We start from the raw sequence: 57,773 nt of genomic DNA on the forward strand, positions 1-57,773 counted from the left end.
TACTTCTCAAGTATAAAACAAAAGTTTACGATGTAATTTTAGGAATCCGAATTTACAACTTTTTTTTATCAATTTTCTTTCGGTATTGAATTATCTGTCAAACGAAACAAAGCAAATTTTGATGAAATATTTTCAATTTATGAGCAAAAACCACATAAGGCCAGAAAGTTTTACTCGATTTACTCGATTTATGTGCAAAAAAACACTTAGGGCCGAGTAGCGGCCTTAGTCCAAGGGCCCAAATTTGAAACTTTTTTTGCCATCATTCTATTCTGCATTCAATTATCTCTCAAATGAAACAAAAACTAGCAAAATCGGATGAGATTTACTCGATTTATGTGCAAAAAACACTTAGGGCCGAGTAGCGGAATTAGTCCAAGGGCCCAAATTTGAAACTTGTTTCGCCATCATTCTATTCGGCATTCAATTATCTCTCAAAAACTAGCAAAATCGGATGAGATTTACTCGATTTATGTGCAAAAAACACTTAGGGCCGAGTAGCGGAATTAGTCCAAGGGCCCAAATTTGAAACTTGTTTCGCCATCGTTCTATTCGGCATTCAATTATCTCTCAAATGAAACAAAAACTAGCAAAATCGGATGAGATTTACTCGATTTATGTGCAAAAAACACTTAGGGCCGAGTAGCGGCCTTAGTCCAAGGGCCCAAATTTGAAACATTTTTCACCATCATTCTATTCGGCGTTCAATTATCTCTCAAATGAAACAAAATCTAGCAAAATCGGATGAGATTTACTCGATTTATGTGCAAAAAATACTTAGGGCTGAGTAGCGGCCTTAGTCCAAGGGCCCAAATTTGAAACTTTTTTCGCCACGTTCTTTGCGGTATTCAATTACCTTCCATCAAAAACTAAATCTAGCAAAATTGTGTGCAAAAAACACTTAGGGCCGAGTAACGACCTTTGAGCCCTCCCAACAAGCCCACGTTGCATCTTACCCAAAAACAATGTTCAGCAACTTTGTTCTACTCGTCAATACCTTTAATTTGATATATCACAAGCAGCTATTGCGTGCGTATTTCGGTAGATATCGTCGAAAGACTGAAAAACACCTATAGGGCTCTAGCTCTGGAAGGGCCGACCCTGACATGCCCATTTTCGAACTTGACCTTACTTTTGTCGATACCAATCGGGGAAAAAAGAATTTTGAAAAAAGGTTGTGATTTACTCAAGCTAGAGGGGTCACAGACGGACGGACGGACGGACGGACATTTTTTTTATTGCGGATTCGTCATCTATGAACATAACAAAATGCTTTGCCCTTACTGTCTGCTTCCAATTCGACGTGTTACAAACGGCATATTAATCTTATAAGCCCCCAGTACTTCGTACGGGGCTAAAAATATTGTTGTGAACTAATTTCAAAAAATATTTAACTTTAACCTCAAATTTAAAACTTCGTTTTTAAGAAAAGTTGGAAAAACTGCAAGCAAATCGGAAAATTCTGGAAATTTTTTTGTAGAGAAAAAAACTTTGATCTTTTAGCTTTCATTTGAGTACCCACTCAATGTTGTACGCTCATTCGTCGCTTCACAATAATTCATACAAGAAGCCTCTGCATTTGAAGTTTGAAGGGCTGAAAGGGGGGGAAGTATGGAGGGGATTTTTGGGCTACCCTTTCAAAACCTCATTTTTTTACATCCCAAACAATATCCAATAGGGGGGTCCAGAATCGTATGGGAAAATAAAAGTTTCGAGAAAGTTGGCGGACCCCGGGGAAAACGTACCTATATGACCCACTGATAAAAAATGTATATGAAGCCGATGTGATCCGAGTTGATTTATGGGTCGCTCAAGGACGAAATATGTGAAAAACCACGACAATGAGGGTTAAAGAAAAATTGAACGTAACTAACAGATGCTGAGGTCACTTCTTAAGGTGAGTTGGATTATTTCACTTCAGAATAATCCAAAGAGACCGATTTAATGATTTGTAAGTGCATTCGCATCTCCCAAGTCAGTCAAAGTTTCCCAATCTGTTCACCCAGTCTTTGGGTTCTTCCAAAACATTTATGGGATGTGCATCGGATATATTCATATCTAACGAGAGCTTATGGCATAAGCTTTCATCGCAAAAAAAAATTTTTTCGAAAACAATTTTTTGAAGCTATATAGAAATCGATTTTGGTGGAAAAATGTCAGGGTCGTGAACTCAGACAATTTTCAAATGACTGTTACGTCAAGACACCAACTTGAAACTTATTGTGTGTGGGCTCGTTAGAAAGCCACTGTCATTACCTTTACAACGACACCTAACACTTAATTTTAAGAGTGACTTCGCTTGACTTTGTATTACTTGGAAATTATCTGTCGATTTTTGTATATATCAATATTGTTAGGTGTGCCCAGACGATATAAAAATTCCAAAAAATGAAAACAACGCATTTTTGTTGCTCTTGCATCTAATCTAAGTTGTCTGGACCAAAAAAGTTTGATATTGTCGCTAAAAAATTTTTTCCATAGAAAGTAATGGAAAAAATTTATGGAAAATCACAGCGTTTTTTCACATATTTCGTCCTTGAGCTACACATAAACCAACTCGGATCGCATCGGCCCCATATACAATTTTTATCAGGAGGCCATAAAGGTTTGTTTTCCTCGGGGTCCGACAACTTCCTCGACACTTTGATTTTTTGGACCCCCCTAATATCCAATCACTGGTTTGTCTCTACCCGATCTGTAAATATTTTGGTCCTTATTAACTACACTATCAGTCACATTTTGGGCGGCTGAAGAAATTGGGCTAATTTTGGATCGTAGTTTGTAAACAAAATTAGTTTTATAAAAAATCTGTGCATTTTAGAAGCATACCGTAGAACAGTTTTTTGTTTGGAATAATGTTCTGCGTCGAATAACTTCAATGCCCTATTTTTGTTCATCGGCTCGACTTTATTTCCATTTCCATACAAACTCAATCGGCGCACATATCTACTCGTGGTAGTACGGCCACTAGAGACGGGATTTCTTTTTGTTGACGAACATTTCTATTTAGAACTGTGGTGTGACGAACACGAATTTAATGGGATGTTTAAGGTGGAAGTAAAGACATGCTTATCCAACGGGAAATTGTAGTGTGCTGAATCATTTTTTGGTGAGGCAGATAGATATAGAGATTTTTGATAGATAAATCCTTTTGAAAAGAACGGGAGATATAACTTTAACTATTTTGTAACTATTCAGATGTTATCATCCAACGCCCATACTACAGTACCAAAATTGCTGAAACGGACAATGACGAAATCAGAAAGGAAAATCGAAGTTATACATCTCAATGTGTCGATTAGACTAGACCTTCCTACCTAGCAAAAAACCAATCAAATTGAAGCTAAAGGAGCAGGCCCTTCTGATTGTTCCAATGAAAATGCGTCATGTCACAGAATTTATTTTTTACCAAATTCTACACATTCCAAAGTTCCTAACAAACCTTGCACGAATAAATCCATATTTTTGGGCCAAAAGATGAACTTTCTAAGTCAAAATTTTTCGTGTCAAAATTTACCCCCACGAAAGTATTTTTTGAATTTATACCGTCATGTCATATCGAAAGTCCGTATTATCGATTTTTTGCGGAAAATGGCCTAAAGTCATCTTTGGACTATAACGAACATTTTATATGCAGTATGCTTATTAGTCAAGTATACAACCAGCCGGTAAAATGAAATTCTCATACACCCGAGCTGAAAATTTTCACAAATGGCCCATACATTTTGTGTCATAGTATGTTACGTCACTGTTTTCAAATATTTGTTTAGGCAAGTGTGAGGTTTGCGGAACGAGCCGAAGTCGAGTGGAGTAATCACACGTGCCTGAACAATCATTTGCAAGCAGTGACGTAACACATTTTACATGTTTGTGGACGGTAAGTGCATTTTCCCAGTCACAAACAGTGATGTAAAGTGCACTTTAAGGTGCATACGCACGTAAAAATTTCATTTTCGGCTAGTTGTACATACTTAGCTATCGTGAAAAACGGTCTACTCGGCGAAAATTTGACAATGGTTTTCAATTACTTTTGTCCTGAAAATTTTACGATTTCTTGATATTTTCTTAGAAATATTTAATGGAAATGATTTTTCTGGATATCAAAGCAATAAAAATCTTGATTTTAACAGAAATATAGAAGTTTAATTTTTCATACATCCCGAGTGGTCGCAAACAACAAAATGGCCGAAGGTCGCCATATTGAATCTGAGGAAAACAGAGGAAACACTTACAGTTGCTGCCAAAGAGGAAATTTATATATGGGTTGAGTGGACCATCTACAGCAGTAACTTAGGCATTCAAAATATCGGCACTGTTACCATGAGATATAGCTGAGACTAACAGCAACACAAAATTAATTAGTTTCAATGTCATGAGCTATACTCAGATGTCGTTTCGTTGTGGTCAATTATTCGAGAATAGCTTTGTACCACTGTGTATATACGTAGAGATGGTTTCAAAAAGTTAAGTGTTTTAAACTATTTGTAGCTACGTAGTACCTCATCTCACGTATCAACTGTTGCGCAGCGGCATCTCAACGTCAACAATAACATTTCATCAAAGAACTCAACGACAACATTACCTGATTCAACAGATGAATGACATTTGTGGTGTACTTACCGGAAAAAGCTATTCGGGCATTTGCTGTTGGAATCATATCAGAAAAGTTGTCATTTAAGTTTATCGTTGAAATCCGTATATCAAAGACGGAAAAAGTTTAATAATTAAAGAGTGATTCAGGTGTGTGTGCTTCTGAGTTGGTACCTGTTAGCGCTGTTAGCTGATGTTGGCAAGGAGGCTAGCATCTGCTAAAATTTGGATTTAAGTTTGCTCAAATATACAGCGTCGGATTACAAGCTGTTGGGCAGTAAAATGTAAGATTTAAATTGAGTCAAAGGAGATAAGAGAAAAGATGTTAATTTTAGGTTATGTTTAGTTCTAGCTACGACACAAACACCAAGGCTGTATACTTTGAGGAGGTCAAGCAGACCGCCATTTTATTAGATACGCGGGAACACACCACTTCTGATGATTTTACATGTAAACAAATTCACCACATCATCAAGACGACGAGAATCATCAGAGGTATGTGAAGTATACAGCCTTGACACACACCCCGATATTCACTCCGTAGTTTAAGATCTAATCAAAGGGAATACTAAACGTAAGAAATGAAGTTTTGAGAAGTTGTTTACATAGAATAACGTTTGTATTTTCCTTACAGAAATTTGAACCGAATAAATCGCATTCTTTTTGAACGCTATCAGACTTATCAATTCCCTCGACCGAGCAGTTACGTTTGTAGCATCAACACTGTTGTATCACCAATGGTCATCGACCATCAGAAAATGGCAATTTTTCAATTTTATCTAGTCCCCAAAAGCTCTGCTTTCATCGATTTCGAAAATTTCACCCCTTACAGAATTTTAACCCCAATCAGTTCGTCAATGTCGTTCAGTTCCCGTAGTCTGGGACTATTGCACAATCATACGGATCAAAATCAAAATTTTGTATTTAATTGATCAGTGCTCCGAGCTCATTAAATGTTATCCAAAAATATCAGATTTGCCTCTCCATGCTTAATTAAGCACTCAAACACCATTAATGACCACACCGTGTTAAATATTTTACATACTTTGGTATAATGCTCAACAATCACTCATAAAATTTGCAAATGGAAGTCAGAAGCGTCTGCGCTGATTGGAATGAAGAATATACATTTAACTTAATGCTTCTTCCAAACATTTAAATATACAGTGTGTTATGTGATAAAAGAAACCCACGTGGTGGTTCTGGACTAGGTCTCCTAATAATATTCTAATATAAGAGCACTATACTAGTCGAGCTAATAAACAGAGTAACAGTCATTTCGGGCTATTGAAATGGGGTTCTTGTGTTCATCGATAGATGTCGCCTTAGTGATTTAATAAAAACAACACACATGCGAGGTGCGGCCGGTATGCCATCATTGTTCTAAGGAAGTGAAATTATACTGAAGAGGTAATGTTCATATCACACTTTTTAGTCCATTTGTCAGCATATGAAAGTTAGACACCTAGATCACTTGGAGATACGCAAATGCTTCACATTGCTGGCATAAAATGTATATGGCGAATTAAAAATGGCTCGAGTTCTTTAAGACATTTATTAGTTCATGAAACTTTATATCATCTACTAGTGAAGCGAATTCAGAAAAATCCAAGATATTCTAAGAAATCTCTAGTAAAGATGTCGAGTCATTTTGAAGTTTCGTTAGTTACAGAACAGGTCATGGACTTGCTTTGTTGGATTTCGTACTACTCTTTGTAAGCAGAGTACAGAGTTGAGTAAATTCTTTCCAGAGATGCAGAAATAAATGACGGAACTGGTAATGCGATACATCGTTACCCAATTAATTTTACTAATTTCGCATAGTCGTCAGATTGAATAGAGGGTGTCACGCAGTTCAAAAGCAACAACCTTTATTTTCATAGCTGAGTATGGTCGTTTCGTGAAGTTTTATACTGAAAACTTAAAAGCGTCATATTCAGTTTTGGAAAAATTGCTGACAAGTGGAGAAACCGTCAACAAAAAAATAGCTATTTTCATAATAAGGTAGTAAATGGGATTGTTTTGCGCACTAGATGTGAGATTGCCGATACGAGCGAAGCGAGTTCGGCAACACATCGTGTGCGCAAAACCCCCATTCACTTCCGTGTTAGGAACAAGGTTTTATCTCCTGTAATGTCATAATCACCATAAAAAACAAATTCCAAAAATCAAACTGAAACATAAACACGCCATGACACCGTCACGAGGGGATACTCACTTTAGTAGCTTGCAAAAATCCGAAAAATCTCTATGGGAATTTTGAGATTTTTAGGACAAAGATTTTATGAAGTTTTTTTTTTTAATCTTCAAAAGTCTCCTGATTTGACGATTTTTATTTTTCGAATTTTAGAACCCGAGCTGTGATGTTTAAAAATCTACAAGATGCAGAAAAAATGTTTCCATAAAAATTCAGAAGAAAGATTCTCATGATATTTTAAAATCTTGCATAAGATCTGGAGTTCGTAAATGCAAGAAGCCGAAAGATCTCTACGAGAATTTTGAGATTTTGAAGTTTTTAAAAAATCTTCAAAAGTCTCCTAATTTGAAGATTGTTATTTTTCGAAATTTAGAACCCCAGCAGTGATGTTTAAAAATCTACAAGATGCAGAAAAAATGTTTCCATAAAAATTCAGAAGAAAGATTCTCATGATATTTTAAAATCTTGCATAAGATCTGGAGTGCGTACCTGCAAGAATCCGAAAAATCTCTACGGGAATTTTTAAATTTTTAGGACAAACATTTTTCTGAAGTGATTTCTTGGAGTTCGTAAATGCAAGAAGCCGAAAGATCTCTACGAGAATTTTGAGATTTTGAAGTTTTTAAAAAATCTTCAAAAGTCTCCTAATTTGAAGATTGTTATTTTTCGAAATTTAGAACCCCAGCAGTGATGTTTAAAAATCTACAAGATGCAGAAAAAATCTTTCCATAAAAATTTAGAAGAAAGATTCTCATGATGTTTTAAAGCCTTTCATAAGATTTCCTGGAGTCTTTCATAAGATTTCCTGGGGTACTCAATAGCGACAATAGTGTCGCTTGCAAAAAATCTAAAGAATCTCTATGGGAATTTTGAGATGATATAACTAGAGCACGTTTTTCAGAATCTCTATAAGTTCCCTCAAAGATTTTTTTTAGATTAAAAAAAAAAATTTGGCAGGAGAAGTTGTCGATAACGATAATATCTTAGAAAATTCTTGAGATGATGTTATGAGACATTTAGTGAACGCAAGTTCGAAAATTCTTCAGATATTTTAAAAATCTTCTTCCGGAGAAAAAAGATTCTTCTGATGTGTAAAAATCTTCAGTGATGTTGGAACGATCTTTCCACATTTCTAAAGAAAGAAGATTCTTCAGTTGTTCTAAAATCTTTCATAAGATTTTCTAGAAGAAAGATTCTCATGATGTTTTAAAATCTTTCCTTTAGTCTCTTAATTTAAAGATTTTAGAACCCGAGCTGTGATGTTTAAAAATCTACAAGATGTGGAAAAAATCTTTCAATAAGAATTCAGGGGAAAGATTCTCGTGATGTTTTAAAATCTTTCATAAGATTTTCTAGAGTGCTTTCTAAAGAAAGCGAGGGGATACTCACTTTAGTAGCTTGCAAAAATCCGAAAAATCTCTATGGGAATTTTGAGATTTTTAGGACAAGGAAAAATACCTTGGATTCTCGACACTGAAAATCATTCCGATATTATCGACCTTTTTAATGTAGATAAAACATCTTGCAGAATTAGAGAATCTTTGATGTTTCAAAATCTTTTATTAAACGCGGATGATTATTCTTACAAGAATTTCTTTGTTTAGATTTGAAAGCATCAGAAGGATTCTTTGTGTATATAACCGCCCTCTAAGAATCCTTCTGATGCTTTAGATTTTTTTAGTGCTTCAAAAAAATTCTACTACGGAAAAACATCTTTTGATTCTAGATAAAGAAAATTCTTGTAGAAAAAAATCATTCGTTCACAAGGTCCTTCCGAGGTTCCTTCAGTGTATGAGTTTTATAAACGTCTTATAAAGCTATGGTGAACAAAAAAATGTATGTAAAGCCTTAGCGTTTGAGAATATATTGCTAAAATCATATTGTGATTCTTCATATGACAAATGTATGTAGAGAAATTTTCATTTAGTGAACGCAAGTTCGAAAATTCTTCAGATATTTTAAAAATCTTCTTCCGGAGAAACAAGATTCTTCTGATGTGTAAAAATCTTCAGTGATGTTGGAACGATCTTTCCACATTTCTAAAGAAAGAAGCTTCTTCAGTTGTTCTAAAATCTTTCATAAGATTTTCTAGAAGAAAGATTCTCATGATGTTTTAAAATCTTTCCTTTAGGAAAAAGATTTTTAAGAAATTATTTACAAATTTTCAAGTTTATATACAGGCATATAGAGCTATATAATAGCATATATTTATCTGTGAAATGTTTATTTATAGTGAAATATAGCGGTATATAGCTGTTTAAATAGGAATTTATGAAATTTGTCTTCGTACGGGGCTGTCTATATTGCCTCCGGCAATTTAGTTGTATATGATAACAAGGCAAAGAGTGGATAATGTAAGTGATTTAAAAGGAAGAATAGTTTTTCAGCAGAGAAGAAAATGAAGTAAGAGAAATGAAGAGTTTCACATTAAAGGCTTTTGATACGAATAGGTGTTTCGTACGGGTCGGCGTTAGCTATGTTTTTTAGTTAAAACGTCGTTCCATGCCCCATGTAAATGGCGCTTCGGTCATATGAAATATGCATTTACATTGCATAAACATGTAAAGCATAGTGGTTTCAAAATTTTCTTTTGACGAGTGAGAATACCGCTTCCACTTCGGGTCGGGCTATAACATTCCACTCGTCAAAATGAAAATGACAACGACGAATGGAACGACGGACGTAATGTATACTATACATTACTCACCAGTATTCGGCATGGTTTAGAAATTCGGCCAAAAGAATGGGTTTTTTCGTTCTAACAACACACTTCAAGCATGAGTGGTACTCGCTACTCTAAATAGGGTCTTGAAACTGGGAAGTGTATCGAACAAATTTTGACACTGTAAAAAAATTTGGAAATTGTTTTCATACAAAATGGTACTCTATTTGGCAGCTGTCAATAAAAGAACTTTTGCTGGAAGTGCATTGGTTCTAAACAATAGAGTCTATTGAATAGATGGCTGAATTTCTAAATCATGTCAAATACTGGTGTTTTTACAATACATCACTACTGTCGTGGGAATGAGCGTTAAAACTCATTTACTGATGCTAATCAAACTGCATATACTACTAAAGCTAACGCAAATCAGCGACAACACACGGATCCCAAGCTTCGGGTGAATTCCAGTGCAGCGCACATTCGCTTCATTGTAGCACTTTTACAATAGAAATGATGCAGCACACTTTTCCAAAATTCATGCTATCACATGCACCACATTCCAGCAAGTCTATTGAAATCGTTTGCGTACTTAAGGAAGTATGTCGCTGCGCTTAAACTCGCCCGAAACATGGGTTCCGTATTTTTTTGTGATACGCTTGTATACTGTGGTGTCTAGTACTATAGTACTATCAATTTGTTGAATAAGTATCGCTCGTTGCTGCCTGTTTTGGAGTAAATTATTTTTTTACGAAAAAGAAATCCGTAGATCTACAACTAGCAACAAAAACTATTTATTTGCCTTGAAAAGAAGTTCTACCTCTGACAATAACTTATCGAAGTTTCGATGTTCCTCTTCATATAAAAATACAGATAAACGTTTACCTTCCTATACACAATACAAGATATCGAATTGAACTAAATTAATACCTCGGCGTTCGACTGTACGGACATCTACCCATCGACCGCCTCGGCAAAAGACTTTGCCAAAAGTTTCCCAGAAATATGTGGGCGTTCTGCGGATTCGTTACGTATTTTGAGTGCGGCGTAACACTTTCAGCTTCCATCGGTGACAAACACTTCAAATTTACCGCAATCCTCGAGCACTTCGTCCCGTAATGACCCGCCCAATATTGAGTGTCTTTGCCACAAATCAAAATGACAAATGATTTGACGTCGTCGAATCGATCGAATTCGTCGATAACATTCAATGAGCAAGTGCTTTCGAGCCAATTTTCACCGGCCGGAATTATGATGTCGGACATGGTGAATGATAGTGCTTCACCCCTTCCGTCTAGTAAACCCAGAACAACACAGAAGCTACCGCCACAATCCCAACGGGTGCCAATCCTTTAGTTTGAAAAGAGAACGGTTTAATGGTCGGATTAGGGTGATCATTTGTGCATCACACTAACATTTGAGTGGCTACAAACTGGAATGGCATAATGGTTCGCATGACTTCCTTGGTCAGTCCAATATCTTTGAGTATCACTTTCTGTTGCAAAACACTCCAGTCGTAGGAATAAACGAAAGCACTATCAATCTGACCGGAATACTTCGCTTCACTTGGTAAAGGCTCAATGCAAACGGGAGGTGTTTCGACTATGATTCCGTTTCCACCGTTTTGTAGCTTTTGCCAATGGTCAAATTGTTCTGGGGACCAGTTGAAAGAAAAAGGATAATTTAGCTGAATAGTCTTCACATTCCCCTGACGTCAGTTGTACTATCAAAAACTTACGATGGCCGGAATGATTCAGAATGAAACTTCGCTGAAAAATTCGATCCTTACACGCAACATAGAAAGCGATCCATGATTTTTCACGCTCCTTTATATGTAGGGGTACTGATTCCCAATCCATTCCGTTCCGTTCGAACACAATTTTCCAGAAAGTGCGTCGTAAAGTTATATCTCGCCACACTTGACATACCTGAAAGGCCAGCAAAGAATATTTTTCGTAGCTAACATCAAGTATTGGATATAAACCTGGCGCAATTTCAATATTTCCTTAATCGGCACTGAGGCAAGTACATTTTCCAACGCAATATCGGGTAAGATATAGCCAGACAATTGAAAACCATTCCAATCGGGCGTGGACATTTTGAAGAATTTATGCTGAGTTGAACAGATTGACTATCCGTCTACATTTGTTATTGTTATTAATTCAAGTGCACCTCTTATCTTACTATTAATCATCAATGAAAATTGTTCGAGTGAAAGATGTCAAAAATGACATTGAAAATGAACGGACTTCTTCGAGACAGGGTGTATGTTAATGATGTTCATACTGAGTACGTACATCCAAGGCTATAGACTTTACAAAGTTTACAGCCTTGCGTACATCGTCCTTATACTCTTCATTTCTGCCACCAATTCATATTTTAGTCTTAATGAAGTGTAAATAGTCATAACTGTTGCCTATCTTGGCAAACGTATTTGTATTGACGAATTTTGGTAAGGGAAAATGAGATTCAGTCAAGTAGCTGCTATATTTCAAAAGAAAAAGTTGTTTCTTACAACTCCACACCAACATCATTATCTCTGATGTCTACAACATTAAGTAATTCCTTTATGAATTATGAAGCGGGACAATTGACTAAATAGTTAAATAGTTATTGATTGTTGTTGCACGAGCGGAGCGAGAGCCATACATGTGAAACTGTCAACTGTCTCAAACAGCTGACCAAGCCAGATATCGAATTTTCTTAATTGAAATTTTTTAGTAAAATTCTTAGTGAATTTGGACGACGTATATTCTTCAGACGATATCGCATGTTTATCTAAGTGCGTACCGACTCCTATAGATATTGGCATCACAAGGAGAGAAACCGTGTAATTGTAGTATTTCATAATTGAAATCGTTATGGGGAAAACTCCAGAAACAGATACAGCAAATAGAGTGAGAGGTCTAACTCCGGCTTCGTATGCACGGATGTTCTAATTCAAATGAAATCGCTTACATAAAAAACGTCCTATATTGCTTGCGCTAATACTGACACTACGACCATTGAAAGACCTAAAAACCGATGGTGTCAAATAACATTCGCCGCGTTCTTTCGAACAGCATGTCCCGTGTAAAAGAATTAATTTTGCGATTAAGTCAGGAATTTGTCGCATTATTCGTTCGTCAAGTAAGTGGACACCGGTCAGCAGTACGTTTTGATTTTTTAATTTTACAAGTTGGCGCACATGCATCATCTCCGGAGCGATAGCGGAGGACTTGACGCAGTCTAACTTCCAAAAAAAGACGATTGATAAAGCGGTAGATAAAAAAGAGTTCAAACTGTTAAAAGTTCCAATGAATCCGATGCGTTTAGATGCTCATGAAAGTTACTACATCCCTAGGCATGCGAAAATTAAACCGAACGAAGGTTTAAAGAATACGGATTTCGTCAAATTATCAAATTTTCGAATTTCGTCAAATTTTATAATTTCGTCAAATTTTCAAAATTCGTCAAATTTTTAAATTTTCGAATTTCGTCAAATTATCAAATTTTCGAATTTCGTCAAATTATCAAATTTCGTCAAATTTTTAAATTTCGTCAAATTTTTGAATTTCGTCAAATTTTTGAATTTCGTCAAATTTTCAAAATTCGTCAAATTTTCAAAATTCGTCAAATTTTTAAATTTCGTCAAATTTTTGAATTTCGTCAAATTTTCAAATTTTGTCAAATTGTCAAATTTTGTCAAATTTTTAATTAGACCTGTTCTAAAAAGCAGTGTTGACTACACTTCTAAAACGACTGATGTTACCGCTTCCACCTACGTAATCAACACTTACAAAGCGAGCTGACCATAATCTATTAAGACAATATGTTAATTTCAGTCGCATCGCTGCGTTATATTTATTCATTTTTTGATAAAGAATCAAATCAGTTGAGTAAATGGTAAGACAATGTCATGCTTTTACATAATTTAATTCTACATTTCTAAATATAAATTTAATTTATTATTAAAAATCAACAATTAATAATTTTCAATTTTTTTTTTGTTTTATTTTCAATGTTGTACTATTAATTGCATCTTTATTTTAGTGAATTATTTTTTTATAGATCTTTTCATTTCATATGTTTTCGTTTTATTATATAAATTTCAATTGGAAAAACATTTTGTTTTTATTCTGATTGAACCATTGAAAACACTGAGTTTCTACTGAATTTTTTAGCCTTTTTCCTATTTAAAGATTTTATTTTAAATTTTATTGTAAAACTGAAACCCAATTTATTATTTTATTATCAGAGTTGTTGCTTCAGAACGAAAATTATTCATTTTTTTAGAATAAGAGATGTATTATGATGATGTGTTGTCGTGTATAGCAAAGAGAATGAAACTGCATGAAGAATGAACAATTTTAAATGGATCGAAATTGACGGCCACGCCTCAACAAAATTCACACGAAAACTCTTGTTGTTATCTTTCTATTCCTAATTGTACAAAGAACTATTTCCTTTTGAAAAATGTGATAAAATATCGCTTTATGAATCACTCCGGAGCGAAATTCCTAGCAGACTAGTTACTAATGTACTGTAGTACATAATTGTTTTTCCTTGAGGGGAAAACTGCTCCAGAAAGTCATGGTACAAGACCTAGAAAAGTCACTATTCAAATACACGTAAAATCAAAGTCATTGGCTCAGCTTGACTATCAGCTTCATACAAAACATACAAAGTCACAAAGTCATGGTACAGCGTTTTTCGAAGTAGTTTCCCCCTCACTACACCAGATTTTGTACGAACTAAAAATGTTAAGCCCCTAAGACTAGATGAATGACATTTTGTAATGACTAGAGAGACAAAACGTTTAAGGAACATGTTCCACCCGCTCTCACTACAGTTCGGTTAAATTTTATAAAATATAAAAAAACGACAAACTTTCACATCATCATCGTACAGTAATTGGACATCATTTTCACTGAAATGTTTCTTCTTACGTTCTTTAATTGACTTTTCATCAGTTAAAACAATTATTTTTCTTGTCATTTTCAGTTTTCAAACACACATACACACACTGTCTAGCTCTAATTATAAATCTAGTTCTCAGAATTTCTCTTAATTCTTTTGGCACATTTACTTTATTAAATCAGTAATTTTAATGAGCAAAATATTGTTTCGTAATTTTTGTAAAAATTGTTTTTCCTTTTTATAATTAAACGAAATAGAATTGCATCCTGCCCGGTAGAGCCACATTTTAAGAAATTATTTCTCGATAGTTTCTGTGTTACATTTCAGATAAAAACCCGGTAACATATATGGAATGAGGTCGCCAGTTGATCCAGTTTTGTCACTTCAATCAATTTTTTTTTTAAATAATTTTAACTTACACTTCCCGCGAAGTGACATGATGCGGTCCACCATGTGGAGTTACAGATAAGTGATCGTCGCAATAGTATAATTGGGCTCTGTGTGTCAGTTATTTTTAGGATTGGACCTTGGTTATCCATGGAAATTTAAGGATGTTGCCTGAGACGCAACAGAAGATGGACAGAAGAAGTTAGGCAATTTCGTGAGTTGTGGTAAATGGGTCTTTACTATCTCTGAACAAAATTCAATCTAATCCGAGATCATCAGGCTCCATTTCGATTTTTTTTAACTTAAAATTTTCTTTCAACTTTTGAGTTCGCAATTTTTCAAAAAATCGGATAAATCAAAGAAAAGACTCTCGGTTCTATTACTCACAACACTACATAATGACCAGAGCTACATATTAACTACCAACCTTGAAATAGAAAATCTCTTGCTCGACAACTTCATCAACTTTCACTTCTATCTCCCACAAATCCTATTGCTTACCATTCGATGATGTTGTGGATTTGGTCGGCGAATCCATTGGATAAACATATTTTTTCCGTCGCAGAAAATTACTCGGCGACGACGATTTGGACAAATTGCTTAGCAACGGCAGCGATTCGTTGCGCGAGAAGCAAACATCGTCGTTGTTCCGCTTCTTTTCGTCGCCGAAATGAGGTCGTCGAATCGATCGACACTGGCCGATCTTCGGACTGTTTGATAGTAGCGAGTCTCGTTCGTGCGAATCGTCAGAATTGTCGGTCGAGGTGGACGAATGGAGGGGAAAATGTGATTCTAAAAAGCCCACATTGCGAGCTTGCGGTTCCTCGACGATTTTTGAGAATATTTGCTTTGTACTGCCGGGGCTGTTGAACGGTTCTAATGTAGTTAAGGACGATAGTGCGCTGTAGTATGTTTCACTGGAACTGGTCGTATTTGTGTTAGTTTGTCGTATATGCTTACTGCACTGATTATCACTTAACCGACTCATTGTTGAACAATCCGTACACGCACTTTGATACTCACTCAGCATCGCACTGTCACTCATAGTCAGTTTAGCTGTGGTGAACGATTCACTAGATTTGCTATCGCCGTCAATGTTGTCGGCCGATTTGGAATTTTCTTGCGTCAATTGGTGACACCGATCGTCGTCCTTCTTATTCAGACTGTTAGCCGATTCGTAGCTTTGATCACTGGAGTCACTTAACACTAGCGGATTGGTCAGGAAAACCTTTCCCATTCTTTTGTACGTTTCCACCTGTCGCCAGTCATCCGCACATCGTGACAAATTTCCTGTAATTTTCGGGGCACGTCGTAGAACCTTCGGTGTGTGCATCTGTGATTCGTCTTCCAACTCCAGAATGTCTTGCTGATCACTGTCATTCATTTGACCATACAGACCGATTTTATGCAAACATTTTTCAATGGACGTGGCGAAATTGTTCACCAGACTAGCGCGTGAACTGATACTGGATATTTCCGATAGAGTTTCGGGACTAGCCAATGGTGCCATGCCGTACCTGTTAATGGGTTGAGAATTAGCAATGAATTGAATAACCAGACTCAGATCGTTTCAGTTACATACCAGTCGTCATGCACCAAATCCACTTTCCGTTGCAAATCCGAATTGGATCGTTGTCCATACATTGCCTGTTTCTGCATTGCATTTAGCGAACGCTTCCTATGTAAAATACTTTTCGGCATACCACCTGGCGACGTGAGTCTGGGCGGAGTAATCGGATATTGTTTTATGTCAAACGCAACATTTTTACTGCATTTCGGATTCAATAGCCCATTTGATGTATCAGCCAGTACAACGGTAGTGGCATCGCTGGGTCCGTCCGTTAAACTTGACACGTCGTATTGAAGTATCGAACTCAATTGGCTGCGACCGAATAAACTTCCGGCAATGGACGACGCCTTACTGGAACCGTTGGCTGGCTGTGACCAAATTGGACCGTCACAAGGACTTTGTAGGCTGGTGAATGATGTTTCGAGGCAAACTTTTTGTGATGCTGTCGGTGTGACAACTGAGATAAATGGACTTTGTGGACGTTGGTTGAGCATGGAATGTTCGATTATTTCGGATGTTATAGATGAATTAGCGTTTGATGACTGTCGTTGAGGCTTACGCGGTCCAAATGTTGTTATAACCTTGAAATAAATTATTCGAAATTTTTCTGGTAAGTGGCGTGGTAATGAACAGTTCGTACCAGATTTTATCGTTGCATATATGGTGGACAAAAAAGCAGTTGCAGAATAGCAACAACACGTACAATGAAATTGGATTTAAAAAAAATTACCTCTAAGCACTCACGGCCGAATCAATTATGCCTATCCGTAGTAGGAGTAATGTCAAAAAAATTCAAAAAAAATGAATCGACCTTAGGGGATTTTACAAACAGAGAAGCGTAGTCATGGGGTCGTTGGTTTTTGAAACGCGAAGCTTTGAAATAACTTGGTCGGTGGGTGAAGTTGCTGTCTTATGGGCAAACAATCGCTTTTGGTTTCGTACGTTCTGACTTGTTAAAGTCAATCGAACAATGTTCTATCTATTAGAAATTAATGTTTTATCGTTCGAGCAGTGATTCTTGAGGAAGAAAAATGTAGATCATGCTGTCTTCTACATTTTTCTCCACCATGGCTTCAGAGACGCCGACTTTGGTTCTTACCATGCGGGGCAAGATAACCGAAGTCAATATTAGAAATCTGTTTTGGTCACTACTTCGAATGAAATGTTAAAAATTTCTTCTCATTTCATGGGAGGCGCCCTCCGCAAACTTTCCCATGAGATGCAATTGCTCCCATTCCCCTGTATTTCGGCGCCACTGACGTTTGCTTACCAACACGTCTCTTTGAGAATTCTGACATGGTCATTGGTCAGGCCTAAAAGCGAATTTTTGCAAATTTTCGTGAATATATGCCCGGATCTACTGACTGCAGTAAAATATTAAAGAAGTCACTCAAAGTGACGGTATAATGCAAATGAACAAATAATAGTCTGAACAATCCTCGGCTATATAATTACTATACTCGTTTCGCCACTTATGGGCTCTACACTTTGAAAACCTTTCATTGCCGAAAAATTTCGTAAGCTGAGCAACAAACCTATAGTGCGATCTATAATGTCTTAAGAGAGAAAGTAGTAAGAGACGAATAGACTACAGACTATAGTCTGGGCCCAACAATGATTTTGCTGGTAAACCGGGCAAGAGCTATACACTCAATTTCAACTGGCTTGAAGCGATTCACTCAACCTCGGTTCTTTTTTACAAATCTAACTAAATTGAGTAACAGAAGAAAGCAGACGCCATTGAGATGTTTCACATATAAAAGCTTTAATTGCCGTAGCTATGATTACGTCTGTCAACTGAACGAACCAAAAGCAGGTGGAATTTAGTTGCAAAAAATGAAATTTACATAATTTTAAATGAATAAATACTTACCCAACGAATCGAACGAAACTGTACATTAGCTCATTCCATGAGTCCGTACATCGATGACAAACGTAAAAATTGATTGTGTGTAACACGAACGAGTTAACATCAAAAATAAAATTTTCATAGCAAAACTCTAAAAAAAAAGAAAAAAAAAGAACGAAAAAGCAAAAAACAAAATTAAAATTTAAAAATGAAAATAATTTCAAAATCACTCTGAATTATAGTAAGAATTGATTTTCAACCAGAAATAAAATGAAAAATTAAGCGAATTTGGTTTTGGTTTTTAGCGTATTGTTACTTCGCTTTCTTTATGGTTACAATTACAAGGACACTTAGACAGTTCAAAGTTAAAAGAAAAATAAATTCAATTATCTCATTATTTGGCCAACGAACGGAAGTTCAAAGCGGAACAGTCGATCAATAGAAATCTGGCTATTCCTGAGACAATACAAGCAAAACCGATTTACATAAAAAAAATCCAAATTTTACAGTTAAAGTCAACTAAATTTGTGTCCAGGTTAGTGTCAGCTGTTTTACCACCTACGGTCCACTCATATAATCACACTGTCAGTGCTTATACGGTAGGTTGTATACCGCAATCGTATGTGTGAATCTGAAACATGTACGATCGTAATAAGCAGTGTGTTTGTGTGAGTGGACCATCTTGTGTGAGTGTACCATCTTGTGTGAGTGTACCATCTTGTGTGAGTGGACCATCTTGTGTGAGTGGACCATCTTGTGTGAGTGGACCATCTTGTGTGAGTGAACCATCTTGTGTGAGTGGACCATCTAGGTTTTAAAACAACTGAAAGAAATCAAGACTCATATTTGGCTGGCATTAACTGTAATTCAGCTGCTTGTGAACAAAAGCCAGGATTTCTATTGGCCGACCGATTATTATTTTCAAAAAACAGAAACCGACTAAAAATTTATCGGAGGATGAAAGAGGAAACAAAATAATAACAAAAAAAAGTTACAAGTACCTGGTATCATTAATAGGTCTGGTTATCGAATGTAAGGTGGTAGTCGATTGTGATTCATAGTTGACGCGATTTAGAGGACGATCTTTAAAATGCATTACCTACGGATTGTCAAAATGAATTCAATATTCCCAATTGGTTCGTTTTTGGTTTAAATTTTGATGGTTTTTCTTGTCTCCAATTTAAATTTTTTGTTTTTAATTTGGTTTTGTTTAAATTTCGATTAGTTTACGATCATTCAGCACACTATTAATGACATGGATTTTAAAAACGATTAGTTTTGTGTTGGTTGGTTACATCGGTTTTTAGAATACAAATGGATGGTAGAACATTTAGCGGGTGAGAAACATTCATCTATTTCATAGTTACACAACGCTAAGGAATTTTGTACATTGTCAGCGAGTCGCTGGTGATTTGTTTTGGTTGTTTTGTTGTCATCACAGAAAAGGAAGGCGAATCAATTTCGTTGATAGGACCTCTAGCTCATTAAATGTTAAGCATTCAATCATAAATTGCTCAGCTGAAGCTATGAAAAGGCTCAAGCAGCAACTTGCACAGGCATTTATATTTGCCCTTCAAATCTTCATGGTATACCGAGAGCCTGGGCACATATCAGTCCCTCATGAGACTATGGTTTGAAATTTATGTCAAGTTCTTACATTACCCGATATCTTTCATATTATCGTTTTGAGTTCTTGGAGAGTTCTAACAGAAGTTGTTCCTCAATGTGTGTGTCAGCCATCATAGAAATTCAAAGTTTATGTCAAAATGAAGTCATTTGCGCTGAATGAAGAATATAATTTGAAACGAGCCATCAGAACAGTCGCAGCGTTTGCTGCGACTGAGCCCCGTACAAACCCGTATATCTATTGCGTACGTGACCCTAGTGCGTCTGTCACCGTACTTTGACCGTAAGCCTATGCGCCGGTTAAAGTAGTTAAAGTAAAATTATTATGAAATGTGTACATCTTAGAAATTGCGCATAGCGCAATTACGAAGCCCCGTACGACGTTCCTTTCAAATAAAACAAAAATTTCAAATAGCCCTAAAATTTTAATTTATTGAGTATAAATACACATAGGGCCTCGTATCGGCCTCAGTGCGAGGATCCAAATTTTTTTTTTTTTTCAACTACATTCTATTCGGCCTTTGATTACCTTCCAAATGAAACAAAAAATACGGAAAACGGATGAAATTTGCTCGAGTTATATGTAAAATACACATAGGGCCCTAGTAGCGGCCTTAGTCCGAGGACCCAAATTTAATTTTTTTTCAACAACATTCTATTCGGCCCTTGATTACCTTCCAAATGAAACAAAAATTACGAAAAACGGATGAAATTTGCTCGAGTTATATGTAAAATACACATAGGGCCCTAGTAGCGGCCTTGGTCCAAGGACCCAAATTTATTTTTTTTTTCAACAACATTCTATTCGGTGTTCGATTATCTCTCAAATGAAACAAAAATTACGAAAAACGGATGAAATTTACTCGAGTTGTATGTAAAATACGCATAGGGCCCTAGTAGCGGCCTTAGTCCGAGGACCCAAATTTTTTTTTTTCAACAACATTCTATTCGGCCTTTGATTACCTTCCAAATGACACAAAAATTACGAAAAACGAATGAAATTTACTTGAGTTCAATGTAAAATACATATAGGGCCCTAGTAGTGGCCTTAGTCCAAGGACCCAAATTTAATTTTTTTTCAACTACATTCTATTCGGCCTTTGATTACCTTCCAAATGAAACAAAAAATACGGAAAACGGATGAAATTTGCTCGAGTTATATGTAAAATACACATAGGGCCCTAGTAGCGGCCTTAGTCCAAGGACCCAAATTTTTTTTTTTTTCAACAACATTCTATTCGGTGTTCGATTATCTTTCAAATGAAACAAAAATTACGAAAAACGGATGAAATTTACTCGAGTTGTATGTAAAATACGCATAGGGCCCTAGTAGCGGCCTTAGTCCGAGGACCCAAATTTAATTTTTTTTCCACAACATTCTATTCGGCCTTTGATTACCTTCCAAATGACACAAAAATTACGAAAAACGAATGAAATTTACTCGAGTTCTATGTAAAATACACATAGGGCCCTAGTATCTTTTCACTTCTAAGGCCCTAACTCACGGTCCACTCACCCGATTTAAAAAAAAAAATCCTGGATTGGTATTGACAATACCTATCATTTGCCGTGTCATTTACATTTCCATCGTTTATTTTGCCATAAATATCACCAAAAGACCTTAAATCACTTAGGTGGCCCTAACTCACGAAGGGCCGACCCGAATATGCCCATCTTCGAACTTAGCCTCACTATTTTGACTATCTTTCAGGAAAAAAAAAAATTGAAATCGGATTTGATTTACTCAAGATATCGACGTGACAGACAGACGGACAGACGGACAGACGGCCCAAATTTTTATTGCGGATTCGTCATCTATGAACATAGGCAAACACTTTGCCCTTACCGTCTGCTTCGAATTCCATCAATTACACACGGCATCGTAATCCTATAAGCCCCTTCGTACTTCGTACGGGGCTAAAAACATTTTTAAATAGTGTGCTGTCAGGCTGCTTGAAATAAAAATTTTATTTTTAAAATACATTCTTCGTTCACCACCATCATACCATCATTTTGACACCAATTTTGATTTTCTACAATGTGTGTCCGCCGATATTTATACTGGACCAATCGCTTAATTGCTCAAAAATAAAAGTCGTAGAACAAAGAGATTGTATTCTAATCAGCTGTAAAAGCATTTCGACACTTGCGAAAATATCCTAGTTGATCTGTTGTTTCAGCTATGAAAATGAGTGGATATCGCCACTTGTTAAATGAGGACCTCAAGTTAATCGAGGCACGATCTATGTGTTTCGCATTGAGTAGTATACTGCCTTGTTAAACCAGAACAACGTAAAGCATTTGTGTCTTTGCTCGTAAAGAGCTTTCAAGAGCTTTAAGCTCGTTTTATATTCCAATGATATGTACTACTTTTCAAAAGAAGTTCAAAGCTTTCGAAAGCTGTCCAAAGCACACATACATTGTGATACGTTATTTTGGCTTAACGTACACTGTTGTATTATGATTCATAGCTCTAAAGGAACAGGTTGCGTCACATCTAAGTTGATCTTGAAGGCATTGGCATAAAAAATTATCGCTTTGTTTACTGAACACTGTATTCGAAAAATGTTCAATCGTTCAAATTTCGGAGTCACCTGTCTTCATGAACTGTTTTCTCAGAATCTAGTATACAGTTTACAGTAGGAACGTGGCTTAAATAGGAACTGATATACAAATAAGCTTTCGGTCCACAGAAACTTCGTGCAATATTTTGTCCTGCTTATCGCTTCCTCCAGGAATTTGTTTTTTTTTTCTTTCGTGAAGGGAATACAGAAAACATATCCAACTTCTTCGTCAAATGAATCATGCAAACATTTAAACATTGAACCAAACGCAATTTGATGGTTTTGGCATTTGGTACTCGGATTTGAGTTTGTGATGTTCATTTATAAAAAAAACGAATAAATCAAAAAAGAAAGTATAAAAAAAGTACAAAACCAAAAATCCAAAAAATAAATTCAATCGAAAAATAAAACGAATTGCGCCACATAATTGTTAATGTTTTTATGACTAAACAATTAATTGTTTTGATTTTTAAATTTGTGATGGATACAAGTTGCGACACTTTACCGTCTCCGATAACCCATCATCGATACACTCACCTTATTTAAAGCAGCTAAAACGGTGTCGGGCATATGATCTTGAATCATGGCTGGACTGATCAGAACTTCGTCAAAGTCCATATTGTCAACCCAGATTGCTTGATACACCGGCTCGTGTGGTTTCAGAACCTGTCTGTGAGGGAGGAAATCGTTGACGAGGTCCGCAATCAATACAAAAGATTTCTCTAACTTACCTCCAACCTTGTTCATATTTTTGCCTGAAAATGGCGAAACGAAATCTGATTAGAACATCTCTTGTCCGTTAAGATCAGTCACAGAAGATAAATAAAAAGTTGTGAAACTATGTAATTATCGGCAATGCCGTGTGTGTCGTGGGAAACATTTTTGGTTTCGGTAGAATTTTAGAAAAAAAGGAGCATGGTCCAATTGGTTCTCGAGAAAATGCGGTACTGATTACCGACGTGAACAACTCACTCAAGACTCCATGATTTTACTCAGTAATCTTTACTATTTACCACAAGCTCAGTCTCAGACAAATTCAAAATTGACACATTTCTTCAGATCAGTCTGTCTAATGAAATCATGAATTCTCTTCTGAAAATATGGCATAATAGGCTGATTCTGGCCTAATACTCGTATCGTTGGATTGTAGTATAATCTGAAAGGTAATGTTGGCATCCAATGGGACTGTTCGCCCTCTCAGTATGATGAAATGATACATAGCTTTGCTACAAGTATTAACATTGATAATATATGGCGGCTGATAAAATCATTCATTTCTCTCGTTAGGACAAAAGTCTAGCATTTTCGGTGTGTGTTAAAGCACACAATGCATGAAATGGGAGGCCTTCTCACATTTCACTTAAGATTTTTAATGCTAAGAACAGTGCTATGAATGAAATAACGTTTTTTTGATATCCCAACGAAAATCTCTTCGAGAAAAGTGTGACGCAGTCTTTGAAATACAATTTCTAAAATGAATGATATCGCTAGAGTTGACGCTTTCAGCTTCGTTACGCAAAAATTAAATTTTACACCCAATTAGTTCAAACAAGCTGGCTTAGGTTTTCTCATCATCTGCCAAATAATTTTTACAAAAACATTTTTAGACTGGAAACAACCAAAATTTTACCAAAAAAATCTGCGTCGCAAAGTGGCAGATGTTCAGGAACACACCAGCAAGAAAATTTATCTGCCACATGCGACGCAGATTTTTTTGGTAAAATTTTGGTTGTTTCCAGTCTAAATTTTTTTTTGTAAAAATTATTTGGCGGATGATGGGAAAACCTAAGCCAGCTTGTTTGAACTAATTGGGTGTAAAATTTAATTTTTGCGTAACGAAGCTGAAAGCGTCAACTCTAGCGATATCATTCATTTTAGAAATTGTATTTCAAAGACTGCGTCACACTTTTCTCGAAGAGATTTTTGTTGGGATATCAGTCGTTTTAGAAGTGTAGTCACCGCTGCTTTTTATAACAGTTTACAGTTTTAATTCAAAAATTTTACGAAAATCGAAAATTTGACGAAATTCGAAAATTTGACGAAATTCGAAAATTTGACGAAATTTGACAAAATTCGAAAATTTGACGAAACTTGACGAAATTTGACAAAATTCGAAAATTTGACGAAATTTGACAAAATTCGAAAATTTGACGAAATTTGACAAAACTCGAAAATTTGACAAAATTCGAAAATTTGACGAAATTTGACAAAATTCGAAAATTTGACGAAATTCAAAAATTTGACGAAATTTGACGAAATTCGAAAATTTGACGAAATTTGACTAAATTCGAAAATTTGACGAAATTTGACGAAATTCGAAAATTTGACGAAATTTGAAAATTTGACAAAATTCGAAAATTTGACGAAATTTGATGAAATTCGAAAATTTGACGAAATTTGAAAATTTGACGAAATTCGAAAATTCGACGAAATTCGAAAATTTGACGAAATTTGACGAAATTCGAAAATTTGACGAAATTTGACGAAATTCGAAAATTTGACGAAATTTGAAAATTTGACGAAATTTGACGAAATTTGACGAAATTTGACGAAATTCGAAAATTTGACGAAATTCCAAAATCTGACGAAATTCAGAAAATCTGACGAAAATCGAAAATTTGACGAAAGTAATTCTCTATCTGCCACCATTCAAGAAATATCTCTAAAACCCTAATTGACCCACCCATTTCCAACTTTCGACATTTTTAACATATGCCCCTCTGTTCTACTCGTAAAACTCTGAGACTTTGCCGAAGAAAGTAATTCTCTATCTCTCATAACCCAAAAAAATATTAGTCCTTTCATCCTACGCTCGAGTAGCTCAAAATTTGGTCACTCTAATCACTCTAGCCTAAACGAATCTGCCCCGAATTATTTTTTTGTTCGAATCGTGTTACGAATACCTTTCATTTGATGGGTCGCACGCCTCTGTAGGTATCAATACAGCTAAGCTACAGCCGAAAACGCTTTCCCGACCCTCGAAAACCACACTCAGAAACCACTTCGAAGCCAATAAAACAAAATTCTGGTTTTTCCTGGGGTAATGGCGTATCACATTTTCATTTTTATGCCCACCCTGAGGTTCCTGCAAAATTTCATGGAGATTGCCTGACTAGTTTCCGAGATCGACCGTCGATAGATAGACAGATAGACAGATAGACAGATAGATAGAAACATACAGAGTAAGTTGAAAGATTTTGATTGTTTGGAAAACGTTAATTTGGTGCATTTTCTATCAAAATGACCAACTTCAAAACGATGTATCTCCGGCAATTTTAAAGTTACATAGTCGAGTGATAGCTCGTTTTGCTCGTATTTGAAGCGCGAATAAGATAGAATAGGATTTGTGGTGATACAGGCCAAAGGAAAGAAACTTAAATTCTCGCCTATATATAGTTGCCGCGTCTCAAAAAAATTTCTTCGTTCTTTTTTTGGAAGTTAGACTGCGTCAAGTCCTCCGCTATCGCTCCGGACATGATGATTTCCATCCGCAGATCACAGGGACGCCGACTTATGTTTGGGAGTAGTGGTGCTCATACATCAAGCGAATCTGGGAGTAGTGGTGCTCTTTCAAGTAAAACTGGAAAGATGTAGTGGTGCTCATCATTCGAGTAATGGTGCCCAAGCTTCGCTTGTCCTTAGAAGTCGGCGCCCCTGGCAGATCATACTTAACTCAACAAAAATTTTAAAAACGAAAACTTACTCGTTCGGTTTTGTATGATGACGAACAATATGAATGATCCTTCCCGGCGGATACAGTGGATTATGCAGCGTTAACGCTATGGAACTATCATTGGGATGTGTGCTCGTCTTCCGGGCGGATGTTCGTTGCTATTTATGGAATCGAATCAAATCAGAATTTTAATCGTCCCGTCACGATTGCGAACTTCAACGAACATTCTTTACCTGTTCATAAACGACCACATTTGAGTCATGACTTTCCATTTCAACAACCGACGTCGGTTCCGGTCCACAGCAACAGCAAATCATTGTGCATGCAATTGTTTTCCACTTCGGATCAACGCTCCGCTTAATTGCGTTAATCAAATCGGCCCGCAGTGCTTCCATTTGATGGAGTCCGATTCGTGGCACCACATCTTTGCCGACAACAACCGATGTGATGAAGCTCTTTGAATACTCTACCGCTTGAATGCTGATGATGTTGAAAGGTCAGAGGCGACAGTCGCGATCAAATTAACTTTCGGATTAAATTACCTTAAAAGTCCACCAGGTGGAGAATAGCTGAAACACTGTAGCGTAGGGTAATCTGGCTTCAATAAGATCGCTAAAATGGCCGCAGTTCCGGCACCTAGCGAATGACCGACCAACACCAAATCGAAATTTTCCGTATTCTTGGCCGGATTATGTGTTAACGCTCGATGTATCAAATTCTCTTCTGCTAGTTTATTCTGTATGTACACAGCCGCTTGAACCATACCTTTGTGCCCGATAAAATCTTCTCTGGGTGGACTAAGTGGCAGCACATCGCCTTCGGCATTAAGATCGGTTAGTACGTCTTTCATGCTCAGTGTACCCCGAATGCTTATCACAATTTTGGCTTTCGTATAGTCAATGGCCACAAAGAACGGAGTCTCGGCCACATCCACATGGAATGTGGTGTAAATGACCTCAATATCTCCGATGCTAGTCATTTGTTTCAGTGCTGCGTAGTTACAATTGCAACAATTGTCTTCGACAATTTCTGATTGATTTTTTCGACCACAACAGGAGAGACAGCACGTAATTTTGGTGCATAGTTTGCAAATTGCAGTTGTTGAATTGGTCATCAAAAACATTGGCCAGCCGTACGCAGCGAGAGCGTAATTCATGTAGTGGATTATGGTTTGCATGTGATCGTAATCCGATGGATCATTTAATTTAAGGAACTGCGTTCGTTCGGTTATAGGTACACCGCTCAGGAACTCGTAGATGCCGTTCTTTTTCTGCAATAACTTCCATTCAGAGACACTCAAAACACAAAATCGTATACAACACTAACCTGACGCACTATCGACTGTCTTTCGATCTTCTGGAATTTCCGCAACAGGACCAACCCAGCAACAACATCTGACGGTACAACGTCCAGTTCACGAAAGAAATCGCTCAGCAATTTCGCAATCTCGGCAAAGGAATTACGATTCCGTTCTGACGTGCCCATACAGCAAAACAATAGTCGACATCGATGATCCCAACTGTCTTGATAGGCTCGTATAACTTTTCGCTGTCGCCAATTCCGATTTCGGCTGCCACTGCGTTTGTAGTTGAACCGAGACTCTGACTCTCTCATCGATCGTTGATATTTTTTCATTTTGACCCATGACCTTCCAGCTGCATCGAATGTGCACCAGATAATTGCCAATATAAAAACTATTACCATCCAATTTGATGCAACTAAAACTGGATTTTCGAAGCAAAAATAGTAATGTACTCTGCATATTGTTCTATAGCACTGCTCCCAGCATTAATACTCGATACGTCAGCCGTTTGCATTTGCATGTGTGGTTTAGCTCCCACAAAGAAAGCATGACTCCTGTCTGTGCGAAAGAAATGCAAAGCCTATTCTGATCCCATCAGTCTCCAAATATTTTCTATAACGCTAGGTGCAGTGCTATGGTCGAGTAGAAAATGACAGTATACGAACCTAGCATAATTTCCTTACTCTCAATCAACTGACACGAGAGGTAGTACTTTATCAGCCATACTACGCCCAGCGAGAGCCATACTACATCTATTACTATCACAGCTGGAAGGCAAAATAAACAATTCGATTAAATAATAGGTAGATGCAATGGAGGTAGTGATCAGATGTCTAAAAATTAAAAGCGATGACATTTCAGCATTAAAAATAGGACAAAACATAGTGAAAAACAGGGAAATAGAGGACACTAGTGCCAACCTTTGACGATTTTTCATAAAATAGAGCAAAAGTCGTATGGAGGTTCGTTAAATCTCTACTAAACTGACCTGTGACGATTTTAATAATTGTATTTAGTGAGAAGAACACGAAAAATGTCTGATAAAACTCGTTAAATCTTTGATTTCTAGAACCGAGAAGAGATACTTATCAATTACCGGTATGACAATACTAATGCCTACGTAGTGCGTTTCGAGTTTTTTTAAATTACCACAAAAAATGTCAAAAATTTAACGAAAACTTTAATTTGGAGGTATGTCTACAGGTGGGAGTCCTGAACCACAGAGTTCACCTTTACTCATTAAAATTCATTCAGAATTGGCCAAGTTGTTATTTCACAAAGTTGTCGAATTTTCCGGGACTATTTTTAGGAAAGGACCAATACCACCGATGCCATTTCGACTTACCCAGAAAAAACATAGCTAACGTCGACCCGTACGAAACACCTATTCGTATCAAAAGCCTTTACTGTGAAACTATTCATTTCTTTTACTTCATTCTCTACTGAAAAACTATTCTTCCTTTTAAATCACTTACATTATCCACTCTTTGCCTTGTTATCATATACAATTAAATTGCCGGAGGCAATATAGACAGCCCCGTACGAAGTCAAATTTCATAAATTCCTATTTAAACAGCTATATACCGCTATATTTACCTATATTTCACTGTAAATAAACATTTCACAGAGGAATATGCTATTATATAGCTCTATATGCCTGTATATAGCTCAATATAGCTGTATATAGGTATATATAGATGTCCGTATATGGAATCCCTGAAACCCCACACACATAACAAATTATTTCCATGTTAACAGAAACTCTCTAAGTATGATTTTTCCCAAGATATTTCTATTTTACTAAAATCCAATATGGCCGCCGGCAGCCATTTTGTTAGGAGACCGGAAATAGTACCGATGCTTTACATTCGTTAATATCTTTCAAACAAAAAAAAAATTCATGAAATTCGGTCAAAATTTACTCGAGATATTGTCAAAATACACCACGTTCACTGTACTTCCGAGTAGCCAGATAAGAGCTCACTCCAAGAGACCTAGCTCACGCTCCGGAGAACATAATTTCATAAAGTTTTTTTTCCCTGATTGGTACGGTCAATACCTATCTAATAAAGCTAAAACAGACGAAATATGTTCAAATGTGGCCGACCTACAAGCAAAAACTGCTTGCCGCCCTGTGCCTGTTCCACACAAAGGGGTCTAACTCACGAGTCGGTCATCCGATTTCCATAAACTTTTTTTTTGTCGATCGGTATTGTAAATACCTTTCATCACTTACAAGTTTAACGTTTAAATGTCCGGAGATATCTTCGAAAAACCGTAAAGCACTTATTGGGCCACAGCTCGGGAGGGGTCGATCCAAAATCACTCATCTTCGAACTTAGCCTGTCTTTTGACATTACCAAACGGGAAAAAAAAGAATTTTCAAAATCGGATGCGACAGACAGACAGACGGACAGACGGACAGACAGACGGACATTTTTTTTCGCGGATTTGGCATCTCTAGACAACCACAATAGGTTTCCCCTTACTCAGGGAGTCCAATTCGACGTGTTACAAACGTATGCGTAAACCTATAAGACCCCAGTACTTCGTACGGGTCAAAAAATGTTTCATGAAATGTCGGTATTTGATCATTCATTTCAGAAAAAAAAAGATTTTTGAACAAGATCTTCCTTCAGGAGATATTTTATTTGACTTTTAATTTTTTCATATAAATGGCTTTTCTGGCCAAAAGAATGATTTTCCATTTTCCTGAAAAGAATTAGTTCTTTTTCACTACAAGCAACATGTGATATCAAAACAAAAAAATAATCGAAATTTGCTATACGAGTGGAGCTATTTTTTCTGACACAAGTAACTGGTTAAATGAACTAAACACACAAGTTAAGTTTGTTAACAACACTCTTCCACCCAAATTCAAATTTTTGACTGAAGCAAGCTGCGTACTTTTATGTATTAAACTGCTCGGTTTTGGATGCGTTCGTCCATTTCAGTTTTTCATCCGCCAAAGCCGCCAAAGCTGTCACGCAAAAACAAACACAAAACACACAAAAATGGTTATCCAAGTAACGTTCGGAGAAAACGGACAATGTTCGATCTGCAAATTATCGGACGTTGATAGTTTGAATTTTGGTGAAATCCATTCGAATAAAGAATTGGCTGTGCATTTGTTTTGTCTGGTGAGTTTATCCATGATTTATGGCATGACGTGGGAGGTAAGGAGGTATACAATATTCAATGTTACAAGGATTCCTTGGAAAGGCCATGACCTTGACTAAATTAGTGTTATTCCATAAGCAAGCAGACTCAACCCACCATTCAAACATCAGCTAAATACGGACATTTCCTTCCAGTATTTCTCAGCGAATCTACCTCAAAACGGAAAGGATAATGCCGGTATCGTCGGATTCGAGTTGAATGATATTCGGAAATTGATTTCAAAGTGCCACAAAAAGGTATGTGAATTAGGTGAACCAATTGATTGTCGTTGTCATTGTACATCGTATCCGCCTCTCTTATTTCAGATATGTTGCTATTGTCAGAAAGGTTCGGCAACAGTCAGTTGTCATTTTCCCAATTGTCGTCGTATGTTCCATCAAGTGTGTGGCTTCAAGGCGAACGCAAGGTTCGAATATGTGGGGCAATTCAGGTCATTTTGTGATAGGCACAACCAAATCGAAGACGGTACGTCCAAACCAACTTTCGGATGTATCTTTAAATCGAAGTGCAGTGTGTGTTTCCTTTGTTTGCAGAGAGCTTTGAGTTCCCTGAGATAAGCGGGTGTTTCATTTGTCGTGAAGGCATCGACAGCTATCATCCGGTAAGCTATTTCATCTATTATTGTAGACTGTAACGACAAAATAAGCGATGACGACCGCTCTTATTGACTTCACATCAAACTTTAAGCAAAAGGGATCTGACACTTGTTCATCCCCCATATATCACAAAGGCAGCCCAAGCGACTTACGAAAACCAAATAATATTTTTCAGGTGACAACAGTACCATCGTGTTGCGGACCTTGGTTTCATCAACAATGTCTAAGGTCATACGCTGTGAATGCCGGATACTCGTTCATGTGTCCGATGTGCCGAAACAAAAACTACGCCGCAATTGTACGCCCCCGGGGCATCTACGTACCCGAATAGTAAAATTGACAAATATTCAAATTCACCAGAGGCCCGTCAATAATTTTCATTTTCTTCTTTCAGTGAAGCAACGTGGGAAAAGACACACGACTTCGCGGACATTGAACGTTTCTACAGCAATTGTGATGCCACCGAGTGCGTGTGTCCGGGTGGTCGAAAGTTTACAAATCACAAGTGGATATTTCAACTTTGTTCTTGCTGTGGCTCATATGGCTATCACAAGCTGTGTCGACCCCTACATGAGCGCAACGAGATCATCGTTTGTGACAGTTGCAAGACTATGGTCAGCCAATGGGAAAAGGAGAGTCCACAGAATACACAAACATTGTTAGCCGGACTGTATTCACAACAAGAAGAGGATGCCAAGAATGAGTTAATTGATCTGACAATGGACGACATTTCGGACGACAATGTTATGGACCAGTGTATTGTGTTGGATGATCGAATGGACGTTGTGGAAATTACCGAACAAAATGGTACTAATAATTCGTTCGAGAACGTTAGTCTGGTCAGTAACAGTGTGAAGAGCTATCGCAAAAAGCGAGGAGTTAATGAAAATTTGGACGAAAAACGTGCGCGAGAGAAAGCCTATCGACCGACTCGAGACAAAATGAGAAATTACCTAATCGGCTTATGGTTCAGGGATTACGAGCGATTCCCACAAGAACCTGTTGAATAAATACTGTTAAAGCGCTTGCATCAAGCGAATGTTGAATAAATTTTATTGAAGTGCCTGAAGCACCCGTCGGACGCGGAATAAACGCTTTTGAATTGCCAAACAGCTTGTTTCAACTGTGTTCAATACAGGTCAGCAGGAAGATAAATTCGGTTCTAAAAGCTATTTGATCTCCAGTGAGGTAAGTCCATTTTTCCTCACTACCTTGTAACCCAAAGTCAAATCGATCGAAATTCAAAATTTTATGTTTTCAAGCACCACCAGGCGAATAGTACAAAATATCATACTCATAGTGAGGTGCGGGAAAACAGGAAAAGTAGGAAAATATGCGGTTTTGCCTGCTTTCTCATAAAAAGCTGCTCTTGTATGTAAAGTTCTGATTTTCAAAAAAAAAACAATATTTTGTTTCGTCTCGGCAATACCTTTCATTTGACATATCACACACGATTTTTGAGCGAAAACATTCAGAGATATGCTGGAAAACTAGTGAAAAACCGGCAAAACAAAACGAAAACACACAACCGGGAACTTGACTCCAAACTTCTGTCGTTGTTTGTCTGTTTTGGAGCACTTCCCGTTGAGTCGCGACAATGTTTTTACGCTAGAAAGTTAGGTGGGCTGGGCACGCAAAACAGAGGTAAACAACGTAGAATCACAATTTTGTTTAATATTGGATCTCAAAACTGTCGGCGAATTTACTCGTTTCCCACTGTTTTCCGACGGTGTGATCTCGAGTGAAAGGTATTGACGAGACAAAACAAAATATTTAATTTTTAAGAAAATCGGGTCTGCACAACTATTGGCGAGAAAGCAAGCAAAAACTGCATATTTTCCTACTTTTCCTGTTTTCCCGCACCTCAAGTTTGAATAATTTTTTTTTATATTAAGTTTCGCGTAGTCCCCGTTCTGCTTCTCTGGCTTACTTATAGACATAGATCCAAGACAATGTAAATACCTTGGACTTACTGAAACCATCATTGCGAGGATACTGTTCAATGAATCGGTTCGAATTACTCAGATCAAGAGAAGTAAAAGTTTCGATATAATTATACCCGTTGCTTCGCTGTCTGTGAGAGGTTAATTAATCTAAATATTTAAATGGATTACACCAATCACTTACACAAACTGAATCATCAAATTATAAATTTACGCGAGAGATGTGCTTTTGTGTTTCGCTTAATATTGATTTTATTTAAAAAAAGAAGAAGTTATTTTTAGATTTCCCTTTTAACGAAATCATCATTTTGAACAAACAAGCAGCCGATACAAATATTAATTCGTTTCGAATCATCCAATTCGAAAGTTTGTGTCGACAAAAATTTATATATTTTGTTCGGCGAGTAAGCACAACCCGCTTTTAGCATTAGTGCTGCTTCTACTGTTTGAAGAGGCTTTAATTGTTGATTAGGTCGATACGGTATAAAAGCAGGCTTTCAACTTTATGCAAACGTGATACAGAATAGATGGAAAGGAAATGTTGATTCACAACCGTAACATTCTGGTGTGGTAAGCACAGGCCGGCGTACAGATTCATATAACTCCTCAAATCTTGAGTAAGTATGAAATCTTCTTCCACGTGACCCAAAATGAGCCGTATATAGAAGATGTTGATCCTACAGTGCACTATTACACATACTATACACTATCCAATGGACTCTACTGACTTGAAAATTAAGTCAAGAATTTTCCAGTTTCGCATGGTTTTTGCCGACACCTAACACAAATGGTGTTACACAATCAAGAAAAATTTGCAGAAGTGAAACTGTAAGAAAATCTTCACGTTCCCAGTAGTGCGCGCGACAATTTTCCTTTCACTCGACTGCTAAAAAATGTTGGAAAAATTTAAACAATTTTTTAGATAAATTCAATGGTTTTTTAAGTGTCAGACGATTTACAAATATCCACCGCAGGGTAGAAAGAGCACTAAGAGAATGTTTCATTTTTGTTACGTTTTATCAATGAGAGCAATTGAGTTCCAAACAACGATTTTATTTCGATTAAGAACATTATTATGAGCAAAAAATTATTCTAGACCATAACAAAAAAGTTTTTAGTTTTTTTTATAAAGCTGATTTTGTGTTCATAACATGTACAACCCAATGGAGAAGGGTCATTTGCCAAATGAAGATGGACATTTTGTTCACTTCTTTGCTAATTATCCCGATTGTCTTATATGTAAATTTTCGCAATTTCGACTGAATAAAAAGATGGCGCGCTGCACGCATGTTGACGAAGGTTTACTTTACTGAATTAAAAATTAATTATGCAAAATTTCCATGCATAATATAATGCAAAAATACTTCAAATAACGTTCGGCATCGAAATAAAATATAAAAACGTTTTGTTTGGAACTCAATTAGTTTGAAGATGAACAAAAAAGACAAACCAGGTGATTCCAAAAAAAAATTGTCCGGAAATATTTGATAAAATGTAGGCTAATATCGGGACATGTTTCCCAAAAATAGTACCTAATGAAAGCTCTATTCTAAGCCTAACCAAAAATACCTCGAATATCCCTTAATATCAATCAATACCCTTAACTAAATTATCAAATGAATAATTAATCGATTCGTGAAACTGCGATTCCAATCAACAATCCGTCGTAATCCATAATTAATTCGTACAAATTGACTAATTAACATTGATTCCCTGGTGTGTGTTTGGTAATTTGTTTACGATAATTTCGATTATGCATGTCGTCAATAAAACGGTTTTTGTTTTGGTTTAATTGAAAACTTACCCAATTTAATGTAAAGCCAATAATGCATAGATGCTCTAGGAACCGTGTTCAGGATGCTACCTCTCATTGATATTATACAAATGATCAGTTCCGTGCATATTGAAGCTGTAGAGAGAAAAGTTTCAAATTATTTAAAGGGTTTGAAAATGCATACTAGGCATGGGCGATAATGAAAATGATTATCGATAATTATCAATTATCGATAATCGATAATTGTCGACTTTTTTTATCGAAAATTATCAAAGAAATATCGATAATCGATAATTATTGATATTTTGATAATTATCAAGATATCGATAATTCGATATATCGATATTTCGGTCCGAAAATCCGATATTTATCGATATATTCCGATATATCGGTATATTATCATAAATTTTCAGATAAATATCAAAATATCGATATTTTGATAATTATCGAATTTCGATATTTCGATAATTATCGATAATTATTAAATTATCGATAACGATATGATTAATCGATTATCGATAATTTCTTTCGATTGATATTATCGATAATTTTGAACGCCTCCCATCCCTAATGCATACGCGACTGTACATAAAGGGTAAAGTGGATGGAAATTAGATACGACCAGTCTTTCATAATAAAAATGCAGAGGTCGTTATCAACCTCGCGTTGAGCTCTGGTTTGTTATATAGCAAAAAGTGTCAATCTAATGAAGTGTAAGATTTTCATTCAATCAGATGAAATCTTATGTAAGCCACACGATAATTAAACCGATGAGAGGCCAGTGGAACAGGTCAAATTCAGTTCTTAAGTGGATTTAATCGCCTTAACTAGGGTTTGAGTTGAACCCGAAGTCGACCTGTTTAGAGATTATGAATTCGTTTACAGCTGAATTTTTTTATAAAAATAATTTTGACAGACAGGCTTGTATGGTAATCCAACATAACAACGAAAAAAATTTGAATTTTCATACAAAATTCAAATTTTTAACGGTCAAAAATTATTTTTAGACAAAAATTCAGCTGTACTACTGGTTAGAGCTCTGAGGAGTTCGGGTTTTAATCTCACCTCAAACTGAAATTATCTTACTTGAAAGGTCAGGTAAGGTTTTTCCTTTCAAATGAAATGAATCTGACCTAAACTGACTATATTTTTTGATCGAAAGTCAAAAATAGCTCAGACCAAAAATGTTTCGATCTTAAATTGAGACCATCTTCAGTGGCTGTAAACAAATTTCGTACACCTCTAAAGCGACAAATAAATTATCAAGGAATCACCTCGAACGTCAACAGTTCGTTTGTAACCTGAACCTAAATTACAGAATCTAGGGAAAAAGTATCGAGTGAATTTGAGAAACAAAGTGTGCAATATCATGATATGAATTTCAAGAAATCACCTACTAGACATACAACCATCGATGACCATCATCGAATCACGTCGCAACATAGAAGTTTCTCCAGCAACATCCACAACAGTTAGTGTTAAACGCAGACAAAGGAAATGTTACCGTCGTGATGTATCGAACTAATGTATTCTTTTAACGTTCTTTTTTACTAGTCTGTCACATACGGCAAGCATATTAACAGTTTTACTATTCAAACTATTACTTCATTTTATCAAAAATTTTCAGATATTGATTTCAGAAATCTTTTACTTCATTTGTTTTAAACATTATTTTTGCTATATAAGACCAATGAAAGTGTAAAACAGGTATGGTCTATTGTCCGCCCGGAGGACATACAAATTTGATTTTCGTACTTAAACGCACTCATTTGCATATTATTTTGACATAAAATGTGAGTGCGTTTAAGACGAATTCGCCGATCGACCATACCTGTTCTAGACTTTCATTGTATAAGACCTCATCAGAGAGAGCTTGTCGTTTATTCTTGCTGTCGTTGTCGATAACAGATGACAGCCGTCTGTAACAGGCTAGAGATCGCAAAGAACATTGCGAAAAAGGTCATCGATGATTTTCATAGGGAGAAAAATCGATCTGCTGACCGATCGACCATTGATTCGATTTCATGAAATATTCAGCTGAGATTTTCATTTTCTTTCTTTTTTGATTTATTAATAAAAAGGATAACAATGCACTTTGCATAACGATTCTTTCGTGTCTGACTGTTAGCAAAGTTTATATGATGAAGCCTTGTCGTTGAACCCACCGGTGCTGGGACAAGTGAAATCATCCAAACAAGTTTGGGTCCAAGTTGCATCAACTACAAGTGAAGTTCCAGTGCAACCATGCCCATCATAAAGGATAACACATTGACCGTTGGTCGTTATGCCACTGGTCGTATTATCCCAAGCTCCATCAAGTTCGTAACAGCAGTTCGGTCGTGTTGATTCTGTTAGTGGTGCCCAAGCAGGATTTGATGTATCATGATTGACAGCCGGCCAAAATGTGATGTCAACGGATGGTACATTGCAACCATGTACCGCTTTGCAATTTCTGTTTTCCAGGTTACACAAAAATTTTCTAGCCTCCGCCAAGCAATCACTATCACAGACCTGTTCGACCGTATTACAGTCGACTTCGCATTGAGTGCAATCGAAACATTGTGGCGTCAGGCAAGGACCTGGTGTAGCTGCGGAAAATGGCCGGATGCAGCACACTCCGAAAATGAATATAGCAAATGCTTGGGCTTTCATGTTGATTTCGATATTAGACTTCGAGGAAATACGTTCTCCAACTGATGATATTCGTTGGTCTGTCTTCGGTATTTATACCATTTCAGACACCAGCACGTTGTAAAAATTATTTATTCGACGAAAAAATAAAATTTAAACAGACGTTCAATTTGAGCAAATACCGCATAATTGCGATCATTAATGTCAACAAAAATTAAAATTTGCAAAATTTATAATTATTTGAAGCACATGTAACATCTGTCAACATTAACTTATGTTCTTTTGTTACCGATTCAAAATAGTTTCGATTCGCAACTCTTGCCAACCAACGCAAGCAACACACGTGGTTGAATAATAACTGATGATGCTGCCACATAAGACCAGTTTTGTGACTTTATACCAAACCATTATTTTTATATGGATAAACTGACAAAATTGAAGAAGTCTGATTGGAAATCTATGACGCCATACTCTAGAACTCGGTGAAACCTATTAGTCCAGTAACATGTACATGTGACAGACGGCAAGCATATGACCAGTATTATTATCGGATCTATTACTTCCATTGATGAAACTATCTTCAATCGGTTGATTACAAATCTAGTACTTCAATTTTTTTAACATAACGTTTACTATATAAAGGGCCATATTACCCAGATTTTGTCATTATTTTTGTGGTCGTTATTAATAACAGATGAATAGCCGTATGTGACAAGTTGTTAGTAGATATCGCCAAAGTTTTGAGCAACTTTGGCACAATGTGTTTAGGTTCGTTAGATTCGTCTTTGAGTTCTAGGGAATTTGTATCTTTTATTTGTTCGATAAAGAGTCAAGTGTCGGTTAAAATGTAAATGGCTCGAAAGTAAACCACCAGCGTTTAAGCATCGAGCTGTAATGCCAGTGGTTGTAGAATTGACCCTACATCATGGACAGACAACAATTAGTACTTATGTTGTAAGTTTTGTCAAGAAAAGTTGAGAAATTTGAAAATTTTTAAGAGGGAGTTTGCAGAATTGTGAAGAAGCCGCCAAATTTCCGGTATAAACCAGTACTGCGTCACATCCTCTAACGCATGGCTAATTTAAATTTTTTCAAGAAAATTACAGTTTTGTGCTCAATTTTTCGTTTGAACAGGTGGCGCAAAATTTTGTTTTTTTTTTTCGCAAACATCATAGTATGATGATCATACATCATAGTTTACCCGTGCCATTGTTCGATATTTTTCAACAGTGGGTTTGTTTAGATCTCTTTGTACAGCTTAATTATTCGATTTATAAATAATTAGCAATTCTGTTTCAAACGTGTCCAAATGTTTTGCCAACGTCCCAATGGATGAAATGGTATAAATACCTAGGCCAGTTTCGTGAAAATCATCATTTGACGAATATCATTCCTCGAAGTGTAATCAACATGAAGTTCCAAGTTGCTGCTTTCATTATCGGCCTTTGTTGCATCGTTTCATTTGCCGATGCCGACAATACACAAGACATTTGCGTAGTACCGCAGTGTTTCAACTGCACTCTATGCGAAGTCGATTGCAGTACGCTCGACGAGGCCTGTGATACTAAGTGCGTGGGAAAAGCTAGAAAGTTTGTCTGCGAATTGGAGAAGGAACACTGCAGGCAAATGGGTGGCTGCAATACTCCATCGACTACTATCCAAATCTATCCGTCTGCTTATTACTATACGTGGAGACGTGAATGGGCACCGAAAACAATCGTAATGCGACCAAACTGCTGTTACAATCTCAATAATCCCGCTTGGCAGCCGTGGTACGATAATACACTCAGCGCATTAAAGAAACCAAAGGCCGCATGCGTTGTACTTTACGATGGTTTGGACTGTTCTGGAGCAAGTGTTACCGTTGACTCTACATGGACGACACTTCAATTGCAATGGATTGATCATGCATCTCGTACCGGTCCACCTAAAAATGGAATTAAGTTTAATGACAAGACCTCCTCGATGAGACTTTGCTAAGACTTTATCGTGAAGGATGGGTGAAGCGATGGAACTGTAGACTTTTTATTGTCTTCTCTTGTTAAATTGTAATAAATATTATGTGAAAAGAGAAGCAACAAGATCTTTAAAAATCAACTATACTCCCATTTCCATAAGCTCCACTAAAACCAATTAATTGGAACTGAAGTGAAGCCACTGCTTTTCGCAAATAGTTATCGTTTTTAAATCGTTTTGCGATTCAGGAACCAGTCATACATAGACCAGAGTGATTTTACTTGTACATGCAATCCAGTCGTGAATCTTTTTCCCATTGTGCGGTCTTCCGATTTCAACGCCAAAGTTCTTCCAGTGTCTGGCAGAAAAGCTTTTTGAATTTCATGCTGCGATCTAACGGCTTTTATTGATACTACGATATGAGGGAACTCCTAGCTCCAACACAACTCTTGTTTGCCTTTGCACCGGGCAGTGATCACGTCCATAACATACACTTCCGATCAAATCTAATATTCCCTTATGGAAAATCAGTTTAATATCCTGGAACTAGACTAAAGAAGTCATCAGTTCTCTCAATCAGACACGACACGATCTATTGACCCTATGAATCACAGTGCTGCTGAACAAGAAAGTTTTGTGAAAATGTACCCAACAAATCACTTCTGATGATGCAACGTCTAAAGAGATGAGCATGTGGGTGGAGGTCTCATTCTTCTGAGCGTAGTTACCAATTCCGTTGCATTTCTGACGATTCTGCCAGTTTTTCCTACTACGTTCTTGAGAATGTTGACAAACCTTTTTAACAGATTGTATGTAAGTGAATTGATGCCAACTCCGATCAGTCTTGCCGGACGATTAGGTTTGTGGATACATCCTGACGTTAACATTTCCTTTGTGTGCATTTAACACTAACTGGATTTTGCTGGAGAAACTTCTGTGTTGCGACGTTATTCGACTTTACGATTTCATCGATAGTTGTATGGTTTTGTAAATTGACGATGATATTGCACACTTTATTTCTCAAACTCACTCGATACTTTTTCCCCAGACTCTGTGATTTAGGTTCCAGGTTACAAACGAACGGTTCAGTCGGAATGTTTTTGTTACATTCATTGTTCTGATTTGTTAATTATGTGCAGTAGAAAATCTTATATGTTAGGTGATTTCTCGATAATCAATTTTTAAAATTTGTAATTTTTCGCTCAATTCAGGTCAGAGATAGGAATTTATTTTCACTTCGACTCATGTTGACCTGACCTGTTCCGAGTGTTGAAATAGTTATTTATCTACCAAGGTAGGTATGAAGGTATTTTTTCGCACTAGATGTCGAGGCGAAGCCGAGGTCGACAAGACGTCGTGTGCGAAAAAATACCGGCATACCTACCGTGGTAGATACAACGTTTTTCGTAATTTCGGGCCATAATCACCTTTCCAATGCAAAACATGTCCTACATTTACAGCCGAATGGCTATAGTCGCTGCTTCGTGTTCAAAAACCTTTTGGTGTCGGGGGTTCGATTTCTGGTCAATGCAAGATTTTTATTTATAAAAATTTAGCCTTCGTTGAAGGTAATATGTTCTTTAGCGTGAGAAAAAAAGTTGATATCGCACTGCGTGCGAAAAAAGTTAATATCGCACTGTGTCCAGTAATACAGTGAAATAAATACCTTCAAAACGACATTAAATGGATGCATGGAAAGGTGATGATTATGGACCGGAATTGCGAAATAAATTTTGTGCCACCGAGAATTGAAATACGACTCTTTTCAGCACTCATTTTGGTGTTGTAAAGTGCACCCGTTTGATGTGATATTACAACACTCAAAGCAGTGTTGATATGGAATTTGTATGAGTTGTTACAGCATTCGTTTGAGAAAATGCAAAGCAATGTGATCGATCAAATTTGAAGAGTGATTGTTTACAATGAAAATTATGATTTTTTGTGCTTTTGTCTATTTCAATTCTCGGTTGGCACAAAGCAAGATGTGTTACACGTATTGTAATGACTTGTAACACAACATACTATGTCAACATTGCATTTGTCGTTAGCGCAACTGACCGTTTATCTGTTCACCGTTTCTACAATTTGTTAACCAAGTCCTGGTGTTCTATTCAGCGGAAGCTGCGTAGTACAACACCGAGCCTTAACTAATGCATTGCCTATATTCGTGAAAATATTTTCTCAAATCACGATTTTATCGAATTTTTGTGAACAATTTTTCACGAAATTTTTTAGAAGATCGCGAAAATTTAAGAAAATACGGTAAAATGTTATCGCCAATATAGGTCTTGGTAGCATGTAGCACCCGAACGGAAACCTAGTGCGGCTGGCCACAAATCATACGAAACTCTACGAAGTTTTTGAGTACATGTAGGACAAGGACTTAAATTTGACCTATTCCGAACCTCAAGTCGTCTGTAAATGAACGAAAGCACGGCAGAGTAAAATAAACCAGGCAGGAGCGGTTCATTTTCGAAACGTCAAATGAGGGACCTAATACACTGTATTAAAATGAACTCAAATGAACACTGACATTGAAAAATTTGATTCGCAAAAAATATAATGCTACTACATTAGGTCTCAGTGGTGCTCAGGTCTCTAGTCAAATCAGCCCTCCTGCCTGGTTAACTTTACTCTGTCGTGACGAAAGACATCACCACGACCGCCCGCATAACAATATCTAGAGAAATACCTACTTCGGTTTTATTTCGAAAATGTTGTAGTCACAACGAATTGATTGGAATTTCTAATTAAATCATGCAAAGAATAGACAACGTTAACAAAACTTCTCATTTGCGTAACAAACGAAACTACTGCCAAGCACTTTACTTTATCGGCCGTAATTGTTTACATTTTAATGAGTTTAAGTACAAGCTCCGATGAATTATTCAAAATGCCTAGTTGTGGTTGGTGGTGATAAGGAGTAAATAATGAAACATTTTGAAAAGTAGTTAATTAATGAACTTATAATTAGTTCAACTTACCGAACAGAATTCCAACGTACACCAACTTGTAATACCATAATAATTCGATTGAGTATACGGAGGTATCAAAGTGTATCAGTGCAATCTCAGTGAGAAGTACTGACACCCTAAAGTATGGCGATAAAATACATTTTAATTGGACACCAGTTGCATTTCCGTTTGTCATAGAATTCAATTATGTTTCAATTTCGAATACTCACCATATCAAATGAAATAGGAACAAAAATGCACCGGGTACAATTAAATCATCACTTCCAGCAGACCATCGTCTGCGAAATACAATTAATCCAGGCATCTGTAACCAAATTATGAATGAAGTGAAGTTTTTTTTTCCATTTCGAAAGTTGTGCAACTACTACATTCTCGCAAATTAAATTCCTTCCACAATCTGAATATTTCACTCAACTAACATTCAATTTCATCATTCAAAGTGATCCAATTTCCACCGAGGATAAAACTTTTTTCTACATTTTAAACATAAATTTTTCATTTATCTCAGCCGTAAAAAGAGAGAAAAATGTTTTCAAATGCATTGCATATGCGACCCTTATAAAACCTAATTTCCTTTTTAACCGGATATGGCATTCACCGCAACTGTATATAGTTTCTTATCGCGGTTCGCCACGTCATAGGAATGAGACAAACAAACAAACAAAATTATCCATTAACTTAGACTTGTGTGCCGACTGCCGACTGAAATTGGGTTAAGTGGCGTGTGTGCATCACATGTGCAAAAGAAAATCGTTTTTCTCTTTTCAGGAAGAATGAAAAGGAACTGATGAAAATTTCCTCTTTTTTTCTTTTCAACAAGGCGAGATGTGAATAATTAACCTGTTGCTATATCCTCACATTGTACACATTTGTATGCTACTGTGAAAACCTGAAAACATACAGAAAGTAAAGCGTACCGGAGCGCGTCATCGTTGCTTCCTTAACAGACAAATAGCGGAAGTTCATTACATTTTTACATTCAATACTGCTGCAGCCATAATAGTACTGAACCAAGCACTAGAACAGATTTTTTTAAACGGAAAATCGTCCCATCTTCTTATAATTTATCTGAAAAATTTGGACCACTGTGTCAAGGAGGTCCCTTAGAAAATTCTGTTCTCGTCCTTGGGTAATTGCCATGCTGCAGCCTTTTTTAAAGCTCAATACTTATTTCTAAAAAAATATTGAGATCGGTATCACATCATAATAGTCTTTTACGCATCAGTGGCAAGTTTGCTTATTTACGAAGCTGAGTCGAAGGTAATTAGGCAAATTGCGATAAGTTGACGTAAAATTCGAAAATGATAAGTGACTTCTCCATACAAAGTATATAGAGAGTCGACTTATAATTTCTAAGTTTAACGTCAAATTATGAGTCTACCAAACTCAACTATTCAACAACCATTTTGGTATTCAACTACCAGTTTGGTAGTCAACTACCAAATTATCGAATTATAAATAGGCAAGCAGCCTAAATAATCTCATCAGTTGGTGTGCAGCTCTCAAACAGTTAACATCTCTACCACCTCTCTATCAGAATGGTGGTCAACTACCAGTTTGGTAGTCAACTACCAAAAATTCAAGCTTTAAATAAGTAAGCAGGCAGAATAATTTTGTCAGTCGGTGCGCAGCTCTCGAATAGTAAACATCTCTGCCGAAAATTACGTTTGGTAGTCAATTATAGCCTTGGTAGTCCAACTACCAACTACCAAATTTTCGAATTGCAATGTTAACTGTGAGCTATCGGTGATCAGATAACAAATAATAATTATTTGCCTGGTGTTGATACGCTCATGGTGGATTTGCAGTTTTGAATGTCAATCCAGCTCGCAACTACCAACTACCAAAGCTACCAACTACCAAATTTTCGATTTATAAATAGGCGAGCATGTAGAATAATTTCGTCAGTCGGTGCGTAGTTCTCGAATAGTAAACATCTCTTCCCCAAAAATTACGTTTGGTAGTCAATTATAGCCTTGGTAGTCCAACTACCAAGTACCAAATTTTAGAATTGCAATGTTAACTGTGAGCTATCGGTGATCAGATAACAAATAATTATTATTTGCCTGGTGTTGATTTGCTCATAGTAGCATTGCAATTTATCATCGTGGTAGCCAACTACCAAATTCTCGTGTGGAAATAGACAAGCAGTCAGAATAATTGCATCAGTCGGTGCAAAGCCCTCGAAAAGTAAACATCTCGCCGGTAATTAATTCGGTTGTCAACTATCACCGTGGTAGTCAACTACCAAATTTTCGAATTACAATGCCAACTATGAGCGATTGGTTATCAGATAACAAATAATTATTATTTGCCTGGTGTTGATTTGCTCATAGTAGCATTGCAATTTTGAATCAAGGCTGTTATCGTCTCAATTTTTATTTGTGACACAGACACTTGGACGGACAGACAGACAGACAGACGGACAGATGAAGTGTCCACAATAGGGTTTTTTTCTAAAAGAAAAAAGACCTAAAAACATATTTGTTTGTATGGATCAGCTGAAAAACAGCTGATACGAAATGCGTCACTTATTTCAGAGTAGCCAACTGTGGTTCCATAAGTTAAAGTCGCAACCTCAGCAATTAACACCAAAACCAATACGTTAAACTTGATTCTACCAAATATTGTTTTGTGGAATTCTTGCTTTATTGAGTAATAGTGTGTCGAAAACCGTACTTTTCATGTTTTACGATCTACATTCGACATCATTAGATGTAAGATTAAAACGAAAATCTACTTTTCATTTATTTATCCCTAGTTGTGTACACAGATAAAAATATGGACCTAGATCTAAATCTTTTTGGGATTAACAGTACGCGACCGAATCTTTTTTAGAATTTAAATTTAATCCCCTCAGGGATTACTTGAACTTATCCCCAAATAATTAATCCCTAGAGGAATTAAATTTTAATCTTTGAGGCCCTAACGTTTGACGCTTGTTTACTATGCGTTGAAACGAAAATCTCATTTTAATCTGATCAAAATGTTATTTGTAGTGCAATAAAAAAAATTCCAACCCTTCCTACTTTCACTTCAGAAAAAAAAAATTAAAAAGAAAAGATTTTTTTATCGGATATTGTGTGATACTACAGTTTTTAGCTAAACGTCTGATATGAGAAGAAGCTTTTTTGTGAATCTGGAATGAGAAATGTTTTTATTTAACAGAATTTTTTTTTATTTACCTGACTAGATTTGAACCCGGGACCTCCTGCACTTCAGTCTACGATCTTACCACTGCTGCAATTTGTTCTTAATCCCAACGTGGCTTATTGTGAACCGTTGTTTCAAAGAAACTAATTCCTCGTGGGATTAAAATTGGGATTAAAATGCAAATTGCCAGATGGCAAGATCGTCACTTTAAACCTCGATATTTTTTCATGATTTTCATTTTTATATTCTTCTGTAGTTTATAAGTATTTAACCATTTAAATTCAAAAATGTCTGTTTTCCCATTGTAATGTGAAATAGTTCGCTGCTAAAATTGGCCTTACTGCCATTTTCAATCTAGAATATCTCTATACTATCTTCAACCATATCCATATTAACTGGTAGTATCTTTACAAACCGACTTAAAATTTCTATTCTGAGCCTGGTATTGTAAGGCAGAATAAACTATCGGTAGTACCATTGAAACATTTTAACACCAAATAAGTGTCCGTTTCAATTAATTTTTCTCACATAACCATATCTTGTTCGTAAATCGTGTTCGAACTAAATTAACACAAAAGTGTGATTTCAAGACGATTGAATTATAGACGGAAAATTCTAAGCAGCAGTATCATCGTTCAATCCTCAATATTATTGTTTAGTCCTACTTTTAATCCCTGAAAGAATTACATTTTTTCAATTTCTGGCGAAGATTAAAAATCTAATCCCGAAAGAATTACTTTTTGAAAGTAATCCCCTCGGACCTAAAAATTGTAATCCCATAATTTTGTCTGTGTAGGTTACGTCCTTGTTTGGAACGTTTTGTTTTGCCAAGTGTGTGAGGGTTCACACAAAAGGTACAATAAAAAATTTCAAATCATTTAACTCACTAAGTCTAAGAAATTCTTAGTAAGAATCTTAACATCACATCAATCGAGTAATGACTCATTTTCCGGGGGTATATTAAGTAAAATCCCATACACCATCATCACGTAATGAAAAATTAGTGAAATAAGAATATCGCAAAAATATGAATCAAGAAATACGTCGTAAAAATACTACGTGAATCAATCCGTCAGTGTCCCCTTATTTCACATGACATAGTTCTTGTGCGTGTTCTCCGGCATTAAACGACAGGCTTTTGCACAGAGAAATTTAATTACCGAAAAAGTCTTCTATATAAGGAAAAAAAAACATATTTACTTAAATTAACGATTTTGAATTCATTATTTTTGCTTTCGTTCCCGCCACAATGACCTAATTTCCATATATTGATACTGTAATCATTCGGGAGAGGGGTTGCAAGTCTTTACGACGAAGTCATGTAGGGAGCCGATTGTATCGTGTTGGCTTAAAGTTTGCGTGCTTGTTCTTAAACGAACAAGCATATAATAGCAAAGGCGTTGGTTGTGATTAACTTCATACGATATTTATATTTGTAAGAACTGCTAGGGTTAACTATAATATATTGGTATAAATTGCTGTAAGTGCGTTTTAATACATGGAAAGTTATTACGGTTTCGGACTGTGTCATTAGGTCCTGAGTAAATAGATTTAATTTTCGGTAGTACGCAGCAACACAAACGGTTGGAATTTATGAGTTGCTGATATATCTTTGGATGGTTTATCTCTGTCTACCTTAAACTTTATATTATCTCCATAAAGAATACCGGCAAAGTCCATTACTTTCAGCATAATGATAACTATGCAAGAATGCAAATCGATGCAAAAGCACTCAGAAGTAAAGCCGACAGCAATCCGACTGCAATTATTTAACATTCTACTTATAGTTTCCTTATACGTTTTGGAGAATTATGGCTCTGTTCGTTTTCAGAAAGTCAGGAAAATGGAATTTTTATTAAAGGAACGTAATTCACATGTGGCTATAAGGGTAAAAGCAGATATATTACACCACTCTTGATGTCAACGAACGCCAAGTGACTTTTTCATCGATTTTTTTTTTCAATTGTCGTATGTCTTTGGATTATGTTACGATACAAATTGTAAGAATAGTTGTTGCAGTTGATGGATCGGTTCAAATAACCACCATTGAGACCACCATTGTAGTTGGATTACGTTCGAAATAGATGGAGAGAAATATTTCAGAATGAAGTCAAAGTAAGGAATGAAATGGCGTTGTTTAGGACTGATAGAGATATCTGAGAATGTAACATGTAGTGCATGAAGCCATGGGAATCGAATCAGCTTTACTTTAGCTCTTCTTGTATACCTTACTCTGAGCTATATTCAGACTGTGTCCTTTGAAGGACAGACATCTACTGTTCAATTGTAACATTCGATGTATGTCAGGGACTAACGTAAGGATTTTCCCGTGGGTGGGAATTCGACGAAAAGGCGCAGAAATGACTTACTAATTCTTACTTACAGGCGCCAAACACAATGATTAAAAAAAGTCGAATTTTTCGTAGGGAGATTAGAAACCTATTTTTCTTCCACTTCTGAGCCCTTCTTCTGGTGGAAAACCTCGCGTTTGTTTTGTTGTCATTTAATTTGATTTCGTATTTTGCAGAATAATTTGAGATCTTACCAATAGGTTTGTTCCAAGTAACTGTAAACACGAACTTTGACAACCAGAACAACGACACTTTCATCCATAGCAACGTCGCTTACGTGGTATTTCATACAAATCGAGCAACGTCGCCTACGCGATTTACACAGAGATATTATTGAGGTTATGGTTCTATGGATGAAATTTGACAATTCATATGGCCTTGGAACAAACCTATGGCATGCAATTGATAATTTTGCCATTTGGCAAAACATATATGCAGTTATCATCTGCGAAAAACGTTTTTTCACTATGACTTACGTTACAATCAAATCTGAAGTGAATATGTAATAAAGGGTAGGACTCAGCACGCTTCCTTGTGGGACTGCTGCTAGGATGTGAGCTAGATATCCTAGATTTCTGACAATTTGTTAGAAATAACGTTTTTGTGGAAATGATTGAACAATTTTAATAAGATAGAAAGGAACATTTTGTGTATTAGACTCTTATGCCATGCACTATCAGAGGCCTTATCTATGTCAAATGTGAACAATCCTGTAGAGTTTTTCTTATTTACAGCTTGTTGGATATGATTAGCTACCCTGAAAAGTTGATGATTTGTCGAATGACCATAGCTCGAAAACCGAGCAACAAACAAAGATGTTGTTGGTTTTAATAAACAGCCGTAATCGATTCAAAATAATTTTTTCAAAGATTTAGCTGATGGAGTTTGGCAGGCTAATTGGTCTAGCACCTGATGTATCCTTAAGGAATGAAGACTGCTTTTGCAATTGCTAACCAGCCTAGTTATCTTCCACAGTTGGTTAGAGTATTTTTTCAACTGTGAAAGTCTGTCGTTCCATCTTTCCTTATTGAAGAATTTAAATTGAGCTTTGATCAATTTGTTCAGATGGTTAATTTTCTTGTCAATGCTAAGGACATGGTTTCGCTGCCACTGTCGATTTTTGTAATTTCTAACTGATATTAACTTTAATATCGTGTTGTCTAGAGTCGGCGAATGGTCGACAGTCTTGTACACAGGAATGGTGAGGCTGTCAGCCTCTTAATTCTTAATCAAATCATCAATCAACGACTTGGAATTTAAGTGGTACGGATCTGTCGACCTCCTGATTGTTACGCTTAAACCAACTTGTCACGAACTAAACGAAAACTAAACTAAAACTAATCGAAAACTTGGAATAAAATCAAAATACTTTTTACGTTTTTGTAAAAATTTATAGTATGGACAAAATTGAATTCGTGGATGGGAATTCAAAAGGCGCTGGTGGGAAAATTCCCACCCACGATGTTTCTTAGGTTAGTCCCTGATGTATGTGTAGGTTTAATGATATTTCCTTCAATTTTCTCTATAACAGCGATGTCCCTTGTCGTCTCTTTTCCAGCGCCGTCACTTCAGACGGTCATATGGAACTAGGGAGCAGCAATTTAACTGGCGCAAAATTTTCTGTCTACAAAATAGTCGATAATGCAGGGGCTCCGACATTCTTTAAGAAGGTCACCAAGAACCCGGCACTGTTCTTTTCGTATGGCCACTTAACAACTGGTACTCATTCTATTAGCTACCTAACATATACCACAACACTGTCCTAATTCTCAATACTATAATCGGATTAGAGTTAACAGATAAATCAACTATTTAACGGACACGTGTATGGCTTATAGCTTACCGATGATACGGAGATTATTTACCGAAAATCATAAACTGAATTATTTTCTTCCACTTCCACCAATCTTCTCTGATGGGAAAAGCACGAAGATATCTCTGTTGTACTTTTATATTTACGGTGTGTTGAACGAAAAAATAAAATCGTTTCCAAATCGTTTAGAGTGGTGTATGGCGCACGTTTTTGTGATTACAATTTCGAAAAGGCTTCGGGCGAGTCTGTGTTGAGTTTACGTGCGAATGTTGATGGTCTGAGGCGAGGTTGAAGTTAATACTCACACGTAAACATGCTCTTTCAAGACCTGAGTCATGTGTACAACTTTACAAGAAATGCTTTAGAGTCCTACGGTTGTGTATGAGTCATTTTTACATGACAAGCGATAAAAAGTTAAAGACTCCAGTATTCGTGTGAGTTTTGTTGATCCGAGGCGATGCTGAGGTCAATAAAATCACAAGAGCGTGACATTTCCACTTTTGTTCAGTTGTTAATTGATTTTATCGTTCCGGAGTGAGTATGTCATACATTGATCTATCGTCGACCGCGACCCGTTCCTAGGGAGTTTTGGTTGCTAGGAATCTCGCGCCGCGTCATTCACAATAATTCACATTTTGACACATTTTGTATAAGGAAGATGTCACTTTGTGAGTTATTGTGAATGACGCGGCGCGAGATTCCCTAACAACCGGAGTTTTCTTTTACTCTGCATTTAAATGAAAGAAACTAAACTGTTCAATTTTTGTGTTGCATTCACATATATGAAAGAAACTCGTAAAAAAAATCCTGACCCCAACGAGAACCGAACCCGGAAACTTTGCGTGAAAGCAAGCAGTGCTAACCATTCGAATATGTACGAATTGCTAAATTGCTAGTTGGATTCTCGCGGCTAATGTCATTCAATTCGAAAAGTACATAACGTGTACGACTCATGGCGTAGTGTGTGTGTGTAGTTGTTATGTGAACCCTTTCTCTTGTATTTTGTTTACGATGAAAATAATTAAATTTCGACTAATTTCAATCAAACAAAATGCCAGTGTGTAGTGCGTGATCTCAGGACTTCTGTAACGTAATTAGTTTTTCAATCGGATTAATATCTGCCGAGATACAAACCTTTGAAAACTCGATGTGATCAACATGTACAACGTAAGAACACGTTTTGTTGAGTCATTCATCGAAACAGATATCGTTTTGATTGAAAATGAAATTAGTTTGAAGTGATTCTGCAAGTCTACGTAAATATTTGATTAAAAAAAAAAATGACGCGAACCCAAGACCATCGCATAAAAGTGACGGGCTCTAACCGATTCGGCTACTGAGGCTTCGAATAAAATGGATTTGTTGACACGTTTTGTTTTGCACAATGTGTGTGTGCATGTGTGTATAATTTCGTTTATGTATGACATACTCATCCCGGAACGATAAAATCATATATGTGGTAGTACACTTCTGTACATCACACACACTCACTAACGCTCGTTCGTGTTATGATCTCATTACCCCTCCTACAACATAATAACTATTACTCCTTGCATCACTGAACTTCCGGAAATTGAGTCTTTACTTCAATCACATAAGCATTTAAACATATTTTGCGGGGGCTCCGCGAGTAAAATAAGTCAACAACAGATGATCAGCCGTTTCTAAAAGGTCAATCGATGTCAATATTCCGCTACTTTGCACTGAAATAAACCCACTAGCGTTATGCTACGTTATCAACCCATTTCTATCAACTAACAAATTACATAAAATAGAAGAGGAAATGTCTAGACAAATTTATACACATTCACCTCGACATTCAATTCATATCAATATTGTTATGTAGTTACCGTACACGAACCACATAATTCTATATCTGTCCGAGAACTCATCGAGATGTTGTTGGGCAATTTTCTTATCAAAATGTTCAGATGGTTTTCCATCGAAATGATTATTTTTTCTTGTGGTTTGTGTGTTTATGGTGTAGCGATGAACCATTTCTGTCTAAATTTGATTGAACATATTTTCATGGCATGAAGTTAAAATATCTTTTCAGAATGTACTTGGTTTCGATGAATTTATCAGACATCTGTTTAAACATTCTGTGCGGTTTTGGTTAGTGTATCGACGCTGTTTAGTTATGATGATGGAAGTAAACTTTTGGAGGTCATAGTAAGGTGTTCTAGTAAATTTAACTAACGACAAGAATCAACAATTGTCATTCAGTGCATCCGCATTCATCGGCATCCGCATTCTACAACTCCAAGCTGAGAGTGTGGTGGCTACTCATGCCATTACGCAATGCCGTTGATCCAGTTTCAACAATAGCCCGATCGATACACTAGACAATAATGAGTCGTTTGATTAGTAATCAACATCTGTACTCCTGAAATGTCCACAGATCCGAAACTATATGTATCATGAAAAATTTGTCTAGAATACTTTGCGTAAAAGCAATGTCAATAAAGTGCTAGAGGTGTGCGGGCCGATGTTTTTTTGAAGCCCGTCCGGCCCGAAGCCCGGTCCGAAATTCATTTTTAAAGCCCGGCCCGAACTGGCCCGACGTATTTATAGCCCGTCCGGTCCAAGCCCGATCGGGCCGGATAAAAACTCGGACGGGCCGACATTTTCGGCCCGAAAGCAAATTTCATATAAAAAAGTGCGCGAAACTTTGAAAATCGGGCCAAAAATTTGATTTTTTAGGTCCGGTCCAAGCTCGGCCCGACAGATTTAAAGCCCGCCCCGCCCAGGCCCGGTCGGGCCGGATAAAAACCCGGACGGCCCGCACATCTCTAATAAAGTCTTTATGTATAAAACACACTTCCATTGGTCGTCTTGCTGGAGGAACAGTTGGACTAGATCAAAAAATTTAAATGTTGAGATTTGATCTATAGCCGGTTTGGGCTGGACATTGTGAGCTCAAACAACAACTACATTGGTCTCAAAGAGTGACCTAATTTCCTCAAACAATCGAACAATTTATAGTCCTGTCTCCTATCCAGCCCATTATGCCTCCATCCGTGTACCTATTTGATGAGTTTAAATAAAAATGAAGCCGCTGTATTGGAACTAATTGGATTAATAGCAGTTGACCTAAAAAAGGTTTGATTTGACTAACAACATCAGTCGCATAGTGCAATACATCGTTAAATAAAACAATCTCGCTTGGAATGCCTTCTCGCATCATGTAAGTATGACTTACTTGTCGAGCTTACTTTCGTATAAAGAAATGAATCATTAACATAGCCAAGCAGCAAAGCAATTACTCACTTCCGTAGAATACAGCAGATAATGCCTTTATCACTGGAACCAGGCATGAGCGCCGCCGAAAATAAGCCGCCGATCAAGCCGCCGCCGGCCATTTTTGAGCAAGCCGCGCCGCAGCCGAGCCGGTGCCAAAAACACGGCTCAAGCCGGCTTGAAACGGCTGGAAAATGAAATAAAGATTTCGAAAGGTGAATGGGTGAAATAATTTTGAAAACCGAGATTCCTGTTGATCCTAAGCAGCTCAAGTACATTTTGATTTTTTTTTTCAAAATTAAGAAAATTTTGAAAATTTTCTTGAATTTTCATGAATTTTCCAGAATGGTATATTACGTCCTCGCTTCTAAGTTTGTTGTTTTGGCAAGTATGACCTTTCCGGAACGAGCCGAAGGCGCACAATCAGTTAATTCACAAATTTGAGAAAACTTTATCGATCTTTGCGAATTTTATCGATTTTTTTTCTTTTCAATTTTTACTTGATTTTCGTGAGCTTTCGATTTCTTCTCGAAAACCATTTTCTTAATCAGTTAAATGAGTGTACCGGAGCATGATTTTTAGTTCAAGTATTGAGGCAATAAAACTTGACGTGTTAGTGAACCTTAGACTTAGAGACTTGCTTGTAACAAGACCAGTTCCACTTGCACTTTGAACAACCTAATCTACCTACATTTTCGCTTTCCGTACAATTTCATTTTCATGCTTACTAGTTCATTTTCCATGAATTTATCTAAACGTTTTTACTTTGAAAAAAAAGTTAAAAGGAACATCCAGCCGAGCCGTTTTAAGCCGGCTCAAGCCGACTTTTTCGCCGCCGCCGAGGTTTCTCCGTCGGCGCTCATGCCTGACTGGAACTTGTATTCGAATTATTAGGAAATTCAGACGAAAGTTATTCGTCCAGGGTTTATACTTCCACTTCGACGCCTAATGATTTTATTCTGTGCACAATTTGTGTTTCTTTTTCTCGGAAACTTTTCTTAAATAATAAATGGGAAATCCCACATGTAACCTTTAAATAGACGAGAAGGAGGTTGAAGTCAAACACACTAGCACTGTCTAAATAGTTCTTGTCAATTACCTTCCTAACAAACCTCCGTCATTAATCCGTAAATCTCTTAATTAAACAACCTTTCACACCTTTTTACCACAAACACATAGAACTCCACAAAAAAATATTCGAAACTCAATTACAGATATATCTACTAGGTTCGACATAGCAGCGAAATCAAACAAATTCACCAATCAATAAGCACTTATCTCTCGATTGATAATCATCTCTATTCAAGTATTGTAAGTATCAACTTGATCGAGTAATTAGCTGTTGGCTGTTCGGTAGAGTGGACGAATGTAACGTTAAATAGTTAATCATGATAGAAACGAATTTCTGCAACTGCGCTGCAAAAAGTGAATTTTTTAACGGTACTTTGATGAGCGTAATGGAAGTATTTTTTCACTTGTTGCGAAAAGTCTATTTCACTAGTGGCGAAATAGTTATTTTACTAACGCATTCTAAAATGATTTTTAGTGAATGAGAGGTTTCCAGGTCGAGCCGGAGGCGAGTGCTGGAATCGAATTCGCTAAAAAAGCCTTTTAGCATAAGTTAGGAACAACGTTTTTCCTAAAGACCATGGCAAATAAGCGACGAAGTCTCGATATTTTCAACTTTAGTTAGGGTGATATGTCTGTTCCAAGTGCAACGTTGTCAAACATCATCCACAGACAACATATAACCAAACAAAGTGTTGACAAAATGTATGGAAAAGCGTTGAGGCAATACCCTCTCTAGCAACCAAACTAGGAAAATTAAGGTGGTAAAACTTTACAGTGTATTCTGTCATAGAAAATTTTACACTTTCAAAAATAAATTAAATGAAGTATGAGCAGCGATTTCATTTTTTGTGTTAAAAATATTACGTCTTGATTAACCATTTCGGTGTTCGAAAATGAATAATTTGTGATTGTGACGTGTTTTTTTGTGTGTTGCTTCGTTATTTTGGTGTGCAAAAATGAAATAAAGTTTAAAGTTTGTCTTTTTCAAGTGACGTCAATATTGCTTTAAAAAAGAGCGCGGCACGGCAACTCTATTACAAGAAAAAGTCAGTAGCACATTTGTCAAAATAAGGTGGTATTTTGACTGCGTCAAAACGAAGTTTGGTTGCTAGAGAGGGTATTGGTTGAGGTTATGGCTCTGTGTATGACGTCTGACTACACTTTGCACCTGCACTTTGAACAGATCTATTGACAAACCGAAACTTTGATGAGATCTTTGTATTCAAGATTCAATGGCCTATTAATAGTCGCATATTTAACAGTGTGTTCATAATATAGACTATTTGACAATTTAACAATGGATTCAGCCTAAGATCAGCTATTGACATGACTGAAAGTGAAAGGTAAAACAAAGAAAAACCTGTTCTATTACATGAGAAGATCTTTAAAGTTGTCACTACCCTGAAGTTGTTATTTTTCCCACTTTTTTCGTATTCCCTCTTCTCGTCAAAGAGGACGCGATTTATGAGCTGTCCTTAACTGGGAAATTATTTCCCTCAGCTCCATGCTACAAAATCAAAGAATCGTGTCGCACCAACGCACTTCAAGCATGAGCGGTACTCTAAATAGAGTACTGAAACTTGACAGTGTGTCACACTGTAAAACAGTGTACAAAAAACTATTTCATACAAAATAGTACTTTATTTGACAGCTGTCGACTATGATCACTTTTTCTCGAAGTGCGTTGGTCACATCCGTTTTGAAAGTCGTTTACCCCTCGTTATTAGTCACTATAACCATATTCTACTCTTGAAACTCAGCATTTCGTTCCTGAACATGTTGAGCCAGTAATCAGTGAATGTCATGCTGTGCTTAACTATTAGATAACTTTTACATAAAAAAAGAAATAATTTCGAAGATGTGATAAGCAAACAAAAACAAAAAAATAATGAAAACAAACACAATCCCAAGTTCATAGTCCACAACAAAGGATCAAACCAATAATTCTTAGTCATTTCAATTTGTGAATGTTCTTATCAGTGTAATACATTCGTAATACGTTGTTCCGATAATAAAACTATGAATGAGAAATGATTTAACGACACGCACTTTACATACTATGACTGACTAGATTATTATACCGGTTATATTGTGAAGTTAGCGATAAGAATCGGTTGTGTGAATACAAATATAGAAGAAAGTATTGGCCTTTCGTCGGGAAATTATTGTGTAAATTGTGCATCCGGATTGGTTGTTTCTGATTAGATTTAAAAAAGAGTTTGTGGAGTAGAACCGTCCTGTCTCGGCTCTTTTATCAAAGTCTGTCAGAGAATTAATTTTAATTTTGTGTCAAGATAACAATCATCAATTTGTCGTGTCGTTGCGTGTTCAATTTCATTTACCCCACACAATTCATCAAAACAAAGTAGTAAAACAAGAAATATGGCCCGACACCTTCCTGCACTAGTTTACCTATATATAGGTAATAAATGTGTGGTCGATGATGTGTGATTGTATTGATAACGTCATCGTTACATTTTACATATGGAAACGCAAAACATCCCCCTCGTGAAACATTGGCAACGCTTTTTGAAATACCATGCAAACTCTAACACGTACACACAAATATTTTCCACACTTTCCACTTCGGTTAAACAGACACACATACACACACACTCAACGAACTGGTTAACAAACAAAGACAAAACATTGTAGCAATAATAGGGGAGACGGACATTTTTATCCTTATTTTGATGTTGCTCTACAGAGCATTCTATCACACGAATGGATTCATGGAACAGCAGCAGAAAAACTCTGAATTAAATTTAGCTAATAAATACCGTCAGTGCATTCACTTATTTATCGGCATTACAATCTGCATATTATTATCGATAGTTTAACATCATTACGGTCTGGTAATAAATCCGTTTTTCACCCTTTCAAAGCGATTTTCTTTCACAATTTTCACTTCCTTTTCTTCCACCGACCCAAAGACCGTTTGTAAATAGAAAATTTTCTTTTTCGAGATTACCGCACGACACAGAGAATGGTAATGAACTGAATCGAGAGCCAAGTGGAATACACTTTTTTTCCGCTCTATACGTTACTTTTCACCGTGGCATTCGGAATCGAGTTGTTATCGCGCGTACTGCGCAAGTTTATGAATTTATTTTGGTTCGTTTATGGACTTATATTATTCTATCGGTGTTTACAGTGGCTGAACCGGTGTACTTTCGCTGATTTTGTTTGCTACAATTGAAGAGATTGAGTGAAGCTCAATTTTTAAATTTTCCCTTCTCGAAATGCTCTTGCCATCAAAGCAAGGACCCTCTTTATGATTGATAAAATTGGATGTTTAATGTATTATTGAACGTCATCATGTGTGTATGAGTGTAAGCATCACTCTAACAGAATTTGTACTCATAATATGAATAGGAATGGAATCATTTCTGTAATTTATACATATCTTCAGATGCTAAGCGAACATGATGATGCAATATATGCAGCACGCAGTGTGTACATATGTTTGAATTTTTAAGCTTTGATGATTGACGTCACCACATTGAAAACTGTAGAACGTGTAATTCAGCCTTGAAGGCACTCAAAAACAGTTGGGTTGTTGTGTACGTTCGAAGGATTAATACTCTAAAATTTCAAAGAGGAATTAACAGTAGACATCATTTCGTAAATCAACTGTAACCGAATACGAATAAAAGCGTCACGGTTCAACGGTTAAGCAGCTTATAACAGTTATATTTTGTATTTATATACACAGTGGAGTTCGAGATAGAATTACGTCAGACTAAAAAAAAAATTCCTGAGCATTATATTTA

General features: G+C 36.6%; 3 protein-coding genes across 6 annotated transcripts; 1 reads left to right on the top strand and 2 right to left on the bottom strand.

Annotated features, from left to right (window-relative positions):
- Positions 1-10,222: 10,222 nt before the first annotated feature.
- LOC119074531 (F-box only protein 27-like) lies at positions 10,223-11,656 on the bottom strand. The gene is made up of 4 exons (XM_037180695.1): positions 11,431-11,656; positions 11,185-11,374; positions 10,862-11,099; positions 10,223-10,796 (listed from the first exon to the last, which is right to left on the bottom strand). Exons 1-4 carry the CDS (start codon positions 11,542-11,544, stop codon positions 10,370-10,372), a joined length of 969 nt encoding a protein of 322 aa, XP_037036590.1. The 5' UTR covers positions 11,545-11,656; the 3' UTR covers positions 10,223-10,369.
- A 1,604-nt stretch (positions 11,657-13,260) lies between these two features.
- On the bottom strand, positions 13,261-57,000 carry LOC119074532 (diacylglycerol lipase-alpha). 4 transcript variants are annotated; one of them, XR_005087206.1, is made up of 14 exons: positions 56,676-57,000; positions 42,582-42,676; positions 42,382-42,488; positions 34,841-34,945; positions 27,983-28,084; positions 27,341-27,738; positions 26,557-27,284; positions 26,248-26,494; positions 26,045-26,172; positions 23,073-23,096; positions 22,879-23,011; positions 19,153-19,250; positions 18,176-18,302; positions 16,754-16,883 (listed from the first exon to the last, which is right to left on the bottom strand). XR_005087206.1 is itself a non-coding variant. In XM_037180698.1 (13 exons), the coding sequence occupies exons 2-13, from the start codon at positions 42,674-42,676 to the stop codon at positions 15,223-15,225; spliced, it is 3,663 nt and encodes a 1,220-aa protein (XP_037036593.1). In that variant the 5' UTR covers positions 56,781-56,999; the 3' UTR covers positions 13,261-15,222. The 4 variants fall into 4 exon arrangements, 3 of the variants coding, with proteins under 3 accessions (XP_037036593.1, XP_037036591.1, XP_037036594.1); XM_037180698.1 differs by lacking the exons at positions 18,176-18,302; positions 19,153-19,250 and adding an exon at positions 13,261-16,249 and having other exon boundaries at positions 16,315-16,883; positions 56,781-56,999; XM_037180696.1 differs by lacking the exons at positions 18,176-18,302; positions 19,153-19,250 and adding an exon at positions 13,261-16,249 and having other exon boundaries at positions 16,315-16,883; positions 56,676-56,999.
- On the top strand, positions 30,286-32,203 carry LOC119074533 (PHD finger protein 7-like). Its single transcript, XM_037180700.1, has 6 exons — positions 30,286-30,457; positions 30,632-30,733; positions 30,803-30,962; positions 31,031-31,098; positions 31,269-31,423; positions 31,488-32,203. Exons 1-6 carry the CDS (start codon positions 30,332-30,334, stop codon positions 32,101-32,103), a joined length of 1,227 nt encoding a protein of 408 aa, XP_037036595.1. The 5' UTR covers positions 30,286-30,331; the 3' UTR covers positions 32,104-32,203.
- Positions 57,001-57,773: the final 773 nt, after the last annotated feature.

The sequence above is a fragment of the Bradysia coprophila genome, unplaced genomic scaffold (genome assembly GCF_014529535.1).
Source record: "Bradysia coprophila strain Holo2 unplaced genomic scaffold, BU_Bcop_v1 contig_151, whole genome shotgun sequence".
Taxonomy (NCBI): Eukaryota; Metazoa; Arthropoda; class Insecta; order Diptera; family Sciaridae; genus Bradysia; species Bradysia coprophila.

Excerpts from the sequence above, each read along its gene's own strand:
- LOC119074531 (XM_037180695.1), bottom strand. The coding sequence starts at position 11,544 with ATGTCCACGCCCGATTGGAATGGTTTTCAATTGTCTGGCTATATCTTA. Across the intron at positions 11,375-11,430 it reads AAATATTGAAATTGCGCCAG|GTATGTCAAGTGTGGCGAGA; the intron begins GTTTATATCCAA and ends CTGGCCTTTCAG. Across the intron at positions 11,100-11,184 it reads TCTGAATCATTCCGGCCATC|AACAATTTGACCATTGGCAA; the intron begins GTAAGTTTTTGA and ends ACTGGTCCCCAG.
- LOC119074533 (XM_037180700.1), top strand. The coding sequence starts at position 30,332 with ATGGTTATCCAAGTAACGTTCGGAGAAAACGGACAATGTTCGATCTGC. Across the intron at positions 31,099-31,268 it reads GCATCGACAGCTATCATCCG|GTGACAACAGTACCATCGTG; the intron begins GTAAGCTATTTC and ends AATATTTTTCAG. Across the intron at positions 31,424-31,487 it reads GGCATCTACGTACCCGAATA|TGAAGCAACGTGGGAAAAGA; the intron begins GTAAAATTGACA and ends TTCTTCTTTCAG.
- LOC119074532 (XM_037180698.1), bottom strand. The coding sequence starts at position 42,676 with ATGCCTGGATTAATTGTATTTCGCAGACGATGGTCTGCTGGAAGTGAT. Across the intron at positions 27,285-27,340 it reads GACAGTCGATAGTGCGTCAG|AAAAAGAACGGCATCTACGA; the intron begins GTTAGTGTTGTA and ends AAGTTATTGCAG. Across the intron at positions 26,495-26,556 it reads CCACCTGGTGGACTTTTAAG|CATTCAAGCGGTAGAGTATT; the intron begins GTAATTTAATCC and ends CAACATCATCAG.